Here is a 60,948-nt window from a genome sequence, read left to right on the forward strand (position 1 = left end):
TTTATCAAAAATATTATAAAATTTATGTATGCTTATGAATTTTAAAATGCAATGATTGCTTGAAAGATACAAAATACCAAAATGCAGTGTCTTCATATATTCATGAAGCTATGTGACAGAAAAACACAAACTGGGTGGATTGATGTTATTTTGAATTGACCAGAAATTTATTTCTCATTTTACTGGAGGATGAGTGGGTTCAAAATCAATGCAAGCCATCAACAGTTTCAGTGTCTGATGAGGATCCACTTCCTGCAATATGGATGAATTTGTTCTCACATGGCAGAAGGGGTGAGGATCCCTGTGGCTTCTCTTATCAATGCACTAATCCCACTCATAAGATTCCACCCTCAGAAATTAACTGTCTTTCAAAGTCCATACCTCTTATATCATCACATAGGAGACAATGTTTCAACTAATATATTTTAAAGGGATACTAACTCAGTCTACAGCATTCACAAAAGCAGAAATAGATAATGTTAAGTAGGTTTGGTTTATATCTAAAAAAAAAAGGGTGAATAATCAACAGCCTTCCAATGAAAAAAACACCAGGTGCAGATAATTTCACTGTTAAATTATACAAAAAATTTAAGGAAGGAATGATGACAATGACTTATAATCTCTTCCAGAAAATGGAAGAACATAGGACATTTCCCAAATTATTCCATGGGGCTAAATACCAAAACAAGATAAAGGCAAAAATAGAAAAAATACATGCTGATCAATATCTTTCAAGAACATAAGATTTTTTTTTAATCCTCAAAAAAAGTATTGGCAAACAGATTCTAGCAATACATAATAACAATTCTACACCAAGACCAAGTGATATTTACTCCAGGTGTGCAAGACTAGCTTAACATTCAAAATATAGTTAAAGTAATTAACTCATCAATCAAACTAAAGAAGAAAAATCATTTGATCATATAAAAAGGTCCAGAAAATGCATCTGACAGACTTCAATGCTCATTCATGACTAAACTTTCAGGAAACTAGGAATACAATGGAAATTCCTCAATTCGATTTAAAAATCTATCAAAATAAAAAAAAATAAGAAACCCAACAGCAATGTAATACATAATGTGAACAACTGAATGATTGCTCCTAAGATCAGGAGGATGGCATGAATACCCCATTTTACTGTTCCTGGATTCTTAGCTAATGCAGTAAAACAACAAAAATTTAAAAAAAAATAAAATGTATACAAATTTGGAATAAAGAAATTAAATGCTTTTATTCACAGATGACTTGATTTTTTATGTAGAAAATCTCAAAGATTCAACGAGAAAAACTTTTATAATTAAGAAATGGTTATACAATGTTCCATGATATAAAGTTACTATACAAAGTCAACTACTTTCCTATATACCTTCAATGAACAATGGGAATTTGAAATTAAAAACACAATACTATTTGCATTAGTATCAAGAAAATGAATACTTTGATATAATCTGGTAAAATATGGTCAGAGTCTATATGAGGAAAATTTAAAAATTCGATTGAAAAAATTCAAAGAATATTTAAACAAATGAAAAGATGTTTCATGCTCATAGATGAGAAAAACCAATGTTGACAAGAGGTCATTTCTCTTCAAAATGATCTATACATTCAATACAATTCAGTGAAGACACCAAAAAATTTATTTTGTGGAAGTTAACAAACTTATTCTAAAGTTCTTATAGAAAGGCTTAAGACCCATATAGTCAAAAATATTGGAGAAGAAGAAAAAACTTATATGACTTGCAAATTGATCCATGGAACAAAAGAGAGAATCCAGAAATGAAAGCACGTAAACACCGTTAACTGTTCTTTTACAAAAAAGCAAAGGCAATTCAATGCAGGAAAGATAATTTCTCCACACCAAGTAAAATCTTTGGATATTTATATGTTGAAAATGGAGGAAGAGAAAAAGGAGAGATGAAAAAGGAGCAGCAGCAAAAAAAAAAGAAAATGAAAAAAATTAATCTAGATATGATCTGTGCTACTCAGTTTTTCATTGCTGATACTAAAGTACCTGACACAAATTGGAAGAGGAAAGATTGATTTTGGCTCACAGTTTCAGAGATTGAAGTCCTTGGCTGGATGGTTCCATTTCTTGGGCCTGAGATGATGCAGAATATTATGGTGGAAGCATTTAGTGGAAAAAAAAGCTTTTCAGTTAAGGGAAGCCAGGGAGCAGAGAAAGAGAGGCAAAGAAATAGGCAATGGAGAAGATAATCTCCAGGTTAGTTCACAAGTGACCTACTAGCTCCAACTAGTTCCTGCCTCCCAGAAGTCTATTCAGCTATCAATAAATTAATCCTTTGATGAGGTTAGAGAACTTAGGATCCAATAATTTCCTAAAATCCCCATCTGTGCAACTTGATGCACTGGGGACCATGCTTTCAGCACATGAGCACTTTGAGAACCAAAACCATAACACTAGATCCAAACCATAACACTAAACAATCCTTACTCCTTTCAATAAATATTTATTTAACCTGCATCTTAGATGTAATATTTATTAACATTATTAACATTATTTTAAATTGGGAACTCATAATTATAAATATTTATGGGGTAACATGATTTTTTATAGATGTATACAATACGGAATTATTAAGAGGTCAAGCTTATTAACATATCTATCTAGTCATTCAATGATCTGATATTTTTCTGGTAAAACATGTTAAACTTACTTTTAGTTATTTTGAAATATATAATAAGGTTCTCATTAAATTTTTCTACGTATGTTATCCAGTTTTCTCAAAACCACCTGTTAAAAGTCTGTCTTTTCTCCAATGTATGTTTCTGATATCTTGTCAAGGATCAGATGACTGTACATGTAGGGATTTATCTCTGTGTCTTCTATGGTATTCCACTGAGGACATGTTTTGATGCCACTGTCTTGTAACAATCATTTTACTCTCTACTTCTATGAGTTAAACTTCAAAATCCAAATTTTAATATAAGACATTTATAAAATAACATCACAATGTGTCTAGGTGACCTTGACAGTGGATTTTAAAATTCAATAGCAAAATATAATACATGAAAAAAATACTAGTAAATTGTAAGTTTGATAAAATGAAAACCTTTAAGAACCAGGAAGGCTGAGGTGGTAGGAATATATGAGTCCAGTAGTTTAAGACAAGCCTGGGTAATATAGTGAGATACCATCACAAATAATGCATGAACCAATCAATCAATCAATCAATCAATAATACTCTGGAATAAATGTTGAAAGAATAAAGAAACAAATCATAGACTGGGAAAATATATTTACACAACAAATATCTTCTTAAAACCTGCATCCAAAGTATAAAAGCAACTTCAAAAATACAATAATAAGGAAAAAAACACAATTAGTAAATAGATTTTAAAAAACCTGAAAACCCATTTTACCAAAGGAAATCTACACATGGAACAAAAGCTTATTGAAAACTACATAATACCATGTGTCATTAGGGATTTTCAACATGACACTACCATGCCACAATTGAAATGACTATTTTTTTTTGAAAAATGACAATATCAAATACAAGTGAGAATATGAAGTAAAAGGAACTTTCATGGGTGTTGGTCAGAATGAAAAGTGGTACATTCATTTTGGAAGACCACTCTGAAGTTTCTTGCAAAGACATAGTTTTGCTTTACAATCCAGCAATTTCATGCCTAAGTATTTGTCTTAATGAGTCAAAAATTTATGTTCAACAAAAGCCTGCACATGAATATTTATGGAAGATTTGATGATAATCACAAAATGGGAAGCAACCCAGATGTCTTTGTCCTGGTTAATAGATGGACACACAGTACTTCATGCATACAACAGAATATTACTCAGCAATAAAAATAAATGAGGTATGAATCCATAAAAAGACATGGAGGTATTATAAATGTATACTAGTAAATGAAAGATGGTAGTCTAAAAATGCTATATACTAGAAAGATTAAACTATACAACATTTTGGAAAAGGTAAATTTATACAGAGAGTTAGAAAATTCAATAGTTACCAGAAATTTAGGAGGAAAGAGGGGAAGGATAAATAAGTGAATCATAGGGGATTTTAGGGTGGTGAATGCATTCTATCATTATGCATTCTATCAGAAGCCGCAAAACTGTGTAACTCAGAGTGAAACAATATATGTTATGGAATACAGCTAATAATGTAGTGCCAATTTGGGGTCAATAATTGCAGCAAATGTGTCCCACTAATGCAAGATGAAAATCACAGGGGAAAGTATGTGATGTAATAGAGAGGTAGGTATGGTGTGGATACATGTTACTGCATGTATTATCTGTCCAATTAGTTTGTATTGATAAAATTTCCACCTTAACAGCAGAAAATAAAAACAAACAAGAAATTAATGAAGTCAGAGAAAAAAGAACTATCAGCACAGAACTCAATTAAGTAAAACACTTCTAAAATCTATAAAAGCAAAAGCTGTCTCTAGAACAAATAAAATAACCTTGATTAATCTTTAGAAGAATGACAAATAAATTTAATAATAGACACAAATTACCAATATTAGGAATGTGAGACATTATATCACTAAATATTCTATGGATATTAAATGAAAAGTCAACTTGTTCTGTTGGCACATTCTTGTAATCCCCATGGCTCAGGATATTGAGACAGAAGAATTGCAAGTTTGAGGCCAGCCTCAACAACTTAATAAAACCCTAAGCAACTTAGTGAGACCCTGTTTCTAAATAAAAAAAAAAGAAAAGAAGGACGTGGGTTCACTGGTTAAGCACTTCTGGTTTCAATACCAAGTGTAAAGGAACACCTGTGGAGAAATACCTGTAAGGAGGTGCACAAAGAACAGACACAGACACACAAGCACAAGCAAACAGGAGGAGTGGAGAGGAGCAAAATGAAGTGATGATGTAGAAGTACAGAAGTGAAATGACCACTCTTCCCTGCCTGGGAGTTTATAACTCAAAGAATATATACTTCCTTTTACTATGACTATATTCTAATTAGTATTTCTTTAACCCAAGTGCTAGATAACTGAGATAAGATCCCCTTAATACAAACACAGAGTAATTTCTCTCCAAGGACATTGTTAAGGAGACCAGATAGTGACTGCTTAGTTGACTAATTACCTCACAGGGAGGAGGCTGGGTATGCCAATTGTGGGAATCAGGGCACCAGTTAACTCCCCTGGGAATTTGCTCACCAGGGGAAATGCTTCCATGTCTATTTCCATGGACAGAATATCTACAAACAAGCACTCAACCACATTCTCCTCAAAAAAAGAATCAGAAAATATTATGAATTACTTTATGCCAATAAATTTGACAACTATTATAAAATGAATAAATTCTTACAAAGTTCAAATAAATCAAATCTTACTAAAGAAGAAATAGATTTGATCAGTTGTCTTGTATCTATAAAAGAAATAGAAATTTTAGTTAAAAACCCTTGTACCAATACCAATCCAATCTCAAGTGGCAACAATATTGAATTCCAATTACAAAAGGAAGAAGTAATACAATTTTGCGCAAAACTATAAAGAAAGATGAAGTGCTTTTCAACTCACTTAATGGGTCCAGTATTATTTTCATGAAAAAAAATGGAATGAGCATTGCAAGAGAATATTATTACAAACTAAGATCACTAATTCCCTAATGATTCCCCCCAACACTCCCACCCCAACCCCCCTCACAATGATCTTGGATGCAAAAATTCTAAGCAAAACTTGGCAAAGAAAATTAAACAATATATGAAATAGGTTAATATGTCATACCAAAGTTTTTCATAGAGATGCAAAGTTGATTTAACATTCCAAAATTGATCAATGCAATTCCATATCAATGATATAAAATGACATATATATGTAATATGCATATACATATACACATATATATTCGTAAAATCAATAAGTGTAGAAAAGTAATTCCTAGTAACCCAATATCAACATCTGTTTAAAATTTTAGCAAACAAGGAATAGAAAGTAAGTGCCTATATCTGACACAGGGAATCTATTAAAAACTTATCAGAAACACAATACTCAATGACAACAGACTGTATAGTTAACCAAATCCTCAGAAACAAACGGGGTTTTGTACATATCATTTCTTTCCGTTTGCTACTAAAGAGTCTGTCGATGTACTCAGTTAAGGGGGGAAAAACACTAAAAATCATACTAATGAAAAATTAAAAAATAAATTAACTTTATTTGCAGAGAACATGAACATTTATAGTAAAAATCACTGAATCTTTTAAAAATGTCTGGAAGTAATAGTAAAATTGCAGGATTCAAGATCAATATACAAATAAAAATTAATTATATATATGGTAGAAGTGAATGTTCATAAATAGAGATTAAAAAAAAAAGATACCATTTTGTTGTGGGTCTATAGCTCGGAAAACACTCTCAACTGAATTTTTTCCAAATTGCAGAGTCTTTATTTAGCTAGCTGGCGACTGCTCCCTGATGGACCCAAACTGTTTCTGCCAGGAACAGTACAGGGTGCAAGTTCTATGGGGTTTATAAGGGAAAAAAACAACATCCTCGAAAATGTAGATGCAAGCAAGCAAGGAGGACACAGAAGCTAAAGTTAACAATCAGCCACCCAGTGTATATAACCACATCCTCGTTCCAAACACATGCAGTACAAAAATAAACAACTTTTACAAGAAATAAGTTATATAACTAGGGTTACATTTTGGAACTTCCAAATGGAGTCACTTAGGCAAGGTTTTGTTTTGTTTTGTTTTTAAGTTGTCAATGGACTTTATTTATATGGGGTGCTGAGAATTGAACCCAGTGTCTTACAAATGCTAGGTAAGCACTGTACCACTTAGCCACAACTCCAGCCAATGGCTAAATTCTTTTAAGTACAATCAGGATAACTTAACATTATTTATCCTATTATCTAATCTTGTCTTATCTATTAATATCCTCCATTTTATAGGGTGCTTATTGGGCTGATCAATAATCTAAGTTGGGCTATAACAATTAAAGAAAGCATCAAAAATATAATGTGTGTAGGAATAAATTTTACAAACCTCATTCAAGGAAGCAGGGCTAGTGGGACTCACTGTGCAGTTGCGGGTGGGCCTACTGATGAGGTCCCCTTGGAGCTTCTGTTAGAGGTGCCTGGGCTGCAGGGAGTATCTGGGAAGAATGGAAGAACTTGACCAAGTCCCACAGCTGGACGTGGCTGCTGGTCCTCTGCTTCCTGTTTGGATGCAATGTCCTTCTGACCTTGTCCTCCTTCATGTCCAGAGTGCTGCAGAATGATGCAGAGCCAGAGCCACAGATGAGGGCAGAGATCCAGGATATGAAGCAAGAGTTCTCCATGGTCAACAAGATGGATGAGTTTGCCAGATATGACAGGCTGGAATGGAAGATCAACAAGATGGTGGACCAGCTCAAGACTTATGTGAAAGCACAAACTGCTCAACTAGCCAAGATAAAATGATTTTTAAGTGTTGCTTTCTGTACATTGCAAGCTACCTTGATGATGTCACTCATTTGGAAGTATTATTCTGCCCCTGTGACTGTTGTGCTGAGGAAATGGATAACACCACTAGACCTCCTGGTAGCCTTACCTGTTAGAACAGCAGATGGTGTTGGAATTACTAGTCGGATTTTATTCTGTAACAAGTTGTGGTGACCCCTTGTACTTTACCCTTTCAGTCAAAAAGAAAGATGAATACCACTGTGGGATTTTGTTAAACTGGGGGTTTAACTCAAAGGTTCTTTACTACCTAACCCCAGCCACAGTCCTTTTTATTTTTAATTTTGAGACAGGTTCTTGGTAAGTTGCCCAGCCTGACCTCAAGCTTACCATCCTCATACCTCTTCCTCCTGAGTTTTTGAGTTACACTTGTGCCCCACCACACCTACCCCAGCTATTATGACTTCTAAAATGATTCTCTTATTAGGTTAAAAGTCTGATTGCTGCTTAAAAATATAAAACAAAAAAACCCCAAAGTAATAGGGTAGTTTTGTATTGAATATGTTCTTCGGCTTTATGTGAGATTCTTCTAAGAATCCCAGTATTCTACAGTATTCTACAGTAACACCAGATTTGAAACAGGATGGGGGCCTACATGCCTTACTCCTGATTTGCTCTATTGGCACATTGTGGTCCTGTTGCCAACTGGAAAGTCAAAATTTTCTAAAAACTTGAATACTTTTTAAAATATTTTAATTTATATAGTTTTTTAGTTGTAGATGGTGCTGAGAATAGAACCCAGTGCCTCACTCATGCTAGGCAAGTGCTCTACCACTGAGATACAACTGCAGCCCAAACTTAAGTACTTTTATATCTATTTTAGAAAGTTTTATTACAACTACTAGAACTTGAACATTTGGCTTACTGTCTCATGTAGTAAAATTGAAAGAATAACACTAATTGACATTGTGTGTTCTTTGTGTCTAAAGTCATTAGTTGGATGAACATTTCTATAGTGTTTATCATCTACCTATTTGCAACTGTTAGTTTTTCATTACAGTGTTTTATAAATGTACTGATGAGACCATAATGCATTGTTTTGTAATTGAATTGTTTTGTATTGAAAGCATTTCAAATTAAGTATGTTTTATAAATATTTAATATTTATAATATTTAAATATATGAATTTAAATATATAATATTTAAATATATAAATTTAATATTCATAATATTTATAAATTTTATAAACATTAATATTTCTGCTGTATAGATTGGAATGAATTTGAAAAACATAATAGGGAATCTGATTAAGTTAATTTGAATTGATACTTACTTGACTTCTAACATTTAATCACATGACTCAACATTTTATTCTTCATTGTGTCAGAACACGTGACTATGTTTTCATTCATATTTTCACTTTTACAATCTTATGAATACTTACATTTCCTGATATACATATTCAGTCTTTACCCCTAATCCTAACACAAACAAGGATTATATTAACCCTTATCTTACCTCTATATCTAAACCAAATTTTACTTAAATCCATATACCAAAATATGATTTTTTTTTAAACCAGAATTGAACTCACTCGCACTTGAGGACAGAGCCACATCTCCAGACCTAGTTTGTATTTTATTTAGAGACAGGATTGTTAAGCACCTTGCTGCTGCTGGGGCTGTCTCGAAACTCATAATCCTCCCATTTCAGCCTTCAGAGTGGCTGGAATTACAGGTGTTCACCACTGTGACTGGCAAGAATATGAATTTTAAAGTGTATTCTGACTTCTATTTTCAATTATCAATGTTAAATTTGCATTTGTATTATGCTACATCTTTTATGGGATATGTATCCTTGCCTTCCCATCATTACAAAATGTGTAATTACATGGCTCACTTTTTAATTCTTCCTTGTATTACTACATGTATGTTTTTGTACATAATTTCATCGGTGTATTGTTAGAAATATTCATATTTCCACAAACTCTTGCTAATTACAACCCTAACTCAAACCAAAATTTTATGTAAACACTTAACTTATCTCAATTACTAAACCAAATTTTATTAAAAGCATGTAAACTATGATAAAATTTTATGTGTATTTTAACTTATATGTTCAATTATCAATATTAAATTTGCATATATACTGGTATATATTGTTTATAGGATATATTCTTCATCCCCATGTTTACCAAATTTGTAATCACATGACTTACATTTTACTCATGCCTGTGTCAGAACATGTGTGTTTATATATGTTATGAAACATAATTTCATAGTATATTCTTATGAATATTGATACTTCCCAATTCAAATATTCATTCTTTCACTAAAACCTTAACACAACCCAAAATTTTATATTGATCCTTATATTACTTCTATAAGAAAGAAAAATTTTACTTCAACATTTATACACCAAAAAGAATTTTATAAATTTACATATATATCACTATATCATTTATAGGGTATCTATTTCTAACTCCATGTTTACAAAATGTCTCACCACATTATTTAAAAAACACTCTCCCTTGTGTCAGGACATGTATCTTTTATGTTTTTTTACATATTTTTACATGTCAGTCATGTGAATACAGATATTTTCCAGCATATGTGTCCATTCTATACCCTAATCATAACTCAAACCAAAATTTATATTGCCTTTACATTATCTCTATATCTAAGTCAAATTTGACTTGAATAAAAATACACCAATATATATTTTAAATTATATTTTGACTTCCATTTTTAATTATCAAATTTAAATCTACATATATATTAATATATATCATTTATAGTATATATCCTCCAATCAACCTATATACCGGAAGTGTAGTCATATGACTGATATTTTACACTTCTCTGTGTCACAACATGTATATTTATATGTGTTTTGCACATATTTTCATGTACATTCTTAGGACTATTTATATTTCCACATATACATGCTAATTTTTTAATCTTAACATTAACTTAAAACCAAAATTTCATACTAAACCTAATCTTACCTCCACATATTAACCAATTTTTATATAAATCCATGTACACCTATATCAATATTAAAGGGTATTTTTACTTCTAACTCAATTTTCAATATCTAATATACATATTTTATAACAATAAATTCTTTATAATATATATCATTTCATTTCCCATATTTATAAAATATGTAAACACATGACTCACATTTTATTATTCCCTTTGTCAGAACATGTATGTATCTGTTTTCATACACAATTTCACATGTACTTTCTAATGAATATTCATATATCCTCATATATATGTTAATTACTTAACTCTAACTTAAACAAACATTTTACATAAAAACTTACCTTACCTCAGTGCTTAAACCAAATTTTATTTAAAATCTTGTATACCAATATGAAATACTATGTGCATTTCACCTATGTAATCATAATATGTATCAATATTAAATTTGCATTTATATTACTACCCATATTTTATGAGATATATTCTTGCATCGCCATATTTACAGAACTTTTAATCACTTGACTAACATTTGACTCTTTCCTGTGTCACAACCTGCATGCTTATATATGTTATCATTCATATCACAACACATATATTTTTATGAATATTGATATTTTCTGATACACATTATCATTTCTTAACCTTAACCCTAACTCAAAACAAATTTAAATATTAAGCCCTACCTTACCTTAATACCTAAACCATGTTTTATTTAAAAATATATAAATCAATATGAATTTTTATGAGTCTCTTGATTTACATAAACATTACAATGTACCATTTATGGGTTATATGCTTGTGTCCCCATATGTAAATAATATTTAAGCACCTGACTCAAATTATTCTTTTTTCCTGTCTTAAAACATGTATATTTATACACGCTTTAATGCATATTTCCACACATATATATGCTTAAAATATTGAGATTTCCCAATTATTGTTCTTTAACCCCAAGACAAATCCAAAGAAAATTAAATATTGAGTTTACCTTTATATCTAAGGAGAATTTTACATGAATTCATGTACCCCAATTATGAATTTAAAGTTTATTTTTGAATTTTATTTCAATTTTGAATGTAAGATATATATATATATATATATATATATATATATATATATATATATATTCACATCCCCATATGTACAAAATATATGATCACATGACTCAAAATGTACTCTCCTCTGTGTTTGAATAGATGTAATATCTTCACATATATTATTTTGAATATTAATATTTCCCAAGGTACATATTCATTCTTTAATGCAAGCAGAATTTTAAGTAAAATGAAATATTAATCCTTACCTTAACTTTATATAAACTAAACCAAATTCCTCTGAAATCCATGTACAATGATATAAATTTTAAAGCTTATTTTAGCTTCTATTTTCAATTATCAATGTTAAATTTGCCTATACATTACATTAAACCATTTATAGAATATAGGTTTGCATTCCCATATTTACAAAATATGTAATCCCATGACTCAAATTTTCCTGTTCCCTTTTTTGGAATATGTATATCTGTACATATTTTCAATCATACAGTCTTATGTATATTCATGTTTCCCCATATATATTTTAAAATTTTTAATCATTTCTCTAACTCAATTCAAAATTTTATATAAGCCCTTAACTATCCTCAATACCTTAACCAAATGTTACTTAAAATCATGTAATATATTATGAATTTTTATGTGTATCAGGACATATATTCAAATACATGAAATTTGTCTATATATGTATATATGCATATCATAAAAACGAGATATATGGGCAACCACATATTTACAAAATTTGTAACCACCTGAATCATATTTTATGTTTTCCTATGTCAGAATATGTACAATGATGTGTTTATATATATTTTTTCACAAATACATTCTTATGATCATGCATATTTTCTGATACACATATTCACTTTTAATCCTAACCCTAGCAGAAACTAAATTATAATATTATACTTTGTATTACCTGTATATCTAAACCAAATTTTACTTAAATATATGTACACAAAACAGGTTTTAAAATATATTTTGTCTTCTGTTTCAATGATCATTTTTAAATATGCACATATATTACTATGTATCATTTATAGTTTATGTCTTTTCAACCCCATATTTAAAAAATGTATAGTATCATGACACACAATATACTCTCCTCTGTGTCCGAACCTGTTTGATTATGTGTTTTTGTACACATTTCCATACATACAATCTTATAAATATTGATATTTTCTTGTATACATATTCATTCTTATCCCCAACTGTAACCCTAAATAAAATATTATTTTAATCCTTACATCTAAAAATAATCCAAATTTTACATATCTCCATGTAACCCAATATAAATTTTCACATTCATTTTGACTCCTATTTTCAATTATAAATGTTAAATTTGCATATATATATTTCACTATATCCTTTACAGGATATACACTTGCCTCCCTATCTTTAAAAACATGTAATTACATGACTCACATTTTACTCTTCACTGTGTCAGAACATGTGTCTGTATGTTTTCATTCATATTTTCAAAGTCTTATGAATACTTACACTTCCTGATATACAGATTCAGTCTTTAAACCTAACACAAACCAGAATCATATAAACCCTTAATTTACCTCATATCTAAGCCAAATTTTATGTAAATCCATGTACAAAAATATGATTTTTTTAAAAAACCAGGATTTGAACTCATGGGCACTTGAACAGAGCTACATCTCTAGACCTATTTTGTATTTTACTTAAAGACAGGATCTCACTGAGTTTCTTAGTGCCTCACTGCTGCTGAGGCTGTCTTGCAACTCAAAATCCTCCTGCTTCAGCCTCCAGAGCAACTAAGATTACAAGTGCTCACCACCACACCTGGCAACAATATGAATTTTAAACTGTATTCTGACTTCTATTTTCAATTACCAATGTAAAATTTGAATTTATATATTATGCTACATCTTTTATGGGATACGTATCTTTGCATTCCCAATATTAGTAATTAGATGGCTCACCTTATATTCTTCCCTGTATCACTACATGCATGTTTGTATATGTACATAATTTCATATGTATATTCTTAGGAATATTTATATTTACACAAACACTTGCTAATTCTAACCCTAACTCCAACCAAACTTTTATGTAAACACTTATTTTATCTCCATTACTGATCCAAATTTTATTAAAAGCATGTACACTATGATAAAATTTTATGTGTATTTTGACTTATATGTTCATTTATCAATATTAAATTTGCATATATACTGGTATATATTGTTTATAGGATATATTCTTCATCCCCATGTTTACCAAATTTGTAATCACATTACTCACATTTTACTTATGCCTGTATTAACATGTGGTTTTATATGTGCTTTCATACATAATTTCACAGTATATTCTTATGAATATTGATATTTCCCAGTTTACATATTCATTCTTACACTAAAACCCTAACACAATCCAAAATTTTATATTGACTTTTATATTACTTCTATAAGAAAGGCAAATTTTACTTCAATTCTTATACACCAATAAGAATTTTAAAGTGTATTTTGACTTTTATTTTCAATGATCAATATTAAATTCACATGCATATCACTGTATATAATTTACAGAGTATATCCTTGAAACTCCCTATTTACAAAATGTCTCATCATATGATTCATATAACAGTCTCCCTAATGTCATACCATGCATGTTTTTATGTGTATTTTAACATATTTTCACACATTCATCTTATGAATACAGATATTTCCCAGTATACATGTCCATTCTTTAACCCTAATCCTAACTCAAACCAAAATTTTATATTATCTTTACATTACCTTTTTATCTAAATCCAGTTTGACTTGAATCCATGTAGTCCAATAAATTTTAAATTGTATTTTGATTTCTATTTTAATTATTTAATGATAAATCTGCATCTATACTAATATATGTCATTTATAGGTTACATCCTCACCTCCACTTATATACAACATGTGTAATCACATGACTCATATTGTATTCTTCTCTGTGTCATAACATGTATGTTCATATGTGTTTTGGTACATTTTTTAATGTAAATTCTTAGGACTGTTCATATTTTTACATACACAGGTTAATCTTTAACCCTACCACTAACTCAAACCAAAATTTCATATTAACCTTAACCTTACCTCTACATATTAACCAATTTTACATAAATCCATGTGATCAGGTGTATCAGGTGTATATATGTGCCTGTGAGTGTTAGCTGTGCTTACTGGTTCAGATATGTATGTGTGTGTGTGTGTGTGTGTGTGTGTGTGTGTGTGTGTATGTATCTGACAGGAGACTTCAGCAGTCTTGTACAGCCAAGCAATTGCATCATCACTACCAGGTCCCTGAATTGGCACAGGCAGGTTTCCACGTTTGGTCAGAGTTATTTAGAGCTGAGCACCACAATGGCCAGAACTCCAGTTCTCCCACAAGTTGAAGCCAGGAGGGCTCTGAGAACTCCCTTGGCTCCAAACAGCAAAAGTTGTGCATCGACCTGAACCTCAAGCGATACTGCAGAAGAGGGGGTGACGACACAACATTCCTGCGTTGCCTCCTACACTCTGGCCTAGACAAGGAACCGGCACCCTACACCACCTCCTGGGCAAGTTCTGCAGCGCCCCCTCCTGCAACACAAGCCATCCTCCCCATCCTCCTGGGAACTCTGCTTCCTGATCACCTTCATTGCACACCAAATGGCCCCACCCCTATATTGTAGGGCACAGACCTGAGGTCAACTCATAAGTGAATGCATGATGCAGCACACGCAGGAACACAAGACGCGGGCCTGAAGCATGCGCGCCCATGCATGCGTGCCGGATGCACGCCCGATGCACGCATGATGCACGCATGATGCACACAACCATGTATGCACAAACGCACTGCGAACTACTTCTGTGCAGTGGGTTTCCTGAGGCCTAGAAGTTTCAGGCAGATGGTGGAGAAGCACGTGTCTTCACGTAGCTGAGGACCTACCTTCCGAAGGCTGCTTGGCCTGCTCTGCTCCTGGCCAAGAAGCTTTGTCGCTCTCTGGGATGAAGTCCCTTCCGGCTTTCCACTTTGCGGTTCCTGGTGAGGATGTGAGGCTTCCCACAAAGGCAGCCTGGTGCTCACCACTGTGCTCCTGTTGGACACTGTGGATCCCAGTGGAGAGCCTCAGGTAGGGAGGGCACCAGTGTGTCCAGCAGTTTGTGGGGTGCAGCACTGGCTGGAGTGGCGTCATGGGACCAGAGCAGGGTAAGTAATGCATGGGGAAGAGGCAAAGTGTTTCTCTCTCCCTGTAAGGAGGTTCATGGATGCGCCAACCCTGCTGAGTCCTGTTTGGGATAGGAACCTTGCTGGATAGTTCTTAGGGAACCAGGAGCAGGGTGGGGTAGGAGGTGGGAGGGGTAGGAGGTGGGTGAGGTAGGAGCTCCGTGGGGTAGGAGCTAGGTGGGATAGTGCAGGGGAGGGGATGCCCTGTGCTGTCCCTAAGAGGCAGTGACTGAAGGGGTGACCATACTGAGGCTTGTGGGGGAAGGGTCTTGGCTGGAGATCTTAGGGGACCTGAGCTGGGTGGGGTTGTGTCTGGGGAGGAGGCGCACTGTGCCTGTTGCTACTAGACATTACCTGGTAACATTCCTGGGCAAAGCCCCACCCTCAACACACAGGCGAGTGCATGAAGCACACAAGCTTGGGTGGGCATATTGCAAACTGTTTCTGTGCTCTGAGTTTCAAGGCATCCAGAAGTGGCCAGTAGACAGTGGAGAAGCATGTTCCTCAAGTACCTGAGATCCTTCCTGCTGAACCTGGGAGCAGAGCCTAGGTAGGGAGACCTCCAGTGTCCTCAGCAATGTGTGGCATATGGCCCTGGCTGGAGAGGTGTTGGGGGACCAGACTGGATGAGGTAGGTGCTAGGTGTTGTAGTGTGTGAGGAGGGGGCATGCTGTTTCTGTAAAGTGGTGCCTGGAGAGGATGATTATGCTGAGGCCTTTGGGAGCACCGCCCTGGCTGAAGAGACTTCAGGGGAACGGTGCTGGGTGAGGTAGTTGGTGGGGAGGGGACACACTGTGTTTGTACCTGTGAGGAGATGCCTGGAGGGGGCACTCTTGCTGAGGCCTGTGGGAACAAGGCCCTCACTGGAGAGGTGTTCGGGCACCAGGAACTGGATGGGGTAGTACATGGGGAGGGTACTTGCTGTGCCTGTCGCTGCAATGCAATGCCTACAGTGGGTGCTTGTGCTGAGGCCTGTGGGGGTGCAGTCCTGGCTGGAGACTTATTGGAAGACCAGAGCTGAATGGGGTGGAACTTTGTGGGGTAGGAACTTTTGTGGGGAGAGGTGCACTGTGCCTGTTCTTGCTAGGTGGTAGCTGAAGGGGGCAGTTGTTCTGAGGCTTTTAGGGGCACAACCCTGGCTGGAGAGTTCTTGGGGGACCAGAGCTGGGTGAGGTAGTACCTTGGGAGGGCTGAACTGTTTCTATAACTGTGAGGTAGGGCCTGGGAACATCTCTGCACATAGCCCCGCCCTCGACACACATGTGCATGCAGTTTGCACACATTCACTGATTCATGCAGGGACTTATCCCAAACTGCGTCTGCACAGTGGATTTCTGGGCAGCCTAAAAGTGTACTGCAGATTGTGGAGAATCTGGGGCCTTCAAATCACAGAGATCCTTTCTACGGATGGCTGCCTGGGCTGCTCCAGTCTTTCCCCTAGACTATGTCACCCTCTGGTAAGGTGTCCTTGCCGTCCTTTCTCATTCATGGGTGAGGATGTTGGGCCTCCCACAGAGGCAGCCTGGCCCTCACCACTACCTCCTGTTGGTCTTTGTGGACTTATGAGGACAGTCTCAGGTAGGGAGGACTCCAGTGTCCCCAGTGGTATGTGGCATATGGCCCTGAGAGGAGAGGTTTTAGAGGACCAGAGCTGGGTGGTGAAGGAGTGGTGATGGGGCACAGTGTGCCTGTCTCTGGGAGGCAGTTACTTGAGGGGATGCCTGGGGTGGGGGGGCGCAGCCCTGGCTGGAGAGGCATTGGGGACTGGAACTGGATGAGTTAGAGCTGGGTGGGGTAGTGTGTGTGGAGGGGGCATGCTGTGCTGGCCCCTCTGAGGTGGTTCCTTGAGAGGGGCCTCTTTCTGAGGCCTGCGGGGGTTCAACCCTTGCAGGAGAGGTGTCCTGGGACCTGAGGCTAGGTGGGGTAGTGTGTGGGGATGTGGCACTCAGTGCCTGTGGCTGCAAGGTGATGACTGGAGCAGACACATGTCGTGAGGCCTCTGGGGGTGCAACCCTGGCTGGAGAGGTGCAGAGGGACTGGCAGCTAGGTGGGTTAGTGGGTGCCTGCTGAGAGGGAGTGCCTGGAAGGGGCACTAGTGCTAAGGCCTGTTGAAGTGGGGAAGTGGGGCATAGGAGTTAGTGTGCTGTTCCTGGGTGCTCTTGGCAGGAGCTGAGTGGGTGTGGCAGAGGTTGCAGGGCAGTGGGGCAGAGGCACTTGGGTGCTGTTCCTGGGTGCTCCTGGAGGCAGCTGAGTTTGCGTGGTGGAGGTTTTAGGGCCGGTACCTGGCTTCAGTAGTGGGACCTTGTTGGGGGAGTAAGTGTGAAGGGAAACTTTGGTTGGGGGCTGGCCTGAATGGGAGGATGTTAAAGGGAGAAAGCGGAACATCTGGTTTAAATGGGAGTACACATGTATCATTTTTAAAGCTGTGTGTATGGTGTATCATTTTAAAAGCTGTGTTCTCAACTTTTTCTGCCAGTGATTTCTTTTCTTTGTGCCCCCAAAAGAGTAAATTGCAAGTTTTTAGTGTAAGTCTATTCTCTACATTCTTTACATATAATTTATGTGTTTTTCTTGTACCTTATATTTTATTACAATTAGGTGATTTGTAATAATTCATTGTTTAAATATCAATGACTTTCATATTTTAACTCAATCATTTTTATGAAAACCATTTTTGTAAGTCCTCATTTACTTTGCTTTTTAGTTCACTATTTCCCAATAAGTACAATTATTCATCCATTGGCATTTCCATTTTTGCTGTGCAAAGGTTATATTCATTCAGAAATACTTTGATGTGTATTAAGACCAGACCGTCACGTCTGCCTTGCAAGCTTCATTTCCCTGGGGTCCTGGCTGACGGAGCCCCTGAACTGGGTTCTAACTGCTCCCTTGGGATCCCATGCGCCAGTGACCTTCCACCCAGGCACCCTCCTTATTTCTCTCGGTGACTTCCCCACTCTCTCCTTATTTTAGAGGAAAAGAAGGTCTGTACTTTGTAGAGGCTCACATAGTGGATGTCTCCTGTGCCTGCTGGCCTGCCCCAGGTGAGGGCTCAGCCCTTGGACCAGTGTCACCCAGTTTCACTCAGTGACAGCCAGTCCTTAAGCCTCCTGCAAAGCGTTCCTCTGAGGGGAAGACAACCGCTGTTCATGTCTCATTTATAATAAATACATGCTTTTCAATTAAGTGGTCGGTCATTCAAGAAAAATAAGTATGAGTGCTGACTGACTGACTGTGGGCAGTTCAGAGCTGTCACTCTGTCCCCTGTGGTGGAGAGTGCAGAGCATGCTGGACACAGAGGTGAATAGAGGCCCGGTGGGGGTTATTTCTGTGGTCCCCCCAAGAAATTGTGGTCCTTGATTTAGACTGTGACAGTGGGTGGGTAAATCATAGACCTTGGGATGCTAAAGACCTTCATGTGATGGCTGAAGTGCAGGGACAGTGACTGTAGCTCTCGGTCTCGCTCCGAGTTCCTCTTAGCATGTAGTCACCACCCCAGGTGGGTCAGAATGGGTGGACTGGAGCATTGCGAAGGCTGCTCCTGTCAGCCTGCTGCAGAGGCAGGGTGGAACCCGCTCTCCCGCTCCCGCCAGGCGACAACTGCCAAGCAGGTTGGGGAGAAAAATCTGGGGACACCTGGCTCCCTGGGACGTCCACAGAGGTGCTTGCTTGGTCTGCGCAGGACGGAGAGGCAACACGCAGCAATAAGCTGGACTCTGTGTGGTCTTCCCTGACCTCCCTCAGAGCCACGTGTCCCCCTGTGACCAAGCTCTGGCGCCCTCAAGTCCTTTCATGCTCAGGGGTGCCCCTGCCTGAATGCTCAATGCTGTGGCTGAAGCCCATCCTGTGGGAAAACTAACCTAGGGGTTCCTCTGCCCCTGCTCAAGTGGCGTCGCAGAAAAACAGGTTCTTGTGTTTGATGAAATAAACTTTAAACTCAAGACACCAAAAGTCATGAGAGAGAACTTTATTAGAAGTGAAAGTGAAGTACAAGCAAATTGAGGTTGGAGAGAGAGCCTGGGGAGGGCAGGGGGAGAGAGAGAGAGAGAGAGAGAGAGAGAGATCTCCAGGTAGAGGACATCAAGGGAGATGATGCTGTCCCCAATTTTACTACTGTTATGTTCACTAGGAGAGCTGGGGACCCCCTTCTGCACTCTTTGCCAATCAGGAGTTCAACTCCTTCATGTCGGGCGGTGGTTTTTGACCTTACTTGGTACCTCTCTGGAACTTGGTGGCCATCCTATTTAGGGGAGGGGGGCTTCACCTACAAGTCAATCCCATGATAAGATGGGCACTAGGGTCAGCAGCTGGTCAGAGTTACCTTAGTGTGCCTGCACCACTAAAGGAATCTTCAATCCCAGATAGCTGGAGATGCTTGTAGCTATAATTCCTAGCTTCCCATCAACCTCAGTGGCCCTGTTAAGAGTTAGTCCCATTAATCCTTCTCTTTTGATGTGATTTCCAATTAGCTCCCCTGTTTCTACCTTCTGCTAACTACCACCCTTTGCTTTCTCATCTACTTTGGAAGTACTTTAAAAAAGACCCTAAAGTGATTTAAAGGACACTTGTGACCTTGCTTGTATTTCCTGGCTCATGGATAGCTACTACCTAACAGGCTCGATCTGGACGGGGTGAAGAGGAAACTTTTATTGGGTTGAGTTTGTTGAGTATTGTGCTGACCTGGCTGTCCCCATAACAACAGAGAAATTTGCTCTGCAAGAGGAGCATGAAATGAGTTGCCTGTTGGAACACCTGCGGGTTATATGTTCTTGGCCACATTCACTGATTTTAAATTTTCTTATCTTTCCCATTTTTATGAATTTCTTCTCCTCTTAGGGTGGTTATTCCACTAGTCTGTAGACCCTTGTATTGAACCTTTCATTTGCCCTTTTTGCCTAGGTAGTAGCTTTTTAGAATAGCTCTTTCCATCCTGAGGGTGTGCTTGGTCTATTTTATGCATGCATGGTTGCTGACTGTCCATTTGAGAATTTGAGTCTTTACTTTAAGACCATTTCCTGTTGGCCTGGGCTTGTCCCTGTTTCTTGTTGCTGCGTTCATTTGACTCCAGTGCATTTCTGTGGACCTCACTTGGCTCTCTCCTTCATTCTTGCCTTCATTTCACAGGGTCTCCTCCCATATCTGCCGTTTCCTGGGCACCCAGGAACTGGTGTGAGCCTCCTTGGACTAGTCAGGAGAGGTACTGCCTGTTTCTAGTGCACATGATTTGGAGAGACATTGGGTCTGGAGGTGTGCTAGAAATTAAAATAAAAGGCATGGTCAGAGGGATTTGCTTCAGATGGACAGCTGGGCAAGACTCTTAGGAACGAGGCGTGAACACAGGAGGGTGAGAAGACCGTCTGGCACAGGAAGAGCAGGAGGTTTGTCCTGGTAACAGGGGAATTGAAATGTGAGGATGTAGAGCAGCAGAAGTGAATGCCCAAAACCCTGGTTCAGCATAGCCCAGGCGGCAGGAGAGACGAGTCCTGGAGCACGGCCAGTCCCCCGCGGCAGGTGACCTGAATGGGCTGGATCTGCTGGGGAAGCTGTGAGGCAGGCCATAAGGCTGGCCAGGCTCAGTGAGGCCCTGGGTTGGGGCGCTGCTGCTGGAGCTCTTGGGGCTGGAGAGGGATGCCCAGGAGGACACCAGGAGCTCAGGGACCACTGAAACGGCTCTCTGACTGTCCTGTGCTTAGGGAGTGTTTCCTGGTGGGGCAGGGCACCCAGGGGCCACTGAGCTCTCTGGAGCGTGGAGTCTCCATGCCTCAGTTAGGGTGCCAGCTCCCTAGTGGGGCAGGGCTGCTCCCGGGACCAGGAGAGGAACCCCCTACTTGCCACAGATGTGCCTCGGGCACAGGGGCCATCAGGGCTGCATTTTTCATGGACAGAATGACTTCAAGATTGAGAAGCCACTGCAGAGTCTGGAAGGAGACATCTGGGCTGTGTTTCCTGGGTGCCTTCCTGCTCAGGGCTGGTGGAGGTGAGGGAGCTGGCTGGAACCTGCCTCGTTATGTCCCCAGCTTTCTGACCACAGGACTCCTGTATGGTAAGCAGCAGCTTCCCATGTGAGCCGCACATTCAATGATAATAGGTAAGTTGTGAGGTCAGGGTGGTGGCTACTGGGGGCAGTAGGGGCAGGGAGGGTGGGGCAGGCTGGTCAACACCCACCAGGTTGCAGGGAGATGGGGGTGAGTTCTGGTGAGCTACTGCCACGGGTGCCCAGAGAGAAAAGAAGCAGCAGATATTAGGAACCCAGGAAGAATGGTTTGGAATGCTCGCCATAAATAAGTGATGGACGTTTGAGGAGGTAGTTAGGTTTAATCGGACTTAAACACACAGAGTGTCCATGTGTCAAAACACCAGCTTCCCCGTCAGCATGTACGACTTTCATGTTTTTGCGTATTTGGTACAATTCATGTACGTGTCAGCAGATTTCAGGGCAAGTTAGGAGGTGTTTCCATGGCAACACGTAGGTGTATAGCCAAAGAGCTCAAGGATTGCACCTGCTCAGCTCCATGCCCAGGGTCCATCCCTCGAGGGAGAGGAGCGCTTCCTGCCTGGGTCCTGAGCCCACCCTGCCCTCCGTGCTGCACTTCTGGAAAACATCCTGGAGCAGGCCTTCTCAATGGCCACAGGAGGCCACATCCCCAGACCCCAGAGCTGCAGGGAGGGTCTGCTGCTCTTCCCATGGTGGCACTTTATCTTTCTCGCCCTTTCTCAGTGCCACTGTGGTCCTCCCGTGGCTGACCTTTCTGTGCCTTCCCACTCAGCCTCCCTCCCCTTCTTGCTCCAAGGCAGAGGGTCCAGAAGTTCCTCTCTGAAGCAGGACTTGCTGCAGTGCTGGTGACGCTGAACACCCACTGCACCATGAGCAAAGCCCCTGTTCAGATGTTAGATATCGAGACATGCCGGGAAAAACACAGCCTCGGGAGCGCAGAGCTGCAGCTCAAAGTGGGACAGATGGCTTAGGGGAAGCAGAGCAGCATGCGTGACATGAGAGCACAAGGGTGACGTGAGAGGACGAGAAGTGCGTCCCCCGGCCACCGAGCGCCCACTTCTTCCCTTCACCAGGAGCCAGGAGGCCTGTGTGGCATGGAGCGCTTTGGAACGCCAGCCCTGGGCCCCAACTCCACTCTGCCTCAGAGCCTCCCTGGGCGGGCAGCCTCCACCCTGAGGCCTCCTCCTCTGTGACCACAGGAAAGTGGGTCCTGCTCCTCTCCCTGTGGAGACAGACAGGTGTGTAAGTCATGTCCTCCAGGGCAGCTTGGCGCCCAGAGAATCCTCCGCGAGTGTCCCCTCAGGTCCCTGGCAGCTCCTGGCTCTGCTGGCTTGGTGTTCAGATGCTCTGACATCGATAGCAAACCTTTCACTCCTCTTGGAAGCACACCTTGGATGCACAGAAAACAGAGAATGCTGTCTTCATTTACCTGCTTTTATGTTTTTGTTTGTTTTTGGTCCCGGGGAATTCACCCAGGGATGCTTTGCCAGTATGTCACATTCCCAGTCCTTTTTTATTTTTTACTTTGAGACAGACTCTCACTAACTTGCCCAGGGCCTTGTTAAGTTGCTAAGGCTGGTTCAAACTTGTGATCCTCCCTCCTCACCTCCCCAGTGGCTGAGATAATAGGCATGTGCCACTGTGAGGGGCTTATCTATAGATAGTGACTTCCAAGGACATGATATCTTTTCACAAGCTAGGTGAGTGGGCCTGTGACACCCTGAGGGAAGGTTCTTTATACCTCACTATTCACCTTGTGGGTTCCTGGGCTAGGGTTAGTGCTGCTGCTCTCTCCCCATCCATGCAGCACGAGCAGACAACTAACAAGGGTTTTTTAAAATTTTACTTTACTCTGACAAGATTCTTAACAGCAACACACACAGCTTTCTGTTTCCTATTCCTGGCTGGGCTGGGCTCTGTTGGTAGAGTGCTTGCCTGGCACGTATGGAGCTCTGGCTCAGTACCCCACACCACTCGTGATGAATAGAGAGTCAGTGGCCAACTCACCCCTATGTCCAGCTTGAGGGCTGGCCCCTGCATGCATCCAGCAGAGGTTGATGGATGAATTAGCTGAAATAATGTCTAGTGAGAGACAAATGCCAGTGTTCCATCCAATCTGTCTATCTGTCTGTCTGTCTTCATCCGACTTCAGAGTGTGCTGTTGAACATAGGGAAACCTGTCTTCCAGGCATTTGTGGTTGGAGCAGCACATGGGACTAAACAGCTCTCTATTCACGTCTATGGGATGGGAGCCATGAGGTGAGTGCCGAAATGTCCTTTCTGTTTTCGTTGGAGAATGTGCAGACACACACTTAGTTGTCTTTATGCTTCTGTCTTAAGCACCTGACCTCAGGCCCTGTGGCGTGGTCACTGTCATGTCCATCCTCTGCAGTAGCAATGTGTTCAACGTGGTTGGCAAGCAGTCCAAGAAGTGCCTTTGTGCACGAGCCTTTAAGCCTGCCCTGCCTATGGTAGATGGGGCACACATTCCTTCTGTGAAACAGCAGGGCTTCCACGTGGTGCTCAGGGAGCTCTCGGGGTGCACATTTTGCACATCTGTCCAGCTGCTCACTGCATGTATTACAGCATGGTCACCACATCTGCCCAGTGAAACAGTGCACTGCTCCACAAGCACTTTGACTTAGCAAACACTTTTGGAGAATGTGGTAGATGTTAATAGCATAAAGATAAATAAGTCTTTAGATTCCTGACACTCTGATACTAGCAATGCATAAATATAAAATATTGTAGAACTAGTTGGAAATATGACATGTCTCTAAAGATTTCCTGTCTTTTGGGTCAAGTCTTAGAGGACTTATGGAGATGCCTAGGTGGGTTCACTGAGGGGACACCATGCAGCCGTGGTGGGAGGGGCAATGGAGCCACACTGAAGGTTTGGGGAGCAGGTGAGGCTCCGGGGGACAGTAAGGTGCCCACGAGCCTGCGAAGGCCGTGTGAGCTGGCAATAGTGCCCACAGGCACAGCGATCACTGTTCACTGGCACACATTTGTCCCTCCACAGGGCTGGTTTCATGCACCTCGTCCCCATGGACAGCTCTGCTCCTCTCCAGGTCCCAGCTGAGCCAGCCAGGGCACCTCATGCAGTGACATGTTCAGGAACACAACTAAAATGCAGAAAGCGGGTCGTACCTGGAGCCTGCTCTCTTACCAGATTGTCCACCATGCTCTGGAGACGTCCTTGTAGGCAGTAAGGGATGAGGAGGTGACTTCAGTGGCATCCTGGTGGCAGGACACCAGGTGCAGGCCCATTCTAATAAATAGCATGAAAGAGAAACTTTGAAAACCTGAGCTGAGATAGCAAACCTGCTCATTCAGGGAAAGACATGGTCAGCCAGTCTTTCATCCTGAGCAGGATGGTGTGAGTGAGCAACTTCAGGGCGGACACAGGTCTCAGGGAGTCACCTCTCAGCTGCATCTGCTCTCTAAGAGCTATAGAAGAGCGAGATCAGGTTGTCCATGAGTCTGCAGATGTCCGGGCCTCAGCGCCTGCGAAGGGAATTGGCCACAGTCAGTAGGCTCCCCCGGGTGCTGTGGAACTGCCCGTTCTCCAGGTTCCCTGTGTTTCATGTATTCACAGGGCGCTTGGCCAGGCACCCGCGGCCAGTGGCTGGTGTTAAGGTGGGTGCCAGGAGACAGGAGCCAGGTCTCTATTACAAGAAGAGCGTCAACCACGTGGACTCTCTTCTTGGAGTTTTCAGACATAGTCAGCCCAGTCCTCAGCATCTCTGGTTGAGATTAAAAAGACAGAGGCTGTTTTTAACTGTTCAATCTCTTGGTTCCATCCTGTGTGAAACCGATTTTGGTTTCTTCTGTTAGTTGGTCAAGTGTACTGCCGGCAGGCGAGCCTTCATGAGTCAGTCTCTGCCGAGTTCCCTGCCTTCTGGTCATACTGCACTCACTCCCTTCCAAGTGTGTGACATCGACATTGTCCACTGTCCCATGAGCCCCACACATTGATTCTGGGTCAGGGTACATGAAGTTTTAAATTCTCTTACATTGTGCAAACATTTATCTTAAGAAGGAAGATTTGAACTGAACTAAAACCCCTCAACAAGGGCTATGCTATCCAGATAATGTGTACTGATGTCTGTGGTCCTGGAAGAACTGATTTCAGTTCACCCAGGATGTGCTGTGTTCTCTAGCATAGGTGGCGTGTGCAGTAGCTGCTCCCCACATTTGGCTCCTTCCCCCTCTGGCTCTGACCATGTGCCCTCTCCATTTCCATTCTCAGGCTGGGCTGCCCTCCTTCCTCGGGAGCAGCATGTGACCACACCTGGATTCATCTTGAGCGGCCCCGCTGCATTCCCACCATGCTTGGGGATCTCCCGGGCACCTGCTGGCTGCTCTGTGCCTTTGGTACCTTGGGAATAACCATATTTCTAGAGTGCTTGCAGTTCCCACAGTTCCTATAAAATTCTAATATGTTTACACTAAAAAAATTCATGTTGTTAAAAACTGGGGCAAACTCGATCTCAAGTGATGCTGACTTTCATGTGATCCTCGAGCTACGTGGGACACCTTGGATCTCAGACCAGGTTCCACCTTCGGGGCCTAATAAGAGTCTCCCACTCTGGTGTTCTCTGCCGGGTATATGTGTCCAAAGTCTTAGTTCCCAGAATGTAACTTTTGATTGTCAAGGACTTGGCACAGGATCCGAGGCTCTGCCTGACGTGAGTAGGTGGAGCGAGATAATGGGGGGTGCCAATGACAGCCTCCTCTCTGGGTTCCTTCTGCTGGGGTTCTCAGACCAGCCTCGGTTAGAGCGGGCCCTCTTTGGGGTCGTCCTGCTCCTTTACCTCATGACCCTTCTTGGCAACTCTGCCATCATCCTGGTGTCCCTCCTGGACCCCAAGCTCCACACACCCATGTACTTCTTCCTCTCCCACCTGTCCTTCCTGGACCTCTGCTTCACCACTGGTATCCTTCCTCAGCTCCTAGTCCACCTGGGGGGCTCAGACAAGTCCATCTCCTATGGCGGCTGCGTGGCTCAACTGTATGTCTCCCTCGCACTGGGGTCCACCGAGTGTGTCCTCCTGGCCGTCATGTCCTACGATCGCTATGTTGCTGTCTGCCGCCCGCTACACTACACTCTTGTCATGCATCCTCGGCTCTGTCACTCCCTGGTGGCCACGGCGTGGCTCAGTGGAGTGGCCACCACCCTGGTACAGTCCACCCTCACCCTGCGGCTGCCCTTCTGTGGGCATCGCCGCGTGGACCACTTCTTCTGTGAGGTCCCTGTGCTCATCAAGCTGGCCTGTGTGGACACCACCTTCAACGAGGCTGAGCTCTTTGTGGCCAGCGTCCTGTTCCTGGTGCTGCCCCTGTCTCTCATCCTGGTGTCCTACGGCCACATCGCCCAGGCCGTGCTGAGGATCAGGTCGGCTGCTGGCAGGCAGAAGGCCTTCGGGACCTGCTCCTCCCACCTGCTGGTGGTCACCATCTTCTATGGGACCATCATCTTCATGTACCTGCAGCCGGCCCGGAGCCGATCCAAGGACCAGGGCAAGTTTGTCTCCCTGTTCTACACGGTGGTGACGCCCATGCTCAACCCTCTGATTTACACTCTGAGGAACCAGGAGGTGAAGACAGCACTGAGGAAACTCTGGGGAAGACCTTATGATTGAGGGGACCTGGTGACTGCCAGGTGACACTTAGGAGACACGGATGCTCCCCTAGAGGATGACTTGGAAATGGCGACGACCCAACCCTGGGCTTTGGTAGAAAGCGAGGCTAGTTTGAATTTCAGAGCAGGACAGACTGAGAGGCGCATTTTGCAGATCTGGGTCCTCATCACGGGGTTGCCAATGTTAGGCAACCAGATGAGAACGCGACCGTGCTCCAAGCACTGTGCTGCATGAGAACTCCTTCTGTGTAACAGTCTTAGCCACGTGCTAGAGAGAGAGAGGCCTGTGATGGGTCTCTCTCAGATACTGAAGAATTTGGGTCAGTTGCTCAGAACAGAAAGTACAAACTCTAAAGCTCAGTGACTATTTTGACTGACCATGGACTGCTGGACCCTCAGGTGGCCGAGGGTCCCTGAGTTCTCTTAGGTGCATCCCCCACCCCATGAGTCCTATGAGCTCTGAGCCCCTCTAGCGGGTCCCTGTGTGAGTCCCATTGAGCTCGGAGCCTGCCTGTGTAGGTCCCCGCACGAGTCCTGGGATCTCTGAGCCCCTCTCCACTACTGTCCTTTCCTCTACAGGACATCAAACTTTTTAGTTCCTCTCGTCCCTGTTTTGAGACGCCCACTGTGCTGTGACTTAGTGCCTGTTTCCCATGCAATCTCAGTACAGGTGCCTCCTGGATGTCCATTTAAGTGCAGACCTTTCCACCTGTGTCCTCCTGCTCAACCACACTGCATTTGACTGCTTGGCCCCGGGCATCAAAGGTGATCTGGCATTCAGCACCTGTTGACTAACTTCAAGCCCCATGGGGGTGCTTTGCCCACTTTTCTCAGTATTAGAAAGTGAAGAGCTGTCCCCAAGCCTCGGTCCTTCCTTCCTCTCACAGGAAGGGGCCTCTGCCCTCAGGATGCCATGGGCTCCCTGCTGGACAAGACGTTGAGTTAGTAGTCACCTCTTACACTCTCTGTTCTACATTACATTGTGTGTGCATGTCTTCATACATCTTGGAACTGCCATTTCTTTTAAGAAATTGATTCATTTATTCAATAGTTATTGAGGCTCTGAGGGCATAAATTAAAAAAAGAAAACAACCTATGGCTTCACAGAGTTTTTACGCTAATGGTCCAACTCAAATTGTGGAATATTTTTCACTATGTGACAGTATCTATTATCAAAACAATAGAAAAAAATATTAGGGAAAATCCTCATCTTTAGCAAATTATTTGTAAAATTAAATCCATGTCAACCAGATCACAAGATAAATAGCTACATTTTTCTTTCACTTGGATTTTTGTTGTTAAATTGACGTGACTACAAAGAACGTTATCTGAGCAGTAACTCCTCACCCTGAAGGAGAAGGAAAAAGTGTTCATTATTTTCTAATTTACACATTAAACAATTATACATTAACAAGTGTATAGAAATGAAGGAATCTGTGGCTGAGTTTTCAAGGGCCTGACATCTTGATGACCTTGAAATTGTCCCCATGCACACTCGTAGCAGAGGCACACTTCCTGTCCGGCTAGTGCAAGGGCCAGGAGGGGTCCACCTGGGTAGCAGGACAGGTGGGGCACCTTCTGCTGTGCTGACGAGGGCACCTGAACCTCCCTCCTTCAAGCAAAGTGGGATCCGTACTCTGGACTGGTGGCCACAGTGAGACAGGGAGGACCGTGGGCTTACTAGGCAGGATGGAGATCTTGGACCTCTCTGATGAGGGAGTCAGGTCAGTGGTTATTCAAGGGAAAGTAGGTGCTCCTGTTCTAAATATCATAAAGCAAAAATCCATAGCTATTTAAAAGCTTTAAGTTAAATTCACATTTTCCCCGACACTACAATAATCCTAGGTGCTAATGGGCAGCACATGGTGTTCCAGGAAACATGAGCTCTGAGCCAGCTGAAGTGTCATCAGAGTGGATGGAGGACTAGGGACAGGGGTATGGATTCTTAGCCCAGCCCTGTGCAGGGGCAGTTGGCCCTAGAAGGTGTGCAGTGCCACAGCCCCCCACGTTGCTGTGCCCGACCTCAGTCATAGCCGACTGCAGCCATGGGCCGCTTCCTGGGGGCTTTGCCCGCGTGGCCATCTCCACGAGGATCCCGTCGTGGTGTTCCATAGCTGTGTGCGAGCCTTGGAAGACGCCCAGTTTGCTGATGTCTCACACAGACCCCTAAGTGATGGCAGAGACAGTGACTGAGGGTATTTTTCCAGAACGGTGACCTGGAGTCTCTGGTTTGGACTGTGTTGGTGTGCCTTGTGCACACTTGGCACTGCCGTACCACGGACTTCATCCCCAGCCCTCTCTTCTCTTTTCTCCTTCCTTCCTTCCTTCCTTCCTTCCTTCCTTCCTTCCTTCCTTCCTTCCTTTTGTTTTCTTTCAACAGGGTCTGCTGAGGCTGGCCTTGAACTTGCGATCCTGCCTCAGCCCCCTTAGGCTGGGATTGCAGGTGCAATGCCATGCCCAGCTTTGTTTGAGTTTCTGTAGAAGAAAGACAGTGATTGTCTAAGCCTTCCAGGGACCCATTCTGTGTTAACAGGTGCTCCTTCTCTGTCCCAGGTGACCTGTGCCTCCCTGAGGCTGCCATTCTGCCGCTCACTTTTTCTTGATGTTCCCACCCCCCACTCTTCCTCTTTCTTGGAACAAGCCTTTTCCTGCAGCTCAGCAGGGGCCCCTCTCTGAGTTACTGCAGAGAGTCAGCCTGAGAACCAGCTTCTAGCCAGAGCAACACCTCTTACTTCTAACTAGGGGTCATGCTCCACCTGGGGGTCGGACTCCTGGACTCCTGGGAGAAGGCCTCAATCCCCTTGTGGTCTCCAGGGGCCAGCACTGGAGCCTGGCTCCGTAGAGGGTATGCTCGCTGCTGCCTTCTGGGAACACCTGGTCTGCTTCCCCCTCTGTCCTCTCCAGCAGTTCCCATGACCCAAGCACCACCTGGGAAGGTCTGTTTATACCCACTCCTTACAGGCGGCTGGAGACACTGCCAGAGCGGTTGCTCCTGAGCCAGAGGTTGGCAGCTAGGGCCAGCCACAGCGGCCAGGTGTGATTTAGCAGATGCAAGCAGTGAACTGTTTCCCAAGGTTCCTCCTCAGGAATGATGGTGTCACCCCCCGCCCCCCTCCCTGTGCTGATCACCTTCAAGGCAATTAAAAGGCATGCTTTGCCGCCTCCTGTCATTTCCCCATCCCATGCTCCCTCACGCAGCAGCCCAGAATCGCCCTCCGAGGGAAAAGGCATTGAGTTCAGTTGAAGAGCTTTCTGGTTAAAGGCAAAACTAGTTAGTTAGCCTTTGGCCTAGAGTTCTCTCTTTTTTGCTTTAAATGACAGTTGTGTTCAGGATTACTTTTAAGAAGTCTTCATATTTGTGTTCTGTTGTTGGATTCTGGAAGTGAAAAGAGTCAAGCAGAGAAGAGTGATGGGTGAATGGCTCAGGGCAGGGTTGGCATCTCAAGAGAATCTGCGAGCTCTGTGTGGCCTGCACCCGGCACCTGCCCTGCAGCCACAGTGATGTGCAGGGTGCTCTGCAGGAACAAGACCAGCCTCGTGAACCAGGTAGGGTATGGGAGCTCGTGTCTGGTGTTGACTCACATGGCTTCTCTGGTGGTGACAGCTGAGAAAGACGATGGGCATGTCACTGCAGCCTGAGTGTCAGGAAGGGCCCATCTGAGCAGCTGGAGGGGCCAGGAGCAGGGGTGTTGTGAGGAGCTGGCTCATCCCGCCCTTCAAGTGAGGGCTGTCTGTGGTGTGCTCCAGTCAGGCAGGACAGCGATGCTGGCAGGGTTTCAGGACAGAGCCCACCCCCACCTTGTCATCACCATGTCATTTCTGAGGGTGGGAAATAATCAACCATGGGATTCAGAGAACTGCATCTTCCAGAAGAGTGCCGGAGGACCCCCTCCGTGGGCTGCCCAGACTCTGTGAACTCCTCCAGGGCAAAAAGTTCCCTCCAGCTGCCAGTTTAGAAGGTCTGTGCCCAGTGGTGTCTGGCTCAGGCTGTGTGTGTGAGGTCCAGGGAGAGCAGGTCGAGCAGAAGGAGAGGCAGAAGTTCAGGGAGGTGGCCTCCGTGGAGGCTGGCGGGGAACCTGCTGGACCTTGACAGGGACTGCCTGCCCTGGAGGAGGGGCAGTTGCCTGCAGGACTCACCGGGCTCAACAAGGTGAGTTAGTCCTTTCCAAGACCTCGCTGTATGTTAGGGACACCGAGCTTTGACTCCCAAAATATTTCTTTCGAACTTTAAAATTTAATTTTATTAAAACTTTCTACTTTAAGCTCTTTGTATATCCTAGAGATCCATCCTTTGTCACAAGAGCAGCTAGCCGAGAATTTCTCCTGTGTGCTCTCTCTTCACTCATAATGGTCTGCTGGGAAGAGGCTTTGTAACCCAAGGCCATCCCAGGTTCCCGAGCTTGGGGGTCCTACTGACAAAGCCGTTGCCTCAAAGCTGAGTGCTGAGCCTACATTTTCTCCTAGGAGTTTCTAGCTTCTGGTCTGATTCCCAGGTCTTTGATCCATTTTCAGGATCAAAGTGCAGGATGGGAGGTGAGGCTGAGTCCCATCCTTCTACACGTGAGTAACTAGATCTCCAGCACCAGTGGGCACAGGGGCTGTCTTTTCTCCAGGGCATGTTTGGGCACTTTGTCAAGAATAGGTTGACGGTATTTGTTAGCGCAAAAAAAAGATTTGGATGAACAAAAACTTCACACATCAGCCAAAAGCCTTTATTCAGAAACGGTTCTAATGGACCCACTTTATTTATGGTTCTTTATTCATGGTCCTGATGGACCCACTCTCCTGGTGGAAAATGAGCCACTGAATAAAGGATGGGGACTGAGTTTATATAGGTGACTTGATTAATGCCAGAGCGTGTCTCATGGAGGGTCTGGGGTCAGCGGTCAGTGGCCCAGATGGAGGCTCTGGCATCAAAGGCCAGTATTATCTCTTTCCCCTGGGGCCTCACTGTACGGTCACTGAGAAGGACTTATGTGCAGAAGGGTCGATACTTGGGCTTCTTCCTAGAGATTGTGGTCTAGGCCTGGAAGTATCTGTCCTCCCCAGGGCTCATCTTGTCCCTGGGAGATGTAGTAGAGAGGATCGATGCCCTCAGCGAGTGGCTTCCTTTCCCTGCCTTTCCCCAGGCCTTACTATGTTGGGTTTGTCACTTTCCACATCTCATGGGGTCTAAGTGGCTGGTCTCTGGGTCTTCTGGCCTACGGGTCTGTTTTTATACCAGGGCCATGAAGTTTACTGTAAGGAATGTAATGATGACGTGTGCCAGCCCAGGTTTCTTAGCTTTGCAACCAAAGCACAGAGTGTTACCAGTACGCTATTGGTCTTGTATGCCAGCCTCAGTCTGAGGCAGGAGCCTAAAAGTGTTCCTGAAACATCCTCAAAATTACTACTGCAATTGCTAATTCTGTTATCATTTCTAATGTGCTATTGGATACCCTCCCCATGTTTTATTAGGGATTTCACAAACCATAATTTATGTTGGCTTTTGTAAATTTTTAATTTTAGATGTTTTTATCCAAAAATTCTTTTCTGATAGTTTTCCAATAAATTTTTCTTAATTATCTTACTTTGTTTAGCAGGAGTACCAAACCGTGAATACTCTGGCTGTTGGATAGGTTTCTTTTGAATTATATATTTTAATACTCTCTTCAAATTTGGGCATGAAACTTTTTTTTGTGTGATCTGGTTTTATGAACACAAGCTACAGAAAACACGGTCTGCACTCCGGTGCTGCCCATGAGTGAACTTTTATTAGGCTTCTTTTATTGGGCTTCTTCCTAGAGACTGTGGAAGGGCCCAACACCCCTCTCACCACAGCTGATGCAGTGCGTGCACTTCCTCGGGCGGGGAGGTGGGGGGTGTAGGATCAGACAATAAGGAGGCCTTGGGCATTTCCACATTGTGATGGTGAGATTGTTGTAGCAGCCAGAAGGGGGTCATGTGGCCTGATGCCCGGGGTTGCCACGTTGCCCAGCTGTCATGCTGGGGAGCCCTGCTGACATGCACAGGGTTAGCAAAGCTCAGGTGGATGGCACAGTCACAGTGTCTCCGAGGTGTGACTGGAGCAGCAGGGCCTCTTCTACCAGGGGCGGGGCCTTTGTGCCCACCTTCCTTGAGAGTCACATGACCTTCACACCAGTTGACCACACCGCAGTGTCCTTGCTTGGGAAGGCTAGAGATGCACACCGCGGGGTCGGGGTGACCTTTCAGCCATCCCTCTGCTGGGCACTCTTGTTGTGTGTGGCCCCCCCTGGCTCTGTGAATCTCACAAACAATTCTGAAGAGCCACATGCCCCTTGTTGAAGGCAACAAGATAAAATTTAAAAAAGCATTAAAAACCAAAACGCTTCTTTGCCAAAGATTTCATAAGAACAAAGGTTCAGGCGTACATACCAGTAAAGAATTCGTTTCTCTGTTTTTGATTTTGCCGCACTGGGAACAGAAGCCTCGTGCATGCTGGGCAGTGCTCCACCACTGAGCTCTGACTTCTCTGCTAAGAGGAGTTTTTCTGGTAGCTGTGGTCTGCAGGAAGGACTGGCCATGGTCAGCAGCGTCCTCCTCCCAGCTGCTTCTGGTGATAGGAATATCGTTCTGCACCTGTGCCCTGAGACAGCGCCTACAGTATGAAGGTCCCCAAAGAAGGGAGTCAAGATCACAGAGATGACACATCCTCAGGAAAACTAGTGTGGGGGCCAGAGGCACCTGGTCTCTAGAGGGAGGCCACAAAATGTGAGAACACACGACCAAGAAGCAAGGGCTGAGGGAAGCAGAAGCGGGGAGTGGCGTGAGGCCAGGAGAGAGCTTCCTGATGGCCTCCACCACCCCAGACGGTGTCTTTGCCAGGTCATCCAAGTCTCAGGAGCTGGCTTTTACTTAGTGAAATCAAATCCAGCATTTCTCACCCACGTAAACCTGTATAACTAGTGTCCAGACTTGGGCATGACAAAAAATAGACTTTATTCCCCTTAATTGAAAAGTGCTAAAGTAAGACCTGAGGTTCTGTCTTTAGTTGGAATATCTCAGTCTCTACCTTTCTGTAACCAGAAAGACAGTGACGGACAGGAGTAGGCTTAGATAAATTGAAAGGTGATCTAGTTTATTCCAGACTTGTAAAACCTTCGAGTTGCCCTCTGCTCTGCTTTGGATGGCAAGAGCTGGACAGTCCACCCCACACCATCAGAGGCAGACACCAGGACACAGAGCCCAGCCGCCTGTTGCCCGCTGCAAGGGAGCCACCCATGAGTGCCCTCCTGGGAGGTGGCAGGCCTAAGGGACCTGGTGGGGTCTGCCGTCTTTCCCAGCTGCGCCTCGGCCTTGGGAGCACCGGTGGGGATGTGGATGCAGGGGGGTATCAACGAGAGTGGCTCGGCAGGCTTCATCCTGGTGGGGTTCTCGGACCACCCTCGACTGCAGAGGGTTCTTTTTGTGACCATCTTGGCCTTGTACCTGCTCACCACCTTGGGGAACTCCGCCATCATCCTGGTGTCCCGCCTGGAGCCCCGGCTGCACACGCCCATGTACTTCTTCCTCTCCCACCTGTCCCTCCTGGACTTCAGCTTCAGCAGCAGTGTTGTGCCCCAGCTCCTGGTCAACTTGCGGGATCCCTTCAAAACCATCTCCTATGGCGGCTGCGTGGCTCAGCTCTGTGTTTCCCTCGCGTTGGGGTCCACTGAGTGTGTCCTCCTGGCTGTCATGTCCTACGATCACTATGTTGCCGTCTGCCGTCCCCTCCATTATACCCTCTTGATGCACCCCCGCCTCTGTCACTCCCTGGCGGCTGCCGCGTGGCTCAGCGGAGTGGCCACCACCCTGGTACAGTCCACCCTCACCCTGCGGCTGCCCTTCTGTGGGCATCGCCGCGTGGACCACTTCATCTGTGAGGTCCCTGTGCTCATCAAGCTGGCCTGTGTGGACACCACCTTCAACGAGGCTGAGCTCTTTGTGGCCAGCATCCTGTTTCTGGTGCTGCCCCTGTCGCTCATCCTGGTGTCCTATGGCCACATCGCCCAGGCCGTGCTGAGGATCAGGTCAGCTGCTGGCAGGCGGAAGGCCTTCGGGACCTGCTCCTCCCACCTGCTGGTGGTCACCATCTTCTACGGGACCATCATCTTCATGTACCTGCAGCCGGCCCGGAGCCGATCCAAGGACCAGGGCAAGTTTGTCTCCCTGTTCTACATGGTGGTGACGCCCGTGCTCAACCCTCTGATTTACACTCTGAGGAATGAGGAGGTTAAAGGGGCACTCAAGAGGGTCCTAGAGAAGGTCCTGGGAGTAAGTTGTATATGATTGTCAAAAAGGTGTACATGCAACACTGTGAAGAGCATCTTTTGTGATATAAAACACATTTATCATCTGAAAACAGAACACTTTTGTGTCATTTTCTCTCTAAATTCCCTGGAATTCATGTGTATTCCCAACTTGGCCGCCACTCAGTAGTAGTGTGGCGTGGACCCTCGGTGCCCTAGCCTCCGGGGACTTTCTGTGAAGTGCATTATTTGTGAAGCACTTATGAGGCTCACTGTAAATCCGTGCTTTGCCAGACTGAGGTGAGCAGGGGCGTGCTGGGGATGTCCAGAGCAGCCAGCCCCTTGGTGAAGACACAACTTCTCTATGCGCCTTCCCACAGTTGCAGAGGGATGTGGGGCCCATGTGCTTACCAGGATGCCGCTGAGATGGCTGCAGGGTAGGAGGGGTGTGTGTGGGTGTGTGGAGGTGTTGGTGAGCTGTCCTGTGGCCAGTCATTCACTGCCCAAGCAGCTCACCTGCTGAAGGCAGGGAAGAGATGGGAGAGGGGTGACACCGCACAGGGACCAGGACCTCCTTCCAGGTGACAGACAGAGGGCAGCAGAGCTGGCTCTGGCTGTGCTCAGATCTGATGAGCATCAAGTTTCTAGCTGTCAAGTGAGACTGGCGTCTGCTTCCTAAGAAATATGCAGTTGTGTGCTCTTCTCTGGCTTCCAAGGAGGTATAAACAGGGTACCCATTGCTGCTGGATGGCTACATTTCCATCACAAAACACAGCTTACATAATTTTAAGGTTTATCTTTCAGGGAAAAGCATCATCAAAGTGATCCAATCATCTCCACTAACCAGTGCCCTTCGTTTCACATGGGTTCACTCTGAATGCCCGTGGCCTGGACCATTCTTGTTCTAGAAAGGAAGAATCTTGGATCTTGACCCTTGGAAAATTTGTGAGCTCAATGTTGCCTTTTCATTTCATTTTACTGAAACAGGCATTAGGCCGTCCATGGCAGGAAAGGATGGTCACGTTTAAACCTCCCTCAAAACAAACCAACGGTTCAGCGAGACAAGCAAGAATGTACGGGGAGCATCCTGCACTGTGCTGACCATTGCAGGACAGGACCGAGGTCAAGGGAGGAGGGCCATTTATAGTCTCAGAGGTAAAATGAGGAAGACCACACTGGCCCTGCGTGTGGGAGTTCTTGTCCCTTGACAGTTGGCTTAGCCACAGTGACGTGCAGGAAGCTGAGAGCATCTTCTGGAACTAAACAAGATGTGGCTCAGCTGGAATAAAGGTTCAGAGGTGAGAGGAGCAGGAGAAACCTGGGCGGGAGGCGCTGGCCATGAAGGCCATTGTGAGCCCGAAACGGGAGCGGGGAGCCCCAGGAGCTTATGTCTGTGCTGTAGGTCTCTCCTCAGACCTGCCCTCTGTTCCCTGAAGAAACATGGCACTCTTCACATTAGGGGAGTGCCCACAAGGCATTTTGGGTTGAGCCTGAGGAGTTGCACGTGGCAGGTGCTGGTGACCTTTCCTCCCGTTGTCCTGTGTGATGCCGTGATAAAGGAGAGTGGAGTCTGAGCACAAGCCACTGACTCATCTCACAGGATTTGGTCAACTTTCCACATGCTGAGTTCAGCCAAGGGAACTGAAGAGAAAGGGTGCGAATGAGGCTTTTTCTCCAGACAGCAATCACACAGGCACACAGCTGCCTCCCATTCAACTAGAACACGCAGGATGGTGCCTCGGGTCTAAAGGCTCTTGGAGTTTTACATCCCCATTTGTACAACTCTCTGAATGTCCTTAGAGGGTTCCTCTGAATCCTTTCAGAGTCATGTCACAAGCTCCATGGACTTAGGATCCATTTCTGGAACTTGGATTTCTTGCTTAAGTGTGTTTTGATTCCTTGATTTTTACTTTTTTTTGTGTATTATAGATTCTTGCTTTGTGGTTACTCCGAGGCTTAGAGAACATCTGTTGATTAGTACAAATTATTTTGAAATGATGGTAACTTAACATAATCATAAATAAAAGAAAAAATAACAAAACAAGAAGGAAGAAGGGTTGTCCGTGTCTTAGCCAGAGAGAAGCCACAGAGGCCGGGGAGCAGGAGGCTCACTCTGCTTTCCCAGTTTGGGTTACTGGTGGATCACAGGTATCCACTGCCATGTACCATTTTTGTATTTTTTTTGTGTGTGTCAGTTCAGAAAAGAAAATTAGTTTAAAAATAAAAAGAAAATATTAGAAAAATACAATGCTATTTTTATTAGCTCAAAAACTATGTTAAACGATGTATTTCCTCTATAAAGTAACGAGCCCAAGAGGTGTCAAAGGAAGAAGAGAGCCCTCCGCACAGGGAGAGAGTGTGACTTATTGTTCCTGGGTGACCCCCAGAGATCAGCAGTTCCTCAGCTCATTGCCAACGGGTCACGGGTACCTCCAGACCAACGGCTAGGAGAACGACACTTGTTTAAGGTTGCTGGGTGACCCTGGGGTTCCCCCTTCTCTTCACATCCTTATGACCACTCAGTAACTCCCCGGTGTAGGGGGAGATGCTTGTGCAAGACATGAACCTCAAACAGGGTTGTTTCAAAGCCACTCGTCCCGTGGGTCAAGAGCTGGCGGGACACAAAATAACGAAGCTAAGAAACGTCATATGATGCAATTCCTGACCGAGTGGGAACTCCAACAAGTTCAAACCGCCTCACAGTCAGAGTTCCTTCTGGCCGGGTCATTGGAGTATGCTCTGTCCCCAAACGGTTGTAAAGGGTGACAACGAACCTCGCAGCTGCAGTCAGGGTTGGCTTGTCCTCTCAGTGCAGTGAGGTGCCGATAGGTGAAGCTGGAGCACTGGCCGGTCTCAGCTCTGCATACTGAATGTGGACATGGGGCAATTTATTGACATCCCCAAAGTTAGTGTTCCACAGTTACTGTGTTCGATTGGCATGTGAAGTGCATTTTATTCACAGAAACAACGTAGTTAATAAGTAGAGATACAGAGGTAGATGAGAGAGAGAGAGAGAGAGAGAGAGAGAGAGAGAGAGACAGGCACCTGATCCCACCATGGCATAACTCCAGAACTCGGTTCCACCGTGTTGAACACATAGCTGTTACAGTTCCCTTATAGAGGAGGGTGTGCAATTTTGGCCCAGGAGGGTGCACATGCTCAGCACCAGGACGAGAGGAAAGGCACCTTGAGGGCCTCTCAGGAACCAACCATGCTACAGCCATCACAGGCTCAGACAAGTGGAAATGCAAGCCTGCTTCAGGACTGGCGGAGACTAGAGGCCCAGGGAGCCCCAAACTCAAGGAGACACCATTTGGCCAACAAGCAGCTCTGAGGTCCTCCAGCTGTGGATTGGGCTGCCCAGCACTGCTCATGTGGGTGTCTCCACGTGACACTCCTTCTGCAGGATGCAGGGTGCAGGACATGGTGCAGGCTTCACCAGGGGTTCAAAGCAAGGCCCAGGGGCCAGACAGGGTGTTGGGGGTTGGATTCCCCGCACGCTGCCCCTGACAGGATGACGCACGGGGATCCGAGGTGAGATGAAGCTTCACTGAGACCCCAGGGAGGGAGAAGTGCTGGCCAGGGGATCTGCAGGCAGTGTGCAAAGCGGTCCAGAGAGTGGGACGCTCGGGCCACCATCATGAGAATCAAGCCCTTGGGAGCCCATGTCTGAGCACAGCGTGTCCAGAAGGATGGGCTTGGACCTGAGGATTTAATGTTCGTTCGCCCTGCTGGGTTTTGGTCTTGCTTTGATCTGAGCCCTCCTTTTTGTTCCCTTCTTTCTGCCTTTTGGAGTGGAAATGTTTACCCTGTAGCTGTCCCACTATTGAATCTCAGAAATAAGTAACTCTCATTTTTATTTTTACAGGGCTGGTAGCTGAGTCTTGGAGGAGATGGACGTGGACTTTGGGTCATGCAGCAGTTAAAATGTTGGTTCTCTGGGCTGAAGTGCATGCATGGCATGTTGCAAGGGCCCTTGTGGGTTATGGTGGAATACTGTGACTGGACCTGAAATGTCCCCAAAGGCCTGGGCGCTGAAGGCTTGGCCCCCAGCACAGAGCTCCAGCCTGGGAGAAGGGGCTGAGGGGAGGTCTCTGGGTCACTGGGCTGTGCCCATGAAGCTGTTCATGGGGGCAGACTGGCTCAAAGGCAGCCATCCTGGGTCGTGGGGAACCATAGCTGGGTTTCCCGCCTGGTTTCCCAGCAAGCCCTAAGGAGACAAAACCATTAGTCACATGTGGCCTTTACCACTGGATCCTGGCTCTAGGGGTGTGCCTGACTCTTCATTATTATCCTAATAAACCAGGCCTATTCCAGCCAGGAGGATGTCACTTTTGTCCTAACCCACTAATACTCCTCTCTTTCTGACCCAAATTGCAGGAATCCAACTGGTCTTGCTGCCACCCAGGACCCATTTTGTGTCAGTAAGCCCCCAAGTAAGTCCTTCCCTGTGCAAGCTGAGATCTCTCTGCCTCTCTTCCTTTGGTCTCATGGCACTTGGAGCCAGTCATCATAAACCAGGACTAGGCAGTCCCAGAAAAAGGGCATGGGCACTGCCAGCCTCTACTTTGTCTCTTTCTAGGGTTGCCAGGTGGTGAGATCAACAGGTTTGCTCCATGTGCTCCCACCATGGTGGACACCACATCCCAGAGCAGTTTCACCCCCAAGCATGGGCTGAAATATCCCAAACCATGAGCAGAACCAAACCCGCTTTTCCATAGGCTGATGATCCCAGGTGTGTGTTGGAATAACAGAAAGCTGAACACACTGTGTGACAGAAAGACAAATAGAGGTTGGAATGCTTTCAGCTAGATGGTTAGGGCAAAGACAATTATTCATTATGAGTTCCTTGTTTTCCAAGAGTGGTGCATTTAATTGGCAGTCCTAACAGGTGTCAGGTGCCATGGGGACACAGAGAGAAGCATTGTCAAGTGTTCGTGGACTCTGTCTCCTGGGATGGCTTAAGTCTCAGTGGATTGGTTCTGGATGGTGGGACCCAAAATCCCCACACTACATTACGTGGTCACATCACCCACCCAACCCAAAGTGTCTGTCGTGGTGGTGGAGAACCCAGGGCGCAGGGTCTCAGAGGCTCAAAACAGGTGCTCAGAAACCAAGTACCGGAGAACAGTCAGTATTGGGGAGGGTTGGGAGGGAAAGTGGCTGGGCTTGGGAAGAGAGTCTTTGGGAATCTGGGGAGGGGCAGCGAGGAGCTTCCTTCGTTTGGTCTCAATGTAGCGCCTGGTGCTTTTCAAAACGAAAGACTGCAAATGTTCTCCACTGGAATTAAAAAAAACAAACCAGGGAGTCTTGCAGAATGTATGTTTCACAATTTTATAACCAAACTACAAATTGCTTGGAGTTACAACATCCTAATTTGCTGCCTTAGGTAGAAACCTCTTTATGAAGTGAATTCTATTAAAATGTTTTTAAAATCTACCACACTTTTAATTTTATATATTTATCTCTGATGTGCTATTAGACTCCTTTTTTTTGCTGATGTTTAATTTAGAGACTTCTGTTTATTTAAAATGATAGTTTACTATTTTATTTTCTTGTATTTTCCTAAATTATTTAACTTTCTTTACTCATTTTACTTTGTTTAATAATAGTGCTAAACCTGAATATTCTTACATTGTGATGCTCAGGGGTTTGAAAATTGATAAATTTTAAAGATCACTGATTGAAATTTTGGCACTCCTAATTACCTTGCTTTTTGTTTCTGCTTTCAAGTCGTACTGCAATATATTATGGGATCAAACATTTCTACTCTGATGTAATCACATCTTCATTGAATTAATACCTAGTCAACGATGCAAGTTTGGGCTTTGCATATTTTTATGAAAATATATCAATACCTACAATCAATGTGGACTGTCATGTTATTTCATAACTCAGATATGATGTCCTCATGTGGTAATAAAACATCTGTGTAATGACTTCCCTCCACCAACAGGAAGCACACTTTGCATCCACTTGGAGCCAAAGGTTAAAAATGTAAATGACTGTAGGAAAAAGAAATTTAAGAAGGTAGAGAAAATAATCCACTTCCTAAAGATGGTTTTGGAGCTTGGTGGTGTCCAGAGTGCCTAAAGGAGTGGTGAAGCAAAGAATAAAAACCAGATCCAAGACCAATCCCCACCCCACCCCACAACCCTGTGCACGCGCACACAACAGAAGAAAGAGGAATGAGCTGGTTTGGGGGATCAGAGAAATCAATTCAGCTGCTGGTTTCAACAGTTGCCAAGTAGTTGCCTTCCACCGACAGCCCTCCAGCTGACTGTTTGCTAATGCTGACCACATCTGCCACGAGACCACCACACACCCATATCACACTCTCTAGGGTGATGAAGAGTGGTTTTTCTCTCCCTTAGTTGAGTAAAACCTTCAACCAAACCTCAGTGCTCTCTCTGGTTGGAGTTATCTGAGTTTTTCCATTTCTGTAACGACAAAGGCATTGGTTTATGTTAGGCATAGTGGTCTGGGAGGAATGGGTGTCCTTGTATTTCTTAGAGCATGATTGTGTTTGCAGTGTTCTCTACTCCACAGAGCATCATCACCAGCTGAAAGGCGAGGAGAATTTGCATTCTATAGGTTGCATGGTTGGGAGGCAGACCCAGGCCACTAGACCTGAGGACGGAGCTGCTAGGAACCCAACCCAAGATCGGTTTTTGCAAGGTGTGGGCCTGTCACTCACTTGAGACAGTCATCTTTCTCAGCTGAGCCTCAGCCTCAGGAGCACACTGAGCACGTGGGGATGGTGAGGAGTGCTAGTGAGAACAAGCAGGCACTCCCTAGTAACCCACACTCACTAGTACACCAGCACACACCAAGATAACAACACATGTTAGTGTAACAACACACACTAATATAATAAGGCACACTGATCAATACAACAATGCACACTTGTTAATAAAACAATATACCCTCATTACCCAATATACACTAATATAACAAGACACACTTAATACAAGGTACCAAAGTCCAGGGGAAGTAACTTTAAAAAGGTGTTTAATGATGTTTTTCCTCCCAAATAAGCATACTACAAGCTACACTGGTGTATTTCATATAGGAAAATATTGAAATTTGAAGGAAGCTGTATATTCAGAGAAGAAAGTTCAGAGAATATTTAAGCAATAGAAGGCTCTGAGAGAGTCAAGGTAATGAAGACAGAGATGTTGAGATATTTGTAAACAGACTCAGTTTCAACATGTCGATGAATGCCCTAAGTGATGGTGCTACATTGCATGAAGAACGTCACACTCAGAAGGCAGGTTCTGGGCCTTCCCCCAGCTCTTCCATCAAGCCTGATGGGAGACCCGCATGTCTAGCAGCATGATTGGGTTGGTGGTGGCCTCTGCCCATTCAGGATAGTGTGAGTTTGAACAAGGTCTCTTGGAGGCCCATCAGCAGGTGCAGATTCTATGTGGACCCATGGATCTGGTCCCCCTGAGGGAGCTGCACAAAGGAATGTGATCAGCAGCTGCGTCCAATCTGGAGAGAGGAAGCAGGATCAGAGGTGAGGAAACTGGGTGGGGCTTGATGGCTCCACAGGTAAAGACGAGATTATAAGAGAGAGAGTGCTTTTCCTGGTGATTTATTGTGAGGCTATTTTGTACTGATGGAGAGATGCTCATGGAGCAAGTTATTTGGTGCAGGGAACCAAAAGCACAGGTGGAAAAATAAGCTTTAAATGGGTTGAGAGAATCCTCTGCCATAAGGGGGAAGGGCTTAGCAGAAGTGGATTTGTGTATGTGTGTGGAGGGAGGGGTACCAGGGATTGGACCCAGGGTGTTTAACCACTGAGCCACATTCCCAGCCCTTTTATATTTTATTTAGAGATAGGGCCTTGCTAACTTGCTGAGGCTGACTTTGCATTTGGGATCCTCCTGCCTCAGCCTCCCAAGCCTCTGGGGTGACGGGTGTGCACCATTACTCCCAGCTATAATTGTTATTTTTATAACGGTTTTGTTTTTTTTTTAATTGTGATTTTGTTAAGTGTTAGACAAGCCTGTTGACTGCTGCTTCCCTGATCAAGCAGAAGGTCCCAGAGTGATGCTCAAGAAGGAAGGCCCCTCACACTGGGGAGATGCAACCTCTTCTTCCTGGACCGCCCCCAGAGGTTAGTCAGCTCCTCAGCTAATTGCCTACGGGACGTCGCTTTCCTCAGAAGATGCAGCACCAGGAACAAACCAGGGCCCTTTGATGAGTCTTCTGTTTCCCACCCAGGAGTCCCTGTCTCGCTGAGGTGGCTTTTCCAGGATTGGGTCCTGGAAACGTGTCTCAACAGACCTTGATTTGAAGTCAGTGACCTGTGGTCTGGGAATTATTTGGACATGGACCCCAAGGCTTGCTCTCTGAGGACAGGAGAAACGTGAGCTCTGCCCCTCACAGTGAGTAGGCCGGTGGTCTGTGCAGCCCGGGTGTCCGGGGTCTTGCTGGGGTCATGGAGTCCACGAACCTCACAGTTCCCATCCCAGTCAGCTGCTTCTGTCACTAGGGTGATGGTGATGTTGCCTGGGCCAGGGGAACTTCTGGGATTCAGAATTGTATCTTGTAATTTCTCATAAATGCAAGCCAGTGTCATGCAATTGCTTAGTATGACACCAACCCTCAAGAATTAAAATAAGAACACCATGGATAATGATGGCTGCGATGACTAGAAGGATAGATTCAGAGGCACTAGACATACAGGTGACACAGGTGCGCAGGCAGACGTGTAGCTAGACCCACGGCTCTGCACCCCAGGGGAGCAGTCCAACCCTGGAGCTCCAGCCCTGCAGAACTGCTGCAGAGGAATGGCTTACCCTGGCTTCTTCTTCCAGGAGGGAAGCTCTGCAGGCCTTTGAAATCGGGAGCTGCTGGCTCAAGCAGGGGAGTGGCGTCTGTCAATCAAAATGACAGAGTTTTAAATGACAGGACTGTGAGTCCCTGTGGATAGCAGCAAGGCTGGAGCCTCCCACCCCTCCAGGCTCTGCCACTCGCTGTGCAGAGCAGATAGACCACAGCGACTAGTCAGGAGAGTTCACGGTGCGAACAAGAAATGGTCTGACTTAAGGGGAAAAGGCAGCAGCATTGGTGTGAGAGTCAGGGCGTCTTCTCATGGGCCAGGAGACAAAAGGTGAGTCAAGAGGAACAGGACTTGATGTGGAAAAAGGTGTTATGATCAGCCTCTTGTTAATAACCAAGGGCTGTTTGGGACACTGTTTCTCAGGCTGTTTCTGCTGTGGCAGATCCGTGACGAGGGGGGACCTGGGCTGCATCATAAGCCAAGTATCTCCTACACAGAGCATCAGGTCTTTGTGAGCAGGCACAGTAAGTGCTGCTGGTTGGAAGGCATCTTTGCTGTAAAATTACAAACAGAAGAGGATAGATCTCCCTTTCCTCATTAAAATGTAAATGTTTATTACATTTCAGTTTTTTTTAATGGTCAAAATTCTGCTTTTTCCTCAATTTTGCTATTAACCTAAAAGTATTCTAAAATAATAACCTAAAATTTTAAATACACTTGAAAAAGTTTAAATAAAAGAATAAAATGGATTTGGGGCTGAATGCTGCTGGGTGAGAACCAGAGGTGTTGCAGAGGACAGGTTTTTCTGACTTGTGGTTCTGGTCTCCCTTTCTGGGGTCCCTCCAGGGAAGCACTTGTATATTCTCAGACTTGAGGTTCAGCAAGAACTGGAGTCTGCATGTCCAGGGCATCTTGCTTGAACACAAGGCCAGGCACTTCACCAGTGGGTGATCGTCTGACCTGGTCCTATGATGCCTGAGCAGACACAGGGTACAGTAACCACCGTTGCTCTTTCCGCTGGTTGGCAGAGTTGCCCTGGAGGAACGGTGCATCTGGGAAGTGTGCTAGGCCAGGAACCTTGATTCTGCCCCTTAGGAGAGGCTATGAGTACCCCGTCAGCCCATGGCACAGCTCTCTGCCTGCGGTGGCCGGAGGCTGCCCTGGGCTGGTGCCACGGTACAGGGTGTGGAGCCAGCTTGTGAATGAAACCCCATGTGAGGTTCTGGGCACAGGCAACCTCTAGGGTGTGGTGGGCAGGCCCCAGAGAGCTGCTCTCCCACACCAGGCCGGCAGCACAGCAGTGCCCTGAGACTGAAGGGTCATGGGGAGAGTTGGTGTCCCTGGCTGGTCATGCATGTCCCTGTCTTGCCAGCTCTGTCCTGAGCATTCCTGTTGCCTGATGCTTCAGGCACAGGTGTTCCTTGTGCCTTTCCCAAGGCTGCCTTGTAGATGCAGCAAGAAAATCTCAAGGACAGGTGCCCGTCTTTGAGTGGGTGGTCAGTACCTGTGTAAGCCCAGCCCTTCTTCCCCTCTTGAGTCCCCCCAGGGGCAGCTTCTCACCACACCTGGCATGCACAGGGCTCCCTAGGAGGAGGGCGGGAGGGGAGGCTCCTGCTCCCTCTCAGAGCTTCCTTACGGCCCCACAGCAAGTGAATAAAGGCTTCGCTGCAATTTCATTTGGGTCTCTGTTGCTCTCTCTGGCATCTCCAGCACCTCCCCACCCAGCCATTCCTGAGGTTGCCCACTTCCTGTTTTCCTCAATGTCCAGAAAGGCCTAGTGACTGTGCGACCCAGGACACTGGGAAAGTGCAGCCAGCCTCTCGCAGCACGCTGACCCCTTAGCGCGCACTAGACATCCATCAAGTCTTGGTAAATAGGGCCCCTCCCTTTCCAGGCAGCTTACAGTGTTTGCAGGTTTTCATGAGGTCAGTGGCGTCTGGATTTGGGGTAGACACAATTTAAGGATACAGGAGGCATAAAATGCATCTTACGAGGTTGGGGAGCCGGGACAGGGATGGGCAGGGCCAGAGCCAGGAGGACCTTGTCTCCTGAGATCCAGGATCTTGCAGTCACTCTCCCTGTGGGTGTCACAGGCAGCAGGTGAGAGAAGGTGCAGCCACGTGGGGGGCAGCCAGTGTGGGGAGCTGCAGGGTGCAGGGCTGCCCAGAGGTGCAGGAACGTGAAGGGGCCACTCCACCCTGAAGAAGGGGCCACTCCACCCTGGAGAACGAGGTTCTTCAGCTCACAGGAGCGTGTTACTAGCTGCATCTCTTTCCTCCGTCTGTGCAGTGCCAGGCTCTATACCAGCTTTGGCACAGCCGCTAGTGTGTCCAGGTTCTTAAACCAGGTCCTTTGCAGTCTCTTGGCAATTTTTTTTTCTCTCTCATCCTTCTGCATGAGCAGAAGGCTCTCTTCCAGAGGCACCCAAAGCCAGGTCCTCTGCAAGCCTCTCATGGGTTTGTGTGGGTGGTGTTGGCGGACATCTCGGCCAGCTTCTGCAGGCCTCCGGGGAGCCTCTGCCTGGCTCCCATGTTTAGTGTACAGATCCTCCACTAGGAATAGGCTGAGAATGTCTGAGAGTCCTGGAAGCCGTACTTAGCATGGCCCGGGCCAGGACGCCCTTGCTTCTGCTTCCCGTGCAGGGAGCAAATCTGCACCCAGGCGCATCCCTTTCTCAGAACCTGCGCGCTGAGCTCCGGGTGTGGGTACGCAGCAGGCGTCACCGGCTGATGGGTTGTGACATGAATTTGAATTGGGAGTGGTGGCCAATCAGACAATTTTTCAGAATGAAAATTGTATTCTGTTATTTAACATCTCCCTCCTTTTCTCATCTGAAAACAAAATGCAGACTTGTCCTGTGCCATTGGTTTATCCCCCTCTCCATTGGAAACCAGCTTAGGTTTATTTGGGCATTTTTCACTCCACGGTCCCGGTCAGGGAAGAGTGTCATTCAGGTGGTTCTAGGTCTGTGTCCACCCTGAGCCTGATACCTCATGAGGACCACCGCACCGTTCTGCAGTTGGCCCTACATGGTGTCTTTGTGTCAGTGCCATCCGAGAGGGAAGCCTTCGGCCCTGGGAGAGTCTCAGGCCAGCGTGGAGGTGGGAGCTGGAAGTGTCCCTTGGCTTAGTGGCCGTCAGGCAGACTCTGTCTGCTTTCTCCCAGGCATAGGTCTTTGTGAACCTTTCACAAAGGGGGCTTCTGCACCCCTGTCCAACTCTCTCTCATGACCTCAGGCTCCTTGGCCTCTCTCATATAAGTTTTGCATTTCCTTAAAATTTAATTGGTGGGGCTGGGGATGTGGCTCAAGCGGTAGCATGCTCGCCTGGCATGCGCAGGGCGCTGGGTTTGATCCTCAACACCACATGAAAACAAAAATAAGGATATTATGTCCAATGAAAAAACTAAAAAAATAATAAATAAATATTAAAAAATTCTCTGTCTCTCTAAAAAAAAATTAATTGGTGTTTTGCTCCAGTCAAGTTAAGGACTTTTAATAGATTTGTGTAAGTACTCTTTTAAGTGAATTTTAAAAGAATGATATAATGCATTTTAACTCTTTACTAGTAACATATATATTATTTTTCAGTATTTCTCTTTTTTGACCTTTGAAGACTTTTAACCAAATTTTCTAAATAATACCTAAATAAATAAAGTACATTTTTAACAATGATCTTCATCTTTGGCATTCAGTTATGTAAGTGTTCAATCTGGTTTTGTCTCCTGGACTGTGAAGAGAAGGGCACAAACGGAGTATGAGCACGTGTGGGGGCGGCCAAGAAGGGGCACTCTTTCCAACCCCCACCTGCGCCTGTGATCAGGTTTTCGTGAAGATTTTCGCCAGTGGCTGGCACAAGGCAGAGGCCCGTCACCCCTTCATCTGAAGAAAGCCTGTTTTCGTGGCAGTCACGGCACAGTCTTTACATACAGGCAAACACCCACTCCGTCTCTGGTCATCAATCACCAGCTCCAAAGCTGAAGGCGTCTGTGGTTTCCCATGGACAGTCAGTGGGCTGGAGGGAGAGGCTGTTGACCTCCAGGGCCAGCAGCACAGAGGGCTGGGTCTGCTGACCCCTTGGGCTCTCACAGGGCCTAGGCCCACCCTCTCGGGTCTCCTCCTTCCCTCTGCAAGGGCAGCTCCCTGGGAGGCATGAGCTGGGCCAATGGGAGCTCCCCCACGGGGTTCATTCTGCTGGGCTTCTCCGCCCACCCCCGCCTGGAGGCTGTGCTCTTCGTGTTTGTCCTGTTCTTCTACCTCCTGACCCTGCTGGGAAACTTCACCATCATGGCCGTCTCCTACCTGGATCCCGCTCTCCATACCCCCATGTACTTCTTCCTCAGCAACCTCTCCTTGCTGGACGTCTGCTTCACCACCAGCCTGGCGTCCCAGACCTTGGTGAACCTGCGAGGACCGGCAAAGACCATCACCTACGGCGGCTGCGTGGTGCAGCTGTACGTGTCCCTGGCTCTGGGCTCCACCGAGTGCATCCTCCTGGCTGTCATGGCCCTGGATCGCTATGAACCTGTCTGCAGACCCCTGCACTATGTGGTCATCATGAGCCCGAGGGTGTGCCAGCAGCTGGCCTCCACCTCCTGGCTCAGCGGGCTGGCTAACTCCCTGATCCATGCCACCTTCACCCTGCAGCTGCCGCTCTGCGGCAACAGCAGGCTGGACCACTTCATCTGTGAGGTGCCCGCTCTCCTCAAGCTGGCCTGCGTGGACACCACTGTGAACGAGCTGGTGCTCTTTCTCGTGAGCATCCTGTTCCTCGTGATCCCACCCATGCTCATCCTCATTTCCTACGGCTTCATCACTCGAGCGGTGCTGAGGATCAGGTCTTCGGAGGCCAGGTACAAAGCCTTCAGCACCTGCTCCTCCCACCTCACAGTGGTGGTCATTTTCTACGGCACCATCATCTACATGTACCTGCAGCCCAGTGACAGTTATGCCCAGGACCAGGGCAAGTTCATCTCCCTCTTCTACACCATGCTGACCCCCACCTTGAACCCCCTTATCTACACCTTACGGAATAAGGATGTGAAGGGGGCGCTGAGAAAGCTCCTCTCAGGAAAACTGTGTCCCCTGCGGACATGATGTGCCAGGAGCTGCCTGGGGATCCACACCAGCCTCTGCCAGCCAAGCCCAAGCCCCACACTCCACGCCCACAAAACTGCCCCTGCCTCTGTCCTCATGAGGGTTCACGAGGACTGAGCTGTCACGTATTCGCTGGGCCAAGAGCTGAGCCGAGGGAAAAAGAGCATGCTTGAGGTCCCTACTCACCCCTGATCTGCAGATCAGTAGGTATTGTTCAGCCCTTCCTCTCCGTCAGTTCTTTCTTATCTCAGACGCATGTCAAGATTCCCAGAAGGGTCAGAGGAATAAAACGTGTCAGGTGTTTTTTCATGACCTGGTGCATCTCCTTCCTGGTCTGAAGGTCCCAGCACGCATGGTAGACACAAGTATTTTGAAAGAAAATGTGATCTAATACTGCTGTTCTGACCATCTCATGATTTAATCAGTAAGACTAAGGAGAGCTCAAACAACAGCATTTCCTCTTGTGAAAAGCAGCTTTATTGAAGAGTGACTGATATGCAGAAGGTGTAAATATCTAACGTGTACAACTGAATGAGCTGTCTCCTAAGCAGACACCCTGAGAAGGTCACCACGGTCACGGTATTCAATGTGTCCACCACCTCTAGAAGTTTGCTTGTGCCTCCCTTTTGTTGTAAGAACCCAACGTGAGATCTACCCTTTCAACATTTTTGGTCCTGGGAACTGGACCCAGGGGTGCTCTACCCCTGAGCTACATCTCCAGTCCTTTTCATCTTTTGAGACAGGGTCTCAGGAAGTTGCTGAGGCTGGCCTCAAGCTTGGATCCTCCTGCTTCAGCCTCTGGAGTTGCTAGGATTGCATTGCTGGGATCACAGGTGTGGCCACAGTGCCTGGCTCCCTCTCAACATCTTGTTAAGTGTGCAGAGTAGTATTGTGCTCCTTGTGAGCTCCCTCAGCATGCATGACTGAAACTTTGCATCCATAGAAGAGAATTCCCTGTTTTCTCCTCCTCCAGCCACACCCTGGAAGCCGCCATTCTAAGCTGCACTTGTGCATCTGGACGACTTCCAATACCTCTTGGGAGTGGAATCCTGCCCCAGCTCTCTGCAGAGCCCTTCAGGGGCATCTGCCTCCCCCTAAGTGGCAGAGTCCTCTTTACTAAAAGCCAGAATGATAGTCCATTAGGTGGATATACCTTCTCTTTCTCCCTCCCTTCTTTCCGTATTTTAATTGCCACATGTCACACAAGTGTATACACAGTGTACTGTTTTGATATAGCTACATTTTGTGAAAAGGCGAAGTCCATGTAATTAAAATACACGCTGGGGCTGGGGTTGAGGCCCAGTGATAGAGCACTGGCCTAGCATGCATGAGGCCTGGGTTCAATCCTCAGTACCACCAAAAAGTAAAATAAAGATATTGTGTCCACCTAAAACTAAAAAAGTAAATATTTAAAAAAATAAAACCCACACTATCTAACATGTGTTTTGCTGTTTTGTGCTGAGGCTGTGTAATATTACGTTCTTAGCAGTTTTCAAGTGTAAGATAAACTGCTCTCAGGCACAATGGTGGCCCTGTGCAACGGATCTCCTGGCCTGGGTCCTCCTGTCTGCCTGGGGCCACATCTGTGAGGCATGAGACCCCGTAATCCGTTCTGGTCTCATCTTTGTGGGTCCGACTTTCTAAGGCTCTGCAGATGCATAGACAGGAGCTGGTGTGTATCTCGGCTCAGCCTAACAGGTCACTTCACACACCATCACCAGGTCCCCACGCCGGGGCCAGTGGGGGACTTCCCTATTCCTCGGGGCATGACCTGCAGGGTTCGTGCTGCAGGTTCTTTTCTGGGTGTTCCGATGGCTGGTGGCTGCACCTATGGTCACTCCCTGTGGCTCAGCCATGCGCACTCCCACCAACCCTGCAGGGGTCAATCTCTCTCTTTGCTGATGTTTGCTGCCTTCTGTTTCTATACGTCTTCTGCTTGACTGGGTTTGTGATAGAAGCTCTCCATGGAGTTCTTCCACTCAGTCGTTGCATTCCTCAGCCACAGATGTCCTGTTTCTTGTTTTATGGCTCCTCTCTGTTGACATTGTCCCTGTGCTGATGTGTTATTGCTTCGTTCTTGGTGTCTGCTCTCGGGGCCCCTGAGACACTTCTTTGGAACGGTGGCTTGATTCACAGGTCTCTCTCCGTAGTGTCAGTGACTGGAGATGTGCTCGCGAGCCCTGATGTCCCATGCCCTTCGCAGCTTTGTGCCGGACCCTCTCTTAGGACGTAGGTCTGGCTTCAGTGGGGTCAGACCTCACAGTTCTGCCACCGAGAGACCCCGGCAGCCCCGGGCCTTTTCCAGGTAGGAGCGTGTTGCACTCTTGTCTCCCGTGTGAGGACGCTCAGGCTGGCGTCTCCCAGGGCTGAGTGGGCTAGTGTCACCTCCAGCCTCTTTCCCTGCAGCACTGTGCTGACCTCCGGGACACCACCGCGGGCTGCGTGCCTTCCCTTCCCTCCTGTGGCAGATGTCTCGGGGCCGTGATCTGTCTGCCAGCCTGGTAGAGTGCGGGGGCCATCCTGAACTGCCCATCCTTTCCAGAGGGCAGGGAAAGACCTGGAGGCCACATCCAAGCCCCTGGGGGAAAGTGTCGGGCTGCGCTGCTTCTCCCAGTCCCACATCTGTGAACACGGCCCTCAGCCCTGCCCTCTACCAGGCAGTACTCAATCCACACAGCCCGCCAGCAACTGAGAGCTGTCAGGCCATTTCTTTCCTCTCATCTGCCCCAGCACCCGCATTGCTCCACTTCCCTCAGAGCTGGGGAGGAGTGAGGTGTGCAGCCTCGCGGTGCAGGGACAGGCGGGCATGACCTGCACACCTCACTCCTCCTCCTCAGGACCTCTCAGCTCTGCTGGCCTGGGTAGAGGTGGACCCTAATGAGGTGGACTGCTCTCCTGTTAACTCCCTGGCGTCACTGCTGGGTGTCTGGGGCTCTGCAGGTCTCCTGAGATGTGTGGCCACATGTCGTGGTACATGCGGTGTGTCCCTGGGGCATAGAGCTTCGTACTCTGCCACCTTCCTGCTCATGCAGCACCCTGGTATTTTCTTATAACTCTTGCGACTCAAGGAGAGAAGTGGAGTCAGGTCTAAGGAGACCCAGCTCAAGCTGCGGAGTAGAGAAGTCCCGGTGAGATTGGGTCGCACCTGTGAACCCACAGCCTGCTCTCCATCTGTGGCCCATGGGTCTGTGCAGACAGCAGCAAGTGCTTTGCACGTGTGTGTGTTGTTTGTAGGTGTGCATGCGTGTGTTGTAGTAGCTGGAGAAGAACAGGGCTACGGGGACAATGTGGCGATTGCAGAAGACAGATTTCATCAGCTGGGTAATCGGCACATGGGCTCCTGCGGTGATGGCTTTGACCTGTGAAGTGAGACACCACAGTTTGTTTTGTTTCAGACAAAGTAGTGGCCTTTCTGGGGAAGTTAATGATTTTCTCCAAAATTGGCATTAAATTATGTGTGTGACCTATTTTAAAGTTAGATTTATTAAGTGTGTCCCTGAGTGAGGAGAAACCACTTCCCAGAGCAAAACAAGGCATATCACTCTGCAAGTACACAGAGACCCGCTTCCAGGGACACTGCCAGCAGGGCCGACCACGCCTGCAGAGCCGACCACGCCTGCAGAGCGATGGCCACAGACCCTGAACAGCCAGCGAATCTTCAACAAGGAGGGAGCAGAAGGGGCCATCACACAGGACTTCACATTACGTCACAGCCAGCATACACGAGGCACTGTGGGGGGGACAGAGTGGCCCTCACACTCGAGGCCACATGCTGATGTTCCTCAAGTTTAAAATGGACGATTATTATGAACCTGGCTCCTGAGGGGAGGGAGGCCTGAGGCTTGGCTCTGCTGGGGTGGGCTTGACCCCTGGGTCCAGAGCTGGCTTTGAGCTTCTGTTCGTGGAGGACAGTCTGGAGGCTGTGTGTGGCTGACCTGGAGACTGCGCCACGGCCTCTGGCTTGGTGCTGGGCACTGCCCAGATAGGTCTTCTGTAACAGCCCTGAGCCCTGGTTCTGCTAGAACATGGTGCCATGGTGGACAGTCTGGCACTGGGTAGGCCTAGAGCTAGTGTCCATGGCACAACAACAAACCACTGGGTGGGCCCCACCTCAGAGGCTGCTTCTGTGGGACAAAGTGGCTCCCAACAGCATGGAGTCCGGCCTGGATTGTGGGTCCATGGTGAAGCTTTGGGGCAGGGGTAGGGTCATGGATTCACTTTGGTTGAGGTTGGGGGCAGGGAAGGCTGGCCTGTCACTGGCTGGGCCTGGCTACTAGATCTCTAGGTACCAGGTTGACCGTGAGGCGTGTGCACAGACAGGACCTGGAGCCATCTTGGGCTGCTCTCCCACTCTGCTGGACCTGAAGCCTGGACTCCCGGGTCTGGTCTGCACTGGACGGCTGGGTAGCCTGGTGTCATGGGCTGACCTGGTGGTGGAACAGGCTCAGGACTTCAGGTAGGTCAGGGGTAGGTGTCATGAGGGACCCTCTGGTTGTGGGGTCAACCGGGAGGCATGGTCCAGGGGTCCTGGCAGAGGGCCTAGAGCTACTGGGGCCAGTCCATACATGGGGCAGCCTGGAGCTGGGCGTGTCTGCAGCCTGGCCTGCCAAGGCTGCTTGTGGTAGGGCGGGACTGGACACCAAGGCTGCAGAGTTGCCTGGACCTTGGGCCCTGGGGAAGAGCCTGGCTCTAGGTTTCCCTGGGATGGGCCTGGCACTGGGGTCTGAAGCAAGGTCCAGAGCTTCTCCTGTTCGGAGACCGTCTCCACGTGGTCCTTGTGGAGTAGGAGAGGAACCACAGGCAAGGGAAGCTGCCACCTCCCTCTCCTGCTGCACACAGGAGCCACCATCTCTCCCCCAGCTCCTCAGCCTGGTGTGATTGGGTTTTGGCACGAGTGGCTGTTCAGGTTAATATTTCTGTGAAGGGACGAGTGTTGGAAAGTCCTAATCCACAACCTTAGCAATTAAAAGAGAATTGTTCAACAAATGAGGAAATAAACTAAGCAGCTTTAAAAAGTAAGGAAGGCTAGAAACACTCCACAAAATTAATAATGTATATTTATCAGAGACTACCTGCAGAGAAATACCAAACTACAAACAGGAAAACGATGTTCCACTCATTTCCTCCACAAAGAATCAGCATTCCTAATATAAAACTAGTTCCTACATACAAATAAATATCAACTCGACTTTAAATGAGGCAATATTTAACAGTACCACAAACAGACATCCAGTGGCCTCAGTTCTGGTGTGGGTACAAAACGGCATCACTCAGAGTGAGGACAGGCGCATGGACCAGAGCATCAAGGTCCACCTTTAAGATCAATTCACAGAAGATGCAAACACAACATTAACACTCGTCCTCTCCGTACACTTATTTGACTTGAGACAGGAAGGGCTGAGGAAGGACATAGGAATAGACCCATTGGGTTGTAGTTTAGGAAGAAAATAGAGGAACAGAAATTGAGTCCCAGGATCCATGTTTGGGCTAATGTCTGTGGTCCACATATGATTTTGAAGCTTCCCTTGCTTCAGAAAAATGCTGTGTGTAATTGAACTTTGGGTGCATGCGAAGTACTATACAATCAATTTCCAGTCTTCTACCTTCTTCCACATAAAGGAGGTATTTCCCACTAGTGCTGTCCACTGGGATTAATCAAAGTTGTACTTTGGTTTCTTTCTCCCAAAGAACATATTTTTAATGCAAGGAAACTTACCCCCAGAGAGCTCAGAATCATGCAAAATTTCTCTCACTAGATCTCATTTATTGGCCAGCATTTTTTTTTTAACAAAGACCATAAACTTGGCATTGTGAGGTGAACACCAGGCATGGTGCTCACCAGGTGTGTTCCTCTAGATTAGGGAAAGACGAAGATACCTTGCTCTGACCAGGGCTGCAGCACACCGTGAGATCAAGCCATTTCTCCATTTGGCCCTGAGAGATACTCATAGAAGCTGAGGTTCCATCTCAGACGAAGGAACAGGGGTTTGGAATTTTGAACAACTGAAGTTGCTCCATGACCCAGTTCACTAGCAATCAGTCCACACCATGCAGTAAGTCTGATCCCAGAGTTGGTGAGGAAAATGATAGAAATGCTATTTTACTTCTTTATCAGTAGGTTGCACTTTTGGATTTTCACATTATCTCCTTATCTGCTGTCTAGATGGAGGACCATGAATTTTAGAATAAATATTCATTTCTTTCATTTGTATGATTGTTATTTCAGATCTTGGCATGAATAGTGTATAATTGCCCAAAGTGTGGGGCAAAAGGAGCATGGTCTTCTAGCAGTCTCTACTTATGGCTTTGAACTATTCAGCAGTAACAGTTAGGGAGAGTGTGTAAGTGTGTGTGTGTGTGTGTGTGTGTGTGTGTGTATGTGTGAGGTTGAAGGGGTGTTCTGTGCATAGATGAAAGTGTTTACATTGGCTGAATTCTTAAGCATCCTCTTCAATGAGGCAATCCCAGTGTCTTGGCCCAATCCTGCTCGGCAGAGCCCACACCTGGGTCCTCCATCTCTGTCCCCATGATCGCTGTCTGGATACAGTCCTTTGAAGCCCATTTGAGTGAAGGTAGAAGTCATCTGGCTGCAGTAAGCCACAGTGAAGACAGAGCCCAGTGTGAGTTTGCTCCTCCAGCTCACAGGAGCCTTCCTCTGTGCCCTTGGCTGCGGTGTCCCTACAACATTGGGCTCATGGGCAGGTGGAGAGAGACAAGATTCCCAGGGAAAGACCCCTGGCCCATGCCCCTTGGGTTTCCTTCTGGGTGTTCTTGTGGACCTGCCCTAAGCGGCTCAGCAGTCAGTGGCTGCCCAGAGGGGAAACAGGCAGAGGAGGAGGTTGTACTGCTGAGAAGATGAGGGGATCTTTTGGATGTGCTGGAAAACTGTGGTGCCGATGGTAGCTGAGCTTTCATAAGTACACACAGGTGTTGAAACTCCTGCAGTTCTGCAGGGAGTTGGTTTGTTGTGCATACATTCTTGATCATGAACTGCTACGGGCAGAGAGTTCTATTGAGAGTGGCTTGACACACTCACAGAGACTGGGAACGTGGTCAGACGCCATTTCACTGGACTAACCCAACAAATACAGTGGGGGCCAGACACTGGAGAAGATGGTCACCGAAACTGCTCAGTGCTTCAGCCGTGCGGCCAGATGCTCAGGATTCTGCTGCTGGGTCCAGGTTGCGGATGAGAGCTGAGGGCCAGGGCATGAGAGGGAAGGCCCGTCCCAGTTGCGGCCCAGCAGCCCCTGAAGTCGGCACACCCTGATTCTCCTCCTGTTTCCACACGCTGTCTTCTAAACACCAGTCTGAAAAACAGCAAAACACCCATCAAGACCTGACCCAGGAGCAGCTCCCACCTGTCTCCAACAGCGCATGGCAAGGCCAGCGTGTCCAAACACCACCTGTGTCCCTCGTACCCTCTTGTCCACCAGAGCAGCTGCCCCCTGATGCTGTGCTTGGTTGCGTCCTCCACTAACATGCCCCCTTCAGAGCTCAGCAGCTGCTTCTGATGAGGCACGGAGCCCCGGGAGCTGTGGTGTGCCCCTGCGTGAGGCATCAAGGGGGGCGGTGCTCTCAGTCACTGTGGGGCAGGTGCCTTCCAGGTCACCGAACCCACTCACTCCACTGTCACCAAAGCTGAGAAGCCCTGAAGACCCCCCACCCCCCACAGCAACAAATGCACACTTCCAAATACGTCTGCTCCACAGACGGGAGCAGCCCTGCTGATTTCTCCCCACCTATGGGTACTTCTCTCTTCTGTGGATACTATCTTTGTGGTCAGATCCTTTTCTTCTCATGGTCCCCTGTAATTTTCTTTTTTTGTTTTGACTTTATAATTTTTTAGTGTGTTTTAATTAGTTATATATGATAGTAAAATGCATTCATGCACTTTGACATTTCATACATAAATGGGTTATAATTTCTCATTCTTCTGCTTGTATGTGTTGTAGAATCACATTGGTCGTGTAGTCATATATGTGCATAAGGCAGTAATGTCTGTTTCATTCTACCACCTTCCTATTCCTCCCCTCCCTTCACTCCCCTCTACCTAAGCTAGAGCAACTTTGTTCTTCCCTAGTGTCCCTGCCCTTATTATGAATTAGCATCTGCATATCAGAGAAAACATTAGGCCTTAGGTTTTTTGGGGTTGTCTTATTTCACTTAGCATGATATTCTCCAGCTCCATCCATTTACTGGAAAATGCCATAATTTCATTCTTCTTTAAAGATGAGTCATATTCCATAAATATATAAACCAAATCATCCTTGAAACTCTAGCCTGCTTAGACAGAAGACAGAAATTAAAGGGATACAAATAGATAAAGAGGAACTCAAACTATCACTATTAGCCAATGACATGATTCTATATTTAGCAGATCCAAAAAAAGTACACCAGAAAACTTTTAGAACCAATCAATTAATTCAGCAAAGTAGCAGGATATAAAATCAACACCCATCAATCAAAAGCATTCCTATTCATTAGCGATGAATCTACTGAAAGAGAAATTAGGAAAACTACACCATTCACAATAGCCTAAAAAAAAATTGGGAATCAATCTAACAAAAGACGTGAAAGACCTCTACAATGAAAACTACAGAACACTAAAGAAAGAAATTGAAGAAAACCTCAGAAGACGGAAAGATCTCCCATGCTCCTAGATAGGCAGAATTAATATTGTCAAAATGGCCCTACGACTTGAAGTGCTACACAGATTTAATGCAATTCCTATTAAAATCCCGTGTCATTTTCTATGTTAGTTTCATCTCTCCAGGTCCCTCAGGTCCTTCGTTGTATTTATTGAGGTTGTACTTTGTATCGAGTGTTGTGCTGTGTGGTCGAGATTTCAGGTAGCAAGATAGTTTCCACCTGTGCATTTGTGTGATCTGTCATGCAGCAGTCACCTGCCTGGCTGCTTCAGGGACGTCATTGCAGGCAGCCAGGCAGAAAGAGCTGTAACCCACTCTTCTATCCTAGGAGGAAGCCGAGCAGCTGCAGGTGGGAACAGCAGCGAGGCTGTGGTGTTTCTCCTCGTGGGGTTCGCAGACTCCTGGACGGTTCAGACCACACATGCGGTCCTGTTCTTACTAGTTTACCTGGCGGCTCTCACGGGGAACCTCCTGATCATCACAGTCACCACTGTGGACATCCGCCTGCAGACCCCAATGTACTTCTTCTTAAGACACCTGTCTTTCTTGGATTTCTGCTTTATCTCCGTCACAGTCCCCAAGTCTGTCGTCAGTTCGTTCACCCAGGACACCTCCATCTCCTTCTGGGGGTGCGCCCTGCAGGCCTTCTTCTTCATGAACTTGGTGTCCACTGAGACAGCCCTCCTAACGGTGATGTCCTATGACCGCTGTGTGGCCATCTGCTGGCCCTTGCACTACGAGGTCATCATGAGCCAGCGTGCCTGTGTCAGGATGATGGCCCTGTGCTGGCTGAGTGGCGGTATCTCTGGGCTCATGCACATGGCGGCCACTTTCTCCTTGCCATTCTGTGGGTCCAGCCAAGTCCATCACTTCTTCTGTGACATTCCCCAGCTGCTCAGCCTCCTGGACTCCACAGCGATCCTCCCTGAGGTCCGAGTCATGGTCTTCGTTACCAGCCTTGTGATTTTGTGCTTCAGTCTCATTACGCTGTCCTACGGGTACATCTTTTCTACCGTCATGAGGATCCCGTCCAAGGAGGGCAGGTGGAAAACGTTTTCCACCTGTGTCCCTCACCTCGTGGTTGTGACCCTCTTCCTGGTGTCCGGCAGCATCGCCTATGTGAAGCCCATTTCCAGCTCACCCTCCATCTCTGACCTTCTGCTGCCTGTGTTCTACACGGTGGTGCCCCCCACCCTGAATCCGGTCATCTACAGTCTGAGGAACAAGGAATTGAAGGCAGCCCTGAGAAGGCTGAGAAGGCAGTGTGGCATGGGGGCTCCACCAGGGCCTGCCCTGCGTGCCTGACCTGGTCTAGCCAGGAGCCTCGGGGTTCCCCACCGGGAGTCCCAGGGGTTGCTGAGCTTTTCTTTCTGTCTTTTTTTTTTTTAATGAAATTCAGCTGTATTCTAGCAAGACTTTCCATATTTTATTTTGTTGAACCCTGGATGGCACTTAATGTTACCTTGGACTGTGCCAAATATTAGTACTTATGGTCTTTATTCATTTTTTATGTGTTATTTTCCTAAGATTTAATAATTAATATTTTACTCATTAACATATCAATTATCACAAAATAAAAGTGTACTATAAATTAAGTATGTATAAATAAATATATTAATCACAGTAGAACAAGATCACAAGTATTAAAATGAACCAGATGGGAAATGAAGCAAAGCTGGTGTACTCAAAATGTTTTAGATGTGAGAAGGTGTGATCAGGCAGACCAAAGCCTCAGGGGCTGTCATCATAGTGAATTGAGGGTACATCCATCAGGAGGAGCCCAAGGTATACGATTTGCTCAGGAAAAATGGCAGAAGGAAACGTCCACGTTGGCTTGTTTTAATGACACAGTATTGGGCTCATGGACCCTAACCATCCCCTCCCAGGGGAGGCACCAGCTGAAAGGTCTGTGAATGTCTGCAAGTGTGCACGAGCCCAGGGCACTGTTCCCTCTGTGAGTCCATGCTTAAGTGCCCCTGTGAAGGGCATCATGACCTTGCTATCCATGTTTAAAATTTCTTTAAGTTTTATTTCTACTGAACAAATGAAAGTTGCATGCATTTTTGGAGCATAGTGTAAAGTTTTGACTAGTTTGCAACGTATAATGGTAAATCAGGCTCATATTTCCAACACCTCAAAAAATTATTGTTTCTTTCTGGTGAGAATGTTTAAATTTTCTTTTAGCTATTTTGGAACATAAAATGCAGCATTAGCTGTGGTCACAGTGCAGTGAGAGGTCACCAGAAGCTCTTCCTCCTGCTTACCACACATGGCACCTCTGACCCGCATCTCCTTCCCCGGTCCACCTCCCTGCCAGCCTGGTCCTCACCCTCACTCTCCTGCTCACTTGGTGGGCAAGTGTTCAGAGCCACGCATGAGTGGGGTCAGTCCTGCTCCTCATGCTGGGCCTGTTCCAGTTGGCAGCTGTCCTCGGTAGGAGCTGTGTTCAGAGGGGAAACGGTGACTGCTAAACCTTGTCTCAAGAGAAAAGAAAACTCTAAAGCCTTTGACTGACCTCTCCACCCCCAGGAGAAAAATACACCATGTGTAAACCAGCAGGAAAGACAGATGATAAAAGTGATGGCAGAAATTGATAAAAGATATTAAGAAATAAGCATGATGAGCAACACTGGAAGCTGTTCCTATAATAAATTTAAAAATTGACAAACTTCTTTAGGTCACCTAGAAAAAATGAAGGAAGACTTGTATTAATAAAGTCAGGAATGAAAGAGGAGAAACAGATACAGAACTCACAGCAGATAATTTTAAAAGTAGCTCTACAGAAAAGCTGTGAACTGCTGTGTGCTGAGTGGTATTCCCTCAACAGAGTGCTGGGGTTTCTGCCGCCTCAGAAGATGGCTTCATCTGGGAACAGG

The 60,948-nt window shown here is 46.0% G+C and overlaps 4 protein-coding genes and 1 pseudogene across 4 annotated transcripts; all 5 read left to right on the forward strand.

The window, feature by feature from the left end:
* The first annotated feature begins 7,207 nt into the window (after positions 1-7,207).
* LOC143641700 (guided entry of tail-anchored proteins factor 1 pseudogene) lies at positions 7,208-7,645 on the forward strand (annotated as a pseudogene).
* Positions 7,646-26,354: 18,709 nt separating this feature from the next.
* LOC143641665 (olfactory receptor 2G6-like) lies at positions 26,355-27,287 on the forward strand. Its single transcript, XM_077109367.1, has one exon. The coding sequence runs from the start codon at positions 26,355-26,357 to the stop codon at positions 27,285-27,287; it is 933 nt and encodes a 310-aa protein (XP_076965482.1).
* Positions 27,288-34,621: 7,334 nt separating this feature from the next.
* Positions 34,622-35,575, forward strand: LOC143641666 (olfactory receptor 2G2-like). Its single transcript, XM_077109368.1, has one exon. It carries the CDS (start codon positions 34,622-34,624, stop codon positions 35,573-35,575), a length of 954 nt encoding a protein of 317 aa, XP_076965483.1.
* A 12,901-nt stretch (positions 35,576-48,476) lies between these two features.
* Positions 48,477-49,421, forward strand: LOC143641701 (olfactory receptor 2G3). Its single transcript, XM_077109427.1, has one exon. It carries the CDS (start codon positions 48,477-48,479, stop codon positions 49,419-49,421), a length of 945 nt encoding a protein of 314 aa, XP_076965542.1.
* Positions 49,422-55,437: 6,016 nt separating this feature from the next.
* Positions 55,438-59,377, forward strand: LOC143400147 (olfactory receptor 14L1-like). The gene is made up of 2 exons (XM_077109428.1): positions 55,438-55,474; positions 58,401-59,377. The coding sequence occupies exons 1-2, from the start codon at positions 55,438-55,440 to the stop codon at positions 59,375-59,377; spliced, it is 1,014 nt and encodes a 337-aa protein (XP_076965543.1).
* The last annotated feature ends 1,571 nt before the right edge of the window (positions 59,378-60,948 follow it).

The sequence above is a fragment of the Callospermophilus lateralis genome, chromosome 5 (assembly GCF_048772815.1).
Source record: "Callospermophilus lateralis isolate mCalLat2 chromosome 5, mCalLat2.hap1, whole genome shotgun sequence".
Lineage (NCBI taxonomy): Eukaryota > Metazoa > Chordata > Mammalia > Rodentia > Sciuridae > Callospermophilus > Callospermophilus lateralis.

Coding starts and splice junctions, on each gene's coding strand:
- LOC143641665 (XM_077109367.1), top strand. CDS start 26,355: ATGGGGGGTGCCAATGACAGCCTCCTCTCTGGGTTCCTTCTGCTGGGG.
- LOC143641666 (XM_077109368.1), top strand. CDS start 34,622: ATGTGGATGCAGGGGGGTATCAACGAGAGTGGCTCGGCAGGCTTCATC.
- LOC143641701 (XM_077109427.1), top strand. CDS start 48,477: ATGAGCTGGGCCAATGGGAGCTCCCCCACGGGGTTCATTCTGCTGGGC.
- LOC143400147 (XM_077109428.1), top strand. CDS start 55,438: ATGACCCAGTTCACTAGCAATCAGTCCACACCATGCA. Junction 55,475..58,400: donor CAATCAGTCCACACCATGCA/GTAAGTCTGATC, acceptor CTTCTATCCTAG/GAGGAAGCCGAGCAGCTGCA.